The following is a 72,089-nucleotide window of genomic DNA, read 5'->3' on the forward strand; positions in this document are numbered from 1 at the left end:
GTCTGAAACTGCATCCTTACTTTTGCTCAATAGAGGTGAGCATTTAGTATTCCAAAGGTTAAGTTGGCCACTGTGGTCTGTGTGTGGAGAGGTTAAAAAGTCAAAACGTGCAAATTCTGTGTGCAAGATTCAAACCTTTTTATATATGCATCTATCACAAATGTAGTGTGTGTGTGTGTGTGTGTGTGTGTATGTGTAATATATGTGTATATCATGTGGTTGTATCTGCCATCTTGGCTTTTTGATCTTTTTACAGATGTTCCTGGTTCGTAATCTGTCACCATTCAATTGTTTTAGAGCTGTGATGGCGCAGTGGTTAGAGTGCAGTTCTGTAGGCTACTTCTGCTGCCTGCCAGCTGCCTGCAATTTGGCAGTTTGAATCTCACCAAGCTCAAGGTTGACTCAGCCTTTCATCCTTCTGATGTCGGTAAAATGAGGACCCATATTGTCGGGGGTAATATGCTGATTCTGCAAACCGCTTAGAGAGGGCTATAAAGCACTATGAAGCAGTAGAGAAGTCTAAATGCTATTGCGATTGGGCTACAACCCCTTCCCGTTAGCTATTATGAAAGTTGATATCTAAAATGATGAAAGGCTTACTTAGTCCTGTTTGAAAGGTATTGGAAAAAAAATTCAGGTCAGGTAATGTCCTAATAAGAAGTGTATGTACAATGCTGATCGAAAAATAATATTTCCCAGCTTACTTGCTTTGAACCCTTATTCCCAGCAGCTTGACCAATGATGGGTGGAGGAGGATTGTCCTGCTTTGCTTTCTAATTTATGGAATTTGTACAGAATCAGCAGAGGAAATATTATGAAACAGGAATATTATAAAGAATGTCATTCCATAGGTGTTAGTTGGGGAGATTTTTGTTCCATCCCTTTATTCCTTTCATTGTCATTTAACATGCTTCCATTTCATAAAGTTGTGATACCACTTTAATTAGTTTTGGAAAAGAGTATATGCAAGTGTGTAGGTGTGAGTTCTGCTAGAAAATCAGCTAATATCTGCAGGACATTACAGCATTGTCAATTGACTTCACAATCTAAAAGCTACTCTTTAACACTGATGCAAAATGGGATGCCTGATTGTGCCATGAAAGGGGCCCCTTTTTGCTGATCCCCAAAGGCACACAAACCTATACAAAAAATTTAGGCAATCTAGGTCAACACAACAGACTCCCTCTCATGAAGTTCCAGCCTGCTTTGCTTTGCATTTGTTTCAGCTTCTCATTTGAAAGGAAATCTGCCTATCCCACAGAGCACTTGCTGCTGTCATACAACAGATTGTTTTTTTTCCTCACACCAATAGACTCCTCAGTGGACATTTAGCAGAACATGGCAGCAGCTTCTACATGGTTTTTTTTTTTTCACTTTCGAGGACTTGTGGAATTTTAAGTACAGAGCAAACAGCAATAGTCATTGTGTGTTTGATGAACAAGCATGGTGAATATAAATTAGGTTGCTAATCAGCAAGTATGTTAGAACCATGACAGGTAGGACTCAACATGTCAATAGTTCAAGCTGTGCTTAGTATAGTTTATTTGGGTTCATTGATCACCCTGGGAGGCAAGCAATGTGAAATAAATGTTTCAAGCAACATATTCTTGAGTTACAGAATCTCTGAAAACTAAAGATCAAGCTCATTTAAATTGGTTCCTTGTTTCTTCAGGTTTTAGATTGCAACCCATGAGACAAGTATGTTGCCAAACTCCTGAAATGGACTTGAGAAGTTCAACATATGCTTCAGGTGCTATATGCGTTGTCAAAAAAGAAAAGGGGAAAAAAAGAATGGAACAGAACAGATAAAAAGTGCTTCAACCAGAAAATGAAAGAAATATGACAAAGTAAAAGAAAAATATATTATGCTAAGGTAGTCCTCGACTTACAATCACAAATGAGCTGAAAACATCTTAGCAAGATAGTTTTTAAATGAATTTTGTCACATTTTATGACTTTTCACCCCACATCGGCTAAGTGAATCACTGCAGTTGTTAAATTAGTACCCAGTAGAGAAAAGTAAAGTCCTACACTTAGGCAAGAAAAACCCAAAGTACACTTATAGGCCCGGTGAAACCAGGCTCAATAGCAGTAACTGTGAGAGGGATCTTGGAGTCTTAGTAGACAACCAGCTAAATATGAGCCAGCAGTGTGCAGCAGCAGCCAAAAAAGCTAATGCAATCCTAAGTTGTATTAACAGAGGGATACAATCAAGATCAAGGGAGATACTAATACCACTCTATAAAGCCTTAGTAAGACCTCACCTAGAGTACTGCATCCAGTTTTGTTCACCGCATTATAAAAAAGATGTTGAGATTCTAGAAAAAGTACAGAGAAGAGCAACCAGGATGATTAGGAGACTGGAGGCTAAAACATACGAAGAACAGTTACAGGAACTGGGCTTGGCTAGTCTAGTAAAGAGAAGGACCAGGGGAGACATGATAGCAGTCTTCCAATATTTGAGGGGCTGCTATAGAGAGGAAGGATTCAAGCTATTTTCTAAAGCACCCAAAGGCCAGACAAGGAACAATGGATGGAAACTGAACAAGGAGAGATTTAACCTGGAAATAAGGAGAAACTTTCTGACAGTGAGAACAATAAACTAATGAAACAGCCTGCCTTCGGAAGTTGTGGAAGCATCATCGCTTGAGACTTTCAAGAGGAGATTGGACTGCCATTTGTCAGAAATGGTGTAGGGTCTCCTGCTTGGGTGGGGGGTTGGACTAGATGACCTACAAGGTCCCTTCCAACTCTGATTATTTGTTATTCTTATCAGTAATTAAGTGAATCTAGTTTTCCTGTTGACATTGCTTATCAGAAGGTTGCAAAAGATCACATGACCCCAGGACACTGCAAGCATCATAAATGCATGCCAGTTGCCAAGCATCTGAATTTTGATCATGTGACCACAGGGATGCTGCCATGGTTGTTAGTGTGAAAAACAGTCATAAGTCACTTTTTTCAGTGCCATTGTAACTTTGAATGGTCACTAAATGAATAGTTGTAAGTCAAAGACTACCTATCTATTCTTCATATTTCTTTCACTTTTTTAGTTAAAGGACTTTTTTCTTTTCTTTTCTTTTCTTTTTGAATGATTGAATTCTTTTTTGGCCAAGTGTGATTAGACACACAAGGAATTTGTCTTGGTGTATGTGCTCTCAGTGTACATAAAAAGAAAAGATACATTTGTCAAGAATCATAAGGTACAACAATTAATGATAGTCATAAAGTACAAATAAGCAATCAAATCATACTAGGAAACAGTCAGTTTGTTCTCTCTGACAGTGTATATATCACAATCACTATTATTTTTGTGTTATGTTCTTTATTCACTTTGTTACTAATTAAAAAGGAAAGTAAATTAAAGTCATATGCTTTATGTGCTAGCTAAAGTTTTTTTTTCCTCATTGCCTTTCATTCTACACATAGACCAAGCAGATTCATAACAGTGCCTTTTATTTAATCCAGCAATGCAGTGAACTTTCTACATTTGCCTTTTGCAAATCTCCAGCGTGCCCTCTTGATGCTGGCATGTTGGCACCAGGGCTGTGGCCAGTACCTAATACTTGGTATATTTTGCTTGTTCACTAAAATAGATATATCAATCGTATAAATTTTCTCTGAAAAAAATAAAAGCCAATTTCTGCTCTCTTTCTGCTGTTCTGGTTTTGTTTACTAAGGTTATATTTTCTTGTGCTTGTAATATCACACTACCATCTTTACATTACTTTCAGCAAGATCTGAGTTTAGTTCAGTACCATTCTTTCTGCCTTTGACACTACATACTTTGTGGATTTTTATGCACATATTTCCCTAAGTAAGGGCAGGATGTTTATCATGTAATTCCCTCTAGTGTTGCACTAACAATGTTCCACAGTTAACTGGAACACTAGACACAATGTTCTGCACTTCATATTTGCTTCTGTCACAGTAACAATTAAACAAGATGGGACTTTGTGCCTGGGAAAAATAGGCAAAGATAACTGCCATCTTTCCTGTTTTTGTTTTTTTTTTTCAGTTCTGTCTTCATTCCAAATCAAGGGTCTTCAACTTGGCAAATTTGACTTATGGACTTTAACTCCCTGAATTCCTGAGCTAACATGACTGGAGGAGGAATTCTGGTAGTTGAAGTTCACAAGTCTTAAAGCTGTCAAGTTTGAAGACCCCTGTTCCAAATCATTAAATTCAAATTTAAGCCGGAACTTCACATTATGTAACAGGGACATCTCCATTTTCTCTGGCATTGTCCTTAAGGGACTAGGGAAGAAGGATGTCATTTGTCTTATATGCTTTCTCTTGCTAAGGAACCATTTCTGTATCTTTTAGGATGCTCGGTGAAAGTGTTTTCAGAAATGAGGCTTTAGTATGTTTGTTCTTAAATCAGATAGTCCTTAATAAAATTAAATGGTTGTCCAACATTCACTTTTCACCTCTTTCTACATATTGCCTCACAAAATTGATGCTGGATGAGAGTAGTACGAAGAAAAGTTCTAATATGCTGCTATAAGTCATTACAGAGTTACCCGTGGTAAGATGGGCAACCAATAAATTTTAGAAATAGATTAATATATTTGTATGAGTCTAGCCTAGTGTTTCTCAACCTGGCAACTTTAAGATGGTTGAATTTCTACTCCCAGAAAATAGGATGGGATGGGATGGGATAGAATAGGAATAGAATAGAATAAGGTGGAAGGGACCTTGGAGGTCTCCTAGTCCAGCTCCCTGTCCAAGCAGGAGAACCTATACTATTTCAGATTAGTCTGGACTCTTCTTAAAAACATCCAGTGATGCAATACCCACAATTTCTGGAGGCAAGCTGTTCCACTGGTTAATTGTCCTCACTGTTGGGAAATTTCTCCTTAATTCCAGGTTGCTTCTTTCTTTGATTAGTTTCCAATCATTGTTTCTGGTCCTGCCCTCTGCTGTTTTGGAGAAGAGTTTGACACACACCCCTTCTTTGTGGTAGCCCCTCAAATACTGGAATACTGCTATCATGTCACCCCAAATTTTTCTTTTATTTAGACTAGTCAAATCCAAATCCTGCAATATGTTTTAGTCTCCAGGCCTTTGTTCAACTTAGCTGCTCTTCTATGAACTTTTTCCACAGTCTCAAAATCTATTTTGTAATATGGTGACCAAAATTGGCCGCAGTACTCCTGGTGTGGTCTTACTAGGGTTTTGCAAAGTGGTTCTAGTTCTTCATGTGATATTGATTCTATGCCTCTGTTTATACAACCCAGGATTTTCTACCATAAGAATTAGCTGAAAAGAAGTTCTATATTTTTAGAACATGGGGACATGGAAGAGTGCAAGAATGAGGATCTAGTATTGCAAGTATTTTTACAGACTTGGTTCATATTTCAATAGTAAGCCATGGCTTGCCTAACCAATGATTATTGAATGAATCACACTTGGCAGTTTACACATTAACACTTAGCTGTAAATAATCATTTGTAAACCACAATAGCTGGTTCAAGCAACATGGTAAAATGAAATAAATCAGTTCATGTAAGAGCTTAGTTCAATGTAACAATCAGCCAAAGTATTTGGCATTTTAGGCAACAAAATGTTGGTTGGTCTTGCCTTGGTCCTTGAGCAGGAATGGGTAACTTTGTTGTGGCCAGGAAATTCGATTGATAATATCATAAAATTAAAAGGATATGTGCGGTCTTTGGGGGAATGTTTTTAGAAGTAAAATGGATGTTTTAAGTCTCACCAAATCTCCAGACATACCTACTCCACTTCCCACTTTGGGAAAAATTGGCCTAAACCCAAGATTATTATTATTCTTTCAACTTACCCATTTAGCATCTTGGCAATCTTCCATCCATTATGTCCCACATATGTGGTCTGATATTTTTGGTATCAACAAAGATCAGTTAGGGGCTACTGAACTGAACTCTATGCCCCATTCTCCTTAAACAACACAGCAATTGTTGTTAGAGTTAAGAACAATTGTGTGGCAATCCTTTACTATTAAATGTGAGAAGTTCATTTCTGGATTTGGGCTGCTTCCCCCTCTCCTTCTTGCACTTGGGGCATGGATATGTTTTATAGTGCATATTGGGTGTATTGATCTTTATATTTTAAAACCAACGCACTTTTAAGAAATAACTCCTTTATAGTGTTTAATTACGTGGAGAAGTAAATACAGGTAATAAATGAGCTCATTTCAAGGATCATTGTCCTGTTTCATTTACTAAAATATCCCGATTCAAACTAATGTTATAGAGATGGATATATTACTTTTCATTCCATCCTCATCCATTGGGGTGGCCCATGGCCATTTTTAAATGATTAAACACAGAGAGTGCACAGTTCACCATCCGCACAGTAGCAAGGATTAAATAAAAGAGGAATAGTTACTCTGCACTGCTACAAAAGGATTCTTGACTTTCAACCACTTATTTGATAATGTTCATTTGAACATTATATAAGTATAAAAGATCTTTATGAGCTGCAGTGAAGGAGCTCTCTAAAAGTATTCTTTGACTTCATTTTTGAATTTTAAAAAATTACAAGGAGGAATGTATCTCCAGTTACCATAACTCAGGTATCCCAGCTAATCTATTTCCATAATATTTATACATATATAAATATAAACAAATAGTTTGGGATTTTTTTAAAAAAAGCATGTGATGCCAACTTGATTTACCAAGGAATATAGAAGGAGTCCATTTGTAAGAATCTCATGAACCTCATTTCAGCTAGGATTACATTTCTTCAGCTTCCATCTTCAGGGTGAAACAGTTCTTGTGATCAAAAGGAATGGGCACTTCACTGAACACTTCAGCTGTATTCTTGCTCTTTCATTAGGTGACACCTGCTGTTTTTGCTATGGTGATTTTTATCTCTATCAGTTTCTCTTGAGTGATCTCCTTTGGGCAGATGTCATGTAATCGACATGACTTGACACAACTAAGATTGGGCTATTGGAAAACAAATCCCAAATTGCTATGTTTCATGTAGTAAAGCAATGTCATGGGGGAGAAGGTCTTGGAGACAGGCCTTTTATGTCTGTCCTATGTGAATAGCATCCCTCCTGAATCCTGTGCAGTCCCAACCCCATATGTTCTCATAAGGATTAAAAATCTGGCTTTTCCACAGACTGGAATATGGGCTGCTCCCCTGCAGTGGATCTTTGTCTTAGTTTTATAATAATTGCTTGTCCTTTTCCCAATTTGTTGTTGAGTATTATTATCTATATATATGGACTTAGATATTGTATTAAGTACTAGCTTGATACCCGTGCTTCGCTATGAAACTATGTGGTCGGGCTTAGTTTTGTGGGAGGGAAATAAGGGAAAAAATTCTGCCTCTGCCTACCAGCATCCATCTGTATTCATCTGGCTAGCGTCCTGTCAGTGTGTGAGAGTTGAGGGCTGTTGGGGAACTGAAACAGTATTTCTGCGTGAGCAAGGAGACAGCAAGGAGCCTGGGCGTGCCTTAGCTCAACTGTTCTGTACTAAAGCTGCTTGGTGCTAAGAAACCAAAACTGAAACTCCTCTCCTCTGCTTGTGTTTTGCATTTGGAATAGATTTCTTTTCAAGTGGGGAGTGGGAATCAAATTCCTTAGCATCAGAGCGTTTTAATAATAATACACAAAATACTAAAGCTCTGTTGGTCATTTTGAAAAATCCTTTCTTAGCGAGTACCTAGAAGCCAAGAGAAACATACATACCAAATTTCAAGTTTGTAGGCTGGAGATTTTGTGATAATGCATGAGTGGTATTTCGCTTTTATATAGATACATTCTGGCTTTATCAAGCCTAGAGTTTTAGCAATAACAATAGCACTTAGACTTATATACCATTTCAAATCACCTTATGGGCCTCTCTGGGTGGTTTTACAGAGTTGGCATCTTGCTTCCAACAATCTGGGTCCTCATTTCACTGACCACAGAAGGATGGAAGGCTGAGTCAACCTTGAGTCGGTCAGAATCAAATTGCTGAACTGCTGGCTGCCAGCAGTCAGCAGAAGTAGCCTACATTTCTACTACATTCTAACCACTGTGCCACCACAGCTCTTCCTTCCTTTTACTTTGATGGAAATAAATCTACACTCCTCGCATTAAAGGAATGGGCTCTTTCTCAATTTCTGAAAAGGTTTTACATTCTAAGAATGGAGAGACCAGGTTGCTTCTATATAATCTATAATTTTAATAAAAAGATTAAGATTGAATCAATGTTATATTAATTTTATTTCAATTTCCATTAGTGTCTTTCCTCCTTTCCCCTTACATTTACTTTATGGCTAGCTCATGGATGTGTATGTTTTCTGGAGTCGAATTACAATATACAGTATTTAGCATGAAACCATTCATGACAAGTATTTTATGCTATGCCAATGGATATTTGCACAGTAGTTTATAGAGGCCATGTGTCATGAAAGGTTTTCTGTGTCTGCTTCATGGTCTGATGGAAAATAGTACAAAGAGTATAAAGCAGGCAGTGCAGGGTTAGCGCAAAATGAATTCAGATGTGCTCTATGGCTGCGGCCGTCAACCAGTGGGCTGCGGCCCACTGGTGTGCCATGAGAAAATTTTGGTGGGCGGCCACACTGCCCACAGGAACCCTCCCTGCCCACTCATTCCTTACCTGGCAAACTTGCCTGCTAAATTTCTATTTTTCCTTTTTCCAACCATCATCTGTTTTGCTGTGCCAGGAGATTTAGATTATCTAGGAAGCAGAAAATGGTTGGATTTCTTGCTTTCTAGCTAGTCTTTAGATCTTTGGCTCTGCTTTTAAGTACAGCCGAACCTTCCTTAAGACTGAAGGTTTGCTTGCAAGCAAATTCAGTGCAGACTCAGGCCAAGCAAATTTGAGAGACTAAGCTAGCTGATGGAAGATAGATAGATAACTGAATGATTCTGTGATCAACTCAATCTGCCTGCTTTGCCTGATTTGGGGTAAAAGTTGCTCTTTTTTATAAAAAAATCAATATTTACATACATGATGTGTTATGAGTTAATTTTGTGAGTTTGCTTACTAGGAAATTTTATGAGTTTGCTTGCAAGCAAATTTTATGTGACAGACTGAGCTAGCCAATGGCAGATAGATAGATCTCTGAATGAATCTGTGATTCTGTGAGCAACTCAATCTGCCTGCCTGTTTTGCCTGATTTTGGGTAAAAGTTGCTCTTTTTTAGTAAAAAAAAATCAATATTTATATAAATATTTATATTTACATACAAGCCATGCCCAGCCAGTCACATGACCACCAAGCCACACCCACAAATTAGGCCATGCCCACAGACCCAGTTAGTGGTCCCTGGGATCTAAAATTATGAGTTTGGCAGCCCCTGAGGTCCAAAAGGTCCATAACCCCTTCTCTATGGAACATGAAGGGTTGGTTTTAGGGGATTTTTTGCAGGAAACCTCCTTCCTTTTTCATCTAGTCCTGTGTGGCTGCCAAGTAGATCTCTCTCTTGACAGCAAATATGATTTATAAGACTCCACTGGGTTGGGGTTTTTTTTTCCTCCAAGCTTGGAGGATAGGCCACCCAGCTCATTTTTTCTGCTGACCTTTTACAGCCATTCCCACTTAAAATGGGTTCCCATCTTCCAAGCTGAAGATATTCCTTGTGAAGCCTCTCCAACAGGAAGGCATGTGCGGCAGCAGTTCCTGCTTCTGCTCTTTCAAAGAAGAAAAATTAACAGAACAGTTAATTTAACATAGTCTGCCTTGTCCCCATTTGTTTTCCTATTAAGAGCTTGTGTACGTTTTTCAGCCTGAATATGCATTGCTCACAAACCTGGCAAGTATTGGATTTCTCCTTGAAGTTAATCAGAAACCAGAAGATTGTTCAGTCCATACCAATACACTCAGGCATTAGCTTCTGACTATCTCCAAAAATGTTTGTGAGAAGCAAAAAAAAAAAAGGAAAGGAAAGGAAAGAAAAGGAAACAAAGCATCGTAAATAATGTCAGAAATTTTTTGGCCTGAAACATTTTGCTGCTTATCCAAGTAGCTTCCCCAGTTTGAGCAAGCCAGACAGTTGCTCAGACTAAAGAAGCTATTTGGATAAGGAGTGAAACATTTCAAACCCAAACCCAGCTACCATGACTCAGCTTCCAGACAAGTCAACCTGGATAGCTGAGAAACTTCATGGACTTAATGTCAGAAATGTTTGTAAGTTTGGGCCTTTTCTCATGGCTCAGTTTAAGAACTATGCCTTCATTACTCAGACGGCTAAAAACCTATATTGCATAAATTGTGCTACCCTCACTATCCTTTGTTCTGGCTTGCTAAAGTATGGGAGCATCCATACTTGATGTTGGGCTATGCAGGGTACATAAAGCAAATCGATTGCTGTGGTAGATGGCAGGACCAAATGGTACAGGGTGGAGGGAGTGCAAGAAGTGATGGTAGGTGGAAATAACCCTGGCAGACAAGAAGACTATTGCCTACAGTCACATAAGTAGCAGCTGAGTACAGAAAGAACATGGGTGTGGTATATGCCTCAACAGGGATCTTCCCTAGTTTATTGGACTGTAAAGGTGAGAGGTGGGGAGAAATATACTTTCAGACTTGCAAGATTCTGTTAATGTAATCTTACAGTAAAGTTAGAGCTAGGGTGTGCTTTTTGTTAGGACTAACTTACAAAACTGGCGTATGTAAGGTGGAAGGGTTTCTTCCATTTTATCAAGTTGGTCTCCCTGACCCAACAATCACCTATTAGGCAGACTTGTTTTCAGGGAATTTTTAGCAATTTTCTCTTTCAGATCCCACCAAGACCATGTTCCATGGACTCCAGGAAGCAGCAGATACAGGCAAAAAGACCAATTTGAAAAAAGCCAGATTCTTCAGAATTCCAAAACAGAGGAGGAGAGCTAAATTTAGAGGGCAAGCGAATTCCCAGCAACCTGAAGCGACGAGGAGGTGCTGTGAGCTGATCTCACCCCCTTCATATGACTAACTACCAACAGCAAAAAATGAAGACGTTTGAGTGTAGCTCTACCATGAAAACACCAGAACAAGTAAGGACAATTGAAGGCTACTTCAAATAGAAGAGATGGAGGCAATGTCAAGAGACAAGGCCAAAAAAAAAAATCGGGGAAGGGGAGTATATTTGCCTTACATTTAGGTGGGGAAATGTGGGGAAACTTCACACTAGCACAAAGGACTATTTTCTTTTCTTTTCTTTTCCAACTTTCATATGAAGTTCAGTGTTTGAATAATCCTATTAGTAGACATCTCTTAATTTCTCATGTTTGTGTGACTGAACCATTGAGAATGTGACTACCAATTGTGAAGATTCAGAAGCCAACTTACCTCTGTGGAAAGGAATCCCACGATAGTCTGTCCTCGGTGAAATGGCAAAGGGGTCATTTAATTTATTGAATCATCACATTTATTTGCTGCCCATCTCATGGTCTAAGATGATTTTCAAAGTTCCCAGCCCACAAAGGAGGGTGGCAGGCTGTGATTGCCTTCTTCTACCTGTCCACTCCACTTCCAGGACAGGAAAACTGTTAAGAAATCCATAAGGCCTGACTGGGTTTAGTGCCTTCACAGGCAATGCAGAGGATCTTGTTCAGCTTATCTCCTCTTTCTCACTACAAGTAGTTCTTAACAGATTAACAGAGTTGGAAGGGACCTTGTAGGTCATCTACTCCAAACCCCCACCCAAACAGGAGACCCTACATCAGTGGTGGCTAACCTTTTGGGGCTCCTGTGCAAAAATTATGTGTACTTTCACACTCGCATGCCAGCACCCCAAAGGCAATGCGCCCCCCCCCCCATGCATGTGCGCGCAATCCCCACCCACCCACCCATGCCGCCCGATTACCCGGACTGTGCCTCACAGCTGATTTTCGGCCTGTTTGAGGCCTTTTCAAGACTCTCAGAGGCTTGAGGAAAGCTTCTGCAGTCTTTTCAGGCTGAAAACTAGGCCTGTTTCGTCACTTCTGGTATTTCCAAAAAAACAGGAAGTGATGAAACAGGCCTAGTTTTCAGCCTGCAGATGCCTTCCTCAAACCTCTGGGAGGCTGAAGAAGGCCTCAAACTGGCCAAAAATCAGCTGGCAGACACGCGCATGCACAGTGAGGTAAGTTTGCCTGCAGCTCACGTGCCAGCACAAATGGCTCTGCGTGCCACCTGTGGCATGCGTGCCATAGGCTCGCCATCATGGCCCTACACCATTTCTGACAAATGGCAGCCCAATCTTTTTTTTGAAAGCCTCCAATGATGAATCTCCTACAACTTCTGAAGGCAAGCTGTTCCATTGGTTGATTGTTCTCACTGTCAGAAAATTTCTCCTTGACTTACAACAATTATTTTAGTGACCATCTAAAGTTACAATGGCACTGGAAAGTGTCTTATGACTGCTTTTCACATTTACAACCATTGCAGCTTCCCCATGGTCACATGAACAAAATTCAGACTGAGTCGTGTTTATGATAATTGCAGTGGCTCATTTAACAGCTGTGGCAAGAAAGGTCATAAAATGGCACAAAACTCACTTAACAACCATCTCATTTAGCAACAGACATTTTGGGCTCAATTGTGGTCAGAGGTTGAGGACTACTTGTATCCCCTCCCCACATGGCCGCTGTCCATTATGAAGAAAATAAACCCAGAGATGTAGACTTCTATTCTTCCAAGGCTGCTCTGTAAATGTGGATAGCTATACAAATCTGATCATGTTTAGTTTGAGTGATAGAAAATCTGTCACTTGTCACAGAAGCACATGACCTGGCCAGTCCTATCTGGATTGCAATTCTAAGCTGGCTCATTCTTGGATAGAAAAATTGAGGTCTATCAGGACTAGGATAGTTCAGGAAAACTTGGAAAAAGCCAATGGCAAATGACTTCTAAATTGTTGCCAAGAAAACTGCATGCTTGTGTCCATGAAATCACCAGAAACTGAAGTTGATTTGAGATGCCATTAACATCTTTAATGTTATTTCATTTGAAACTGGCAAAAAAATAACTTCCATCCCAATTATCTTCAGAAACAATTTCTACATGAATTATGCATGAGTAAGACGATATCAATTCTTCTTAAAAAAAAAATTAATTTATCATTTTCAAACTGGCAGATGAGCAAATACCCACCAGTATATTTGAGAAAGAAATTACAAGTTGGGTAATTACTTAAATAATAATAATAAGCTCCTATGGAAATTCCAGGTCAACCATTTAAACCTGGGGTCAATTGCATCAGACAGCAGCTGAACTTTTAGAAGAAGGGTTTGTATGAGCCAATGCTTTATGTCTGCTTCTCACCTTCTTGTCTCTTTTTCTGCTATTGGAACAGAAAATGGCTTCAGGCAGGATTCCATTACTACAAAGGCAGTAGTAACAATTGGCATTTTTATATGCCAAGGCCTTTTAATAATAAAATTAGTTCTGTGATTTGAACAAAGAAATCATAGTTAATTATTTATATGAATTTTAATTGAATCAAATTTGTATGAACAAATCGTATTTGAATAAACATTCAGAAGAAAAGGCATTTTAGACGGTAGTCCTATATCTTGAAGCAAATTTCAGTGAATTCGGCGGGACAGTACTTCTGAGTAGGCAAGTATAGGACTGCACAAACATTAGATAATGCATGCATATTTCACAGAATTCTCAGAAGTTGCATTTTCTGTGTGATAAAATAGGTCTTATCTAAGGACGTACTGATCTCCCATGGATTGCTTATATAAAAACCCCAATATTTTAAAAGATGCAGCCCAACAAAATATTCAGTTTTTAATAGATCAAAAATTATTCAATGTTTTGATGAATATATTCCCTCCTGATTTTCTCCAGATGTATTGGACCACAACTACCATCATGACTTGTTGTCTGGTATGACAGATGTTGTTGCCAGATACACCTCTAAGGTGCTAAGCTGATCAACACTATCATGATTATTTCTGAACTGCCGATCGGGAAACAGCAATCTTGAATAATTTCCCATACCAAAAAATATGGTCACAACATTGGAAACACTGAAACGTATAAACATGCAGGTTTACTATCATTATCAGTGACAAACAGGCTCAGGATAGGAGTCTTCAGCATGAAGATCATAATGAAAGAATGAACTTGTTCTTCAATGTATATTTTAAAAAAACATTTATAGTGTAGTTCTTGCAAATTTTATGTGTGCATTTCCTTTGTTATACTTTTCCCAAGGACCAAACACCAAAATGAGCTGATAATAGCCAGGTGGGGAAAGGCACATATGCATACCATTCACAACTCACTCTCACACACATGCTCCTTTGCTCATATAGAAAGCCTCTCCTTGAGTAGGAATTAGATTCTGCCACCCCACTGCCACCATTCCCTGGAGGAAACCAGAAACTTTATGTAGACTCCAGTACAAGATTCCAGCAGGTCACAGAAGGCAGGAAAGGCATGGTTTACCCTTCCTAACTAATTCCCCCGTTTCAATCCTGCCATAATCAGGCTTGGGAAAAAGTACGCTAAATATTTTAGTTGGTTTAGCAGCTGTTCCTTTTCCATAGGGAGTGCTGACTGCATTTGGATCACTAACACAGAATCCTGAGGATTTGTTCAATGCTAACCATCCATCTTTGGAACAGATTCCTGCTTCTCTTTGATGCCTTCTGCATGTTTGTCAAATAAGGGCTGCATGGAGAAAAAGAGCCTGTCCAGAGGGATTTTTTTTTTTAAAAAAAATCAACATATTAATGACACAACCACCTGCATATAATCCTCTAGCAATGGTCCAGCTAAGTCCAGCTCTAGCCTTTCCTTTTTTGAGAACTAGGATCTGCTTTACATTTCTAGTATTAATTCTGACAACATTGAAACTAATCACTTAACTTGAAAACTTAGATTAGGAAAAAGAAGCTGAATAGTAAAGACTACCCATGTGTTCCCAAAAATAAGACTGGATCTTATTTTCTTTTGGGCCCCAAAATAAGCACTAGGGCTTATTTGGGGGGGTGTCTTAATTTTTGTTCATGTACAGGAGGCCCACTTCTGCTTTTTGCTTGTGGCAGCCACAGTGAGGTATGTGAGGTGGAGCTGTCCCATATGCCCTGCACTGGCTTACCTTAAGGTCCCTGCAACCAGGCCACTCACACCCCACCTGCCTCACCCACAGTCACGGCACCATCACAATGCTCGGCCTCTTGCTCTCTTGCGGCCACAAGAAAGCAAGAGAAGTAGTCCGGCAGCCATGTGGGCTCCTGCTGCACATGGCTGCTGATGCAAGGCAGGTGTTGAAGCATGGATGGTCTGGCTGCGGGGGCCCTGAGGTAAGTCAGTGAATGGCAGCTCCACCACCACCCACCTGGCCTTGTGATCATGGCACCACGAACAACCAGACAGAATAGGCAACCAGCTGACTGTGCAGGCTCTTAAGTAAGGCTTATTTTGGGGGGTAGGACTTATATTAGGCGTACATGTGGAAAATACACTAGGGCTTATTTTTGGGAGAGGTCTTGTTTTTGGGGAAACACATCAAGAATGGTTTAAACAGTAAGGTGCTGAAAATTAGGGAAGGGGCCTACTGCTAACTCCAATAGTTCTTTTTGATTTGGGGTTGCAGTCTTGGCCATTTCCATCTCCTTTAACTTTGCCATTTGAATCAGGAGTTCCAATATCCCATTAAGCTACCTTCCATGAACATATGGTGATTCTAGCAGGCAGACAGGCAATGTTTCTTTAGGTTGAAACTCCTGAGTTCTATTTTTGTTACACTGAATTAACCAGTCATAGGCATCTAGTACAAGCTAAGATGGTATCACATGTATCATGACATTGTCTTACAAAACGCAAATTATGTAATTGGCATCAAATAGGTGCACACTCCCTTCTACCTATGATTTCTCGGGCAACCTGCTGCAATTGACAACAAATGAAAAGAGCAAGTGTTTAAAAGCTATACAGATCATAGGATTGCCATCACTTCTGCACTCTGTCACTTAAAACAGATTGTCAACTTGTTTTATTATCATTCTTCTCACTGCCGAACCTTGACTCTAAAAATGCAGTTGCTACCTCCTTCTTCTTCTCCCTCACCATAACATTAAATAGTATCCACAGCTGTCCTGAACAGAGTTCAACAGTCTCAAGATTCACTGAGCCTGGCTTGGTGAATTTCACCCCCCAGGAACAATTGGTTTTATTGAATTCTTTATTTCAAGAAAACACAGAGATAAAGCATGTTGTCCCCATTTAGCAAATCTCAATTAATTTCTTTCTTTCTTTCTTCTTTTTTGGCACAAAGAAATGTCATAAGTGTTACTAAACAAACTGTGGATCAGCAACCAGCCTGATAACATGACTCAGATATATCAAAACAAGATTAAAAACAAAGAGACAATTCCACCATCAGCTAACAGTAAAACCTGCTCATAAAGTTGGGAGGGAGGTAACAACACTATTCATAAATTAGACATATATATATTTATATTTATAATTATATATATATATATATTTATAATGACCTCTTACATTGTAAAAGTAAAAAGTGCAAAAGTATAAGCCTTCAGATTCCCATCAATGTGGAAATTTGAGGGTCACTTTTTTTTCCCTTTTATATATTGTTAAGTGTGTGTGATTTGTAAACATTGCTACCTGTCCACAGTTCGTTTATTTTAGTTTTTGCTCTTAAGACCCAATAGTCATCCATCTATACAATGGTTTAAGAAGGGGGACTTTCCTTTTGAGAATCCCATTCGACAATTAGTGCAAATTTTTTAGAGAGTAGGCGGGAAGAGGGAAAGTAAGGCAACGGTTACAAATGGCTCATCTCAAACTTACAATAGGAGCCCTAACATCTGCATTACCAAAAGGGCAAGAAATCTCTTTCTTCCACCAGACTTATGGAGAGGTTTCTCAGTTCCTTCTCGGAGGATACCAGTTTGTAACCCAGTTGTATTAATACCTGCTGGCATGCATTCTGTGTGAATGCTACAATTTCATAAGAGAGGCGGAACCGCCACTTCTCTGCTGTTGCTGCTGAATTTCGGACAGTCCCATATTTGTGCTTGGATGCAGACCTGTCTCCTCTCGTATTATTCTGTATCCATCGTTCCACATTGCTATCCATTGGGATACCAAGGAATTCGTAGATTTCCTCAGTCTTTTTTAGAGGATTCCTAGCTAGGTCTTCATATCGCACCAACATGTATTTGCCTTTCAGCCATGAGGGTCTATTTAAGCCAGTGGATACAGAGTTCAAAAAGTCCTCACAAACAGTGGTGAGTTGTGTCACATCCAAGTTGTAGGGTTTCCTACCTGTGCCATCCCAGATTCGCCAAAGTCTGTAAGTGTCTCTAAATGTTTCACTCCTGGAAGCAAGGATGCCTCTGGGGTCCCTCACTAATTGTATAATTTTCAGGTTGAGCCTGGGATCATCCACCAAGGCCCGAAGGTCATTGACCTCTGGCACTCGCACTGTTTTGATAGCAACATGCCCATGATCTTTGCATGATTCGGTAGCTAGGGTCAAGTTCAAAGTGCCACATTTTTTTACACAGTCTCCTTCTTCCAGAGTCATATTAATTGGTGCCAGTGTCTCACAAACTGGTGCAGAGCATAGAGCTTTGCTGGCCCCTCTCCTGAACAGTCTGTCTGTGGTGTGGTTCACCGGCTGGGGTTTGATGTAATTTTCCAAAAAGTAAAGATCACAGTCATAAAGACTCCTCAGCAAATCTCTGCCAGCTCCCAACATGATCCGTCGGTCCATGGAGCCCTTCATCTGCGTTAACTTTGGAATCAAGGTAAACTGGACATGGTAAAGGGGCTCAAATAAATAGAAAACATCCAAGTGCTGATTAAAGAGTTGACCGACAAAAGAAGAACCACTTCTGGTGGTGGCCAAAATCAGGACATGAGTCTTCTTAGAAAGGTTGTAAGAAAAGGTTGGGCTTTCATCACACAGTCTGTCAGCAGATTCGGCCTCCTGATTCAGGCTACAATTCATGGGATTGGGTACAGGGCAACTTTGGAAGGACTTGGTTGTGAAAGTGCGGATGGCTGTGTACTGGATAGCAATGGAGGCCAAAGCAAGTAAGAGGACAGCCTTCCAAGAACATTGCATGGCTGGTCACCTTCATGGAGATTCGTCACAATTCAGTTTAGTATCTGCAACACAATAGAGTCAATCTGATTGAATATGAATATTTATACTCCCACAGAAATCACACATGCTCTGTACAATAGCCTCCTTTCAGGAATTTCAAGAAATCAATACAAAAGGTATGCGGGTCTGTATATGTGTAAACACCGTGTTCTGTAACCTCAAGACTTTATAAGTAGAATGGCTTATGTACACATCTACATTTTCAGCCCCTGCTGAGAAGAAAAAAGATGCCTAAGGGCTACCCTTTCTCTCCTAGTAAAAAAAGGTGAAAATTGTACATTTTCATTGCCAATGAAAGGCAGTCTCCTGCAGTCTGATCAGCTGTGGCAGCCTGTATTAATAGCTGAGGAGTGTAGGCAATGTACGACCCCAGGTTTGTTAATGCTGGGAATAATGTATATAATCCAGGCACAAATTGAAAATATGAACTTCAATTACAAAAGGTAAAATTCAAAAGAATCACATTTTCTCCTTTAAAAAAAAAAAAAGCAATACCTGGGATGGTTAATGGAAGGGGAAAATGGCTTTCACAAGCAATGTACAACCTGCCTTTTGCCAGAGGATGCAGAGGTTGGAGTGCAAAATTCAAATCTTTACCTATAAAGCATACCGAGAAGTGTAATTTACCATCCCACAGCCTAATTGCCTGCAGAAGAATGACAGTAAATTAGCATTTCCTTTCCCTTATACACAATCCTGATTTCATCTGTTTCATGGATTAACCACACACCCACACAAGGGAGAACGCAACCATGGGTATGCAAAGTGTGGTTACTGAACAATTAACTCTGTCATCTCATCTGCTTCCTGATCTTTTACAGATTCTGTTTCACCCAGTTCCTCACTGCACTCGGGTTATGTTCTCACTAGTATTCTGCTTTATTTACTTGCACAGAATACCCATTGCTTATTAAACAAACTGACTACATAATGCTATAGCCAATCAAATCGGGGCAGGGGGAATAGAGACTCTTCCACACACTTATTGATTAACCGATTGCCAAAGGCAACTGTTTTCTATATATGATTCAGAAAATTATTGAAGAGGAAAAGGTCATTGAGTAAAATCAATCCAATAGTGTATTTTTATTTTCTAAATTATCAACATAAAAATATCAAAAGATAAAATGTCAGCCTTGTGGTGACTAATTATTAAGACATCTCTTACAAAGTGTTCAAAAAAAATAAAAATAAAACGAATTCTTCCTGTGCAATGCAAATGGATAGGCAAACATTTTTATGAGTCAAATGCTGAATCTTCACAGTAACAATCTGTAAGATTAAGATGCTGCTATTGGGAAGAATCCAGCAGTGTTATTCAGAAAATTTAGATCTAGTGGATCCTTCTATTAATGGGAGGAGGAAATTGTATACTTTTCTCAATTCCCTTTTCCCCCCTCAAGAATATTCCTAAAAATAAATTTCAGAAGATTGGTTGACCATTTAAAACAGTTTGGAAGAAAATATATAGAAGGAATCAAAGAGTAACACCTGTTTTCTTCCTTCATTAGCTTAGAGACATTACCTGACTCTAAGAGTTATCTTATCCAGTGCTGTACCACTCCTTTATTCTCAATATTGAAAGTTTAATTCAAAGGATGAACCCTTGCTGTGATCCAACATCTTCAGAGGGAATAGATCTATATGTGGACTTATTTCTATTTCACAGGAAAGAACTTGAAACTGTTGTTTGTAGTTTAGGATTTGAAGCAAAGATGAACAGATCATAAACCTTTTTTGAGGTTCCACTAATGAAAGGCCAACAGCCTCTGGAAATATGCCTAACAGATTTCTTGAAATATTGCAGATTTCTTGCAATAAAAACCATTTTGGATAATGCAACTGCTATCTCTGGACATATTATTGTTTAAGATGCTTTTGTCGCTGCACTTCTGGCAATTTACATTTAATCCGATTTATGACAAATATGACCAGACTGAGGCATTTGGCAACAGTTACCAAAATATTTCATCTAGACTGAAGGCTTCAAAATCTGTTTTGGGGGTGTGGGAGGAGAGCTTCAAATTGCTTTCTTTCCTGTAGAAAAACCATAATGAAAATATATACTGATATGTATATGCTGTGTGTATGTGTGTGTGTTGGTTGTAAATGTATCTATATAGGCTAAAATTAAATATGTATATTCAAAGTAAAGATATCAAATGTATATTTGGATAGCAACGATTTTTAAAATTTAAAAAAAATCTTCTGAATTGTAGTCACTACAAGACCTTCCCTTTTTTTATCACTGCCCATATAGCTAAGCACTCTGTAGTGATTCAAAAACTAACAAAAGGCCATTGGACAACCACTTATAACCTGTACTTTGAAACTGCAGCCGGAAAATGCATGGGAGGGTTGAATTAACAATGGAAAGGAGACGATTACAGGATGAAATTATCTATTTCTATTGTCAAAAAAAAGTAGTCACTGTATCATTCTAATGATGAGTCAGCTAAGTAATGCAGATAAGCTCTCTGTCTATTGAACTAACCTTCAAGTATTGTACAAAAAAAAATAATCATTGAAATGCGTGATTTGCAAATGTAAAAAGAAAAAGTGGTGGGCTTGTGAAATGTGACTCAGAGAAAGGAGAAACATGTTATTTGATTCATGCAAGCACAGTCCTTGCATTCTAACAAATGGGAGACACAGCTAAGAAGGCAGTAAAGATCTAATGCAGGGGTGTCAAACTCAAGGTCCTGGAAAAAGCGAAGGACCAGCTCGCAGTGCCTGTTATCAAAAACGGAGTGCATGCAGCCCTCCCGAGCTCTGTTTTCACTGGCAAAGGGTTGCAGGAGGCCATCGCAGCTGAAAACAGAGCCTGGGAGACTGTTTTCTCTGATTAGAGTGCTCAGGCCATCCCAGGCAACCCTGACACGAGTGATGTTGAGCTGGCCATGCCCCCCCGCACACCAGTCAAACACAACCCCGATGCGGACTTCAATGAAATTGAGTTTGATCTAATGCTTCTCATGGTGGAAATACAGGAGGAGGCTATAAAATAGGGTGCAGAGTGCTAGAATCTGCTTTCAAAATGAAACTTGGTTATTGTTTGAAAACTTTTAATCAATGAAAGCATTCTTCCCACCAGTTGCCAAACCAAATACCTCCTGACTCAATCCCCATCTTGGCCCTTGTGGGAAGAGTCAGAGCTTCATGGCCTTTCAAAGGTAAAGAGGGTATCTCAGATGGCAACAGTTAAGGGAGGAGACCCTTATTATTTACTAGAATCTCAGATAAGCATAAGTCAGCCTTTCCATATTTTACTGTATCCTGACAACCTTACAAAGTGGATTGGGCTGAGAGATATTGGCCTGTTTCACATGACACTAAATAAAACTGTGAGTTATTATGTGACTATCTTTGAAAATTGCGCTCCAACTGTTCATTTAGCTCTTTAAAATGTGTAGCTTACCCAATCAAACTAGAAATCCTGGTTTCCAGAAACCCAGTGCAACTGTTTCCAATTTTGCTAATGCAACTCTACCCACAGGCATTTGCAGGCTCTGGTTACTTTTACCAGACTGATTGGTTTGACTGTCCCTGTCCCTATGAATGCCAATGCCTACAGGCCTGGAATTTCTGGATGGTTTCCCATATAAGTACAAACTCTGTCCAATCCTTCTTAGCTTTTCAAGAAAACCAAGGTTACCTAGGTGCTGCACCCAGCAGGGCAAGAAGTCATTCAAGTATACTATTGAATCAGAAGTTTTGTCCCAAATATTTAATTTTTCATCATCCTAACCAAAGAGAATTACAATCACCCTCACATCACACTTGTGGGGTAAATCAACAATTCAAGCAGCATGAGACCATCCAGAATTTGCTGCCTGGGCATGTAAGAACAAGGAGTTAATCATGCAATACTTAACTGTTTCAATGGGTAACATGTTGTGCAGCTGTTGCAGGATAATAGCATGTCCTGCTGTCCTCTGCATCACTATTGTGAACTTCCTGGCTACAGAGGAAGATTTCTATGGGAAACAGAAATATTACATTAACGTTCTCTGCAGCAAATACATGTTCTTTAAACAACACAGAATACTGAAAAAAAAAATTGAGCGGTCAAGATTTCTTGTCCTTATAAATGTGCAATGGATAATTCCAAAAATTTTGTCTCACGGCACAAATGAATAATATCAGTGTTTCCATGAATAGCTACTTGCAGCGGACCTCTGCATCCAAGAGTTCCCTATGGACTCTTCAATAGCAAAATCCTGCCAGCAGATGTATTTGGTGCTCAGTGTTTGAAGCAATGTACCAGGCCTCCCTGAGGTTATTGTTTGCAGTCAGTATATTCTGATCTTTACTCCCTTTAGCATACTTGAGATCATGTCAACTATATTTAACTAACTGATCACTTATCCACAGGGAGAGGAACTTATATGTTGTTGATATTCAATTGCAGTTTAGATGGCACGGTTAATGACTAAAGATGCTGGGATTTGTAATACAGGAACATTTAGATAATCACAGAATTCCATGGCTTTAAGAGCTCAATTTATTATTACTCCCTGATAAGCATAACTACATCTAACCACCTTAATTTTGATCTCTTTATGAAACTACATTGGCCTAATTTCCAGATGAACCTATTGCAAGTCAAATTAATGCAGCTTCCTCTGCAAACGTTTATATTTAGATATCTCTGTGAGTTGGACGTTATGTGTCCACAAGCCTAGCAGGTAAAGTATGAGAGGCTTCCTGTTCAATGATCATACGTTCTTGAAAATTAATATCCAGAGTATATCTTGGTTGTCTGGTAGCCAACTTTGATCCAGTATTCCTTTTCATCTTCTTTCAGTCAGTTGGAGATGGATGGCATCCACATTGAATAAAATAAATAAATAGACTGTTAATTTTCAAGTTTTTAATCCTACGTGGATCTTATGAAATCTATATCTTGGGCTATATTCCATCCAGCCAAAGATAATACTTTGCTTTCATTTAATATCTCTTGAATTATCTATGAAAGTTTTTATATCCACATTCACCTTTGTAATATACTTGTGCTTCAGTATTTCCTCTTTATTGCACAATATTATCAATTCCCTTAATGGAAAACAGAATTTTCAAGTATGCTCTCTTTTATTAATCAGAAAAATGAATCACTTTTCCCATGGTTTTAAGCCTAATCATCTCTATTATTATGCTTACATTTATGCCAAACACTGCCAAGCCCTGATCATCTGCAATAGAAAGCAAAGGGCTGAAACTCAACTATTCTCCTCTCAGTTCATGTTCTTTGGACAAAGGCTGTTGGAATAGACTGTTATTGAGTGTATAAACACAGTCAGGGTTTGTCTGTTTTAATCTGGTGGCCATGACTGTCTCCCCATTGTGCCTTATTGCTATGTTTTTTGGTTTTAACTGCTGTAAATGAGGGAGTGAAAAAATCATCCTGCATGCAGTATAAAATCTTTGCATATATTTTGCTAGGCTGTTAATCTGAATTTGCTTAATAAAGTGAACTTTATTGTTTATTTGTGTTGGTGTGGGTCTTTTTAAGTTAAGTACTTAAATAAGGAGTAATTCCTGACTCTGAGAGTCATGAAGCAATGGAACAGCCTGTCTCTTGGTGTTACGGATCACTGAGTTTTCAAGCAAAGATTGGACAGCTATTTGTTGGGAATGGCGTGAGGATTCTTGAACTTGGCAGAGGGTTGGACTAGATCATCTCCAAGGTATCTTCTTCATGATTCTATAAATCAACACAGCACTCATAAATATTTCCCACACTGCAGGTTATGGTCAAAAACATACTTGACAGAAGTAAGAAAATCTGTTTAAATTAATTCCTGCAACAAGTTACTTGTCTACCTTAGACCAAGGTGATATCAACAGGAGTACAGAGCATTTTGATAAAAGTCTCATTCAGTACCTTTGGATTGTGCATGCAAATGAAAGACAGAAGCCAAAAACAGATGTTGCTGCAGTTTGGCTATGGGATTTGGATGAACAGACTATGCTGGCACTTTTACTCTGTCCCAGAATGAGCCATCAAGCTGCACTCAGGGAGAAGTATCTTCTTGGCATAAGAAAAACACTGTATAAGCCCAAAATCTCTCCCAGCCGATATAAACACTTATAATATTTTAGACATGTCCTACAAAGTTCCAGAGTAGACTATATTTAAGAAATACATAATTGGTCATATTCTTACAACACATATGAGGCAACCTGCCATTCTTCGTCATCATAATTTTATCCTATTATTTTTCCAAAATTATTTGGGTAATCTTTCTTGGATATACCCTATATTTAGCAATATATGTAAGATAGGTAAAGCTAACAGTGAAATGACTGACTTCACAGTCAGTCTGATCAAGTCCTATATTCAGTTCATGACATCATATTGATGGATCTTTCCATCAGAAATGAAATCTGAAACAGTATGAAACAGTATCAGAAATTTCATCAGGATTCTCTGGCTTGTATTTCCTCAGGACCAAAATATAAATGAGTGAAAACAAACTCAGACTTGTTGCTTGCTATTTATTTACATTTGGGGAAGGAAAATAATAGAGTTAAAATCCAGAAAGGGATGTTTACTTTTTTCTTCTTGCATATAATGAATATGGGTTAACTTTGCTCTTTAGATTGGTAAAACAGCTTCCATATTTTCCACTTTACTCATAAACACAATCATACAATTTCTCTGCATCATAGGAATTTAAACTTCCTTCTTTCTCTTGACAAAATTCTTCCTTACACTGTAAACAAAGTAAGAAATTCCAGCAGCAGCTCACAATATGAAACTATATTTTCATTCATTGGTCTAACAACTCTCTTCCTTAGCACTGGAACTGCAAGATATATATTTTTAAAACATCTGAAAATAAAAGAACACAATAAAATACATGTTTGCAAACTCAGGTATCATACAAATATCCAGGTATTTGTACCCTGGTATTGTAACCCTAGTATTTGGGATTAGGTAGGAGTATTCCCACTCACTTAATGACTGATGGCCAGATTATCAATCACATAAACACATTAAATGGTCTGAATAGACAAATATTAATAAGTGGTGCGGAATGAGACTTTTAAAACAGAGGACATTTTGTTTTTACAGTTACAATGAGAAAAGGCTTTTTAAAAAGGCAGGTAAAGCTTAGAGAGATGGGATGTTCAGTTTTAGAGACTGAGCATAAAACACTGACAACAAATGCTGTATAAATCTCAAATTAATTTACCCAAATATTTTTTTAATCTGCCTCTGTTGCAAACAAGAATCTGAGGTTATTCTGCTTGACCAGTAGTTTGCTATTTTCTCTCCCATTTATTGTGAAGTTTTCCTCCACCCACCCTTAAAAGGCACATGCACAACCTTTCATCTTTAATAGTTGCTCTGAGCATTGCTTAAACACCCAAAACAGTTTGCTTCATTGGTGTATTGATGCACACACAAATCTCTTGTCTCCTTATTGCCCATTAAAGCTCAATGGGAGAACAAGAGCAGCAGCTGGCAGCCAACAACATGAAGAGGTTTCTGCAGCCAACAACATAACTACACATACAATGCAGTTTCAGGAATACAGTAGCTACAAATATGTTAGTATTCAACTATTCCATCTCAAAGCTTCTTGTGGCTTTAGCATATTAAAATGCCTAACTTAAGAAAGGCCAAAGTTCTTGGTGATTTCTCCCAAGAGGAGACTGTTGTAGACTGATTACTTGTCTAGAGAAGAATCAAGAAGGGTGGGGGGGAGGCTTACAACAGTAATTATGGGTTCAGTTATGGTTGTAAGTCAAGGACTATCTGTAGCATGGCAGATTTAACCCATCCTATCCCTATATGGTTGGCCAATATTTTGCAAACCTGGCTAATTTTAATAAGCCTTATTATGGAAGTATATCCCAAATTCAATCTGTAATCCCATGATTAAGAACAGAATCATTTATATGGTGTAATCAATGCTCACAGGTCACTTTTGCAAAAAGAGATAATCAAGAAATGCTTGCCTGAAGTCACTTACGTTCTAAACTTCTTTAGAGATGATATGGGAGATATGAAAAAAGGGATTTAGTCTCCCTGAGAGGTGAAATTCTATTTCAAAATTCTCTGTTTAAATTTTTTCAGATTCAGTTCTAAAAAAAAACAAGTTAATGAATGGAATCCCATACAGACATACACTAATCTTTTAAAACCAAGCCCATTACTCTCCAAAAAAAACAGTTCAAGATTGTAAAATGTGAACATGGAGGAGGGGAGAATGTTCTGAAACCAAATGTAAGGCAAAATGAATTTATTATTCTTCAATCAGTAGTTAGATCTTCAAACTGTAAAAATGCTTATGTATTTCTGTATGAAAAACCTAACTCTATCCAGCTATTAACAGCCCTACAGTTCTAAACTGTGTTGAGCACTTGCAAGCAAACAAATATTGTTGCTTAACATTCTTGCAGGAAGGGAGAAAAGGCCAAACAGAAATGTTTATTTTCATAATTGCTTCCCTAAGAGACATGGCCATAACAGGTATATAGTAATCTGTAATATATTGTAGTCTGTAATGTAGTCTGTAACAGGGGTGGGATTCAAATTTCTTAACAACCGGTTCTGTGGGCATGGCCTAATTTGTGGGTGTGGCTTGAAAGTCAAGTGACTGGCTGGGCAGGGCTTGTATGTAAATATTATAAATATTTACATAAATATTGAATTTTTTAATAAAAAAGTAACTTTACCCAAAATCAGGCAAAGCAGGCAGGCAGATTGAGTTGCTCACAGAATCACAGATTCACTTAGAGATCTACCATTCTGCAATCTGCTACCTGAGTCTGTCACATAAAATTTGCTTGCAAGCAAACTCATAAAATTTGCCAGCAAGCAAGCTCACAAAATTAACACACAACACACCACGTATGTAAATATTGATTTTTTTTATTTTAAAAAAAGAGCAACTTGTACCCCAAATTAGGCAAAGCAATTAGGCAAAGCAAGCTCACAGAATAAGAGATTCACTTAGAGATCTACCATTCTGCAATCTATTGCCTGAGTCTGCACTGAAAAAAAGAAAGTTCAGTCCTAAGGAAGTTCAGCTCTGCTTTTAGATTAGCTAGAAAGCAAGAAATCTAATGATTTCCTGCTCTCTAGCTAATCAAAATCTCCCAGCACAGCAGAACAGCTGATGGTCGGGGGAATAAGAAAAATAGCAACTTACCAAATGCAGGTAAGTTTCATGGCGTGCATGCCAGGTAAGGAGTGAGTGGGTGAGTGGAGGCAGGGCGGGGCCAGCCAGTGGCATGATTTGCCAATTCTCTGAACTGGGCAGAATCATAAAAGCCAGTTCTATAGAACTGATCCGACCAAGTAGAATCCCATCCCTGGTTTGTAATATATTAAGGTAGTCTGTAATATATAACAGAATAAGACCTTGGAGGTCTTAGTCACTTCATCAGTTTCTGAACAGTCTTCGTCAAACCAGTGGCCAAATTCCACCAGTTCTCCCTTCACAAAATTGGCATCCCTGAAAGAGCCGCTGTATCTATCTGGGAAGTTGCCACATACATCGTCACATTATCTATGTCATCTAGTCTTCTGCTCTTAGATGTCCTTTGGATCAGGCCTACCAAACTGGTGGCCCATAGACCAGATACGTCATGTGCAGGGCGCACCTACCCGAGCTCCACAAAGGCAAAAGATATCACGATATATCATGATCTGGCCCGTGACACAATGAGTTTGACACCAGATATCAATTCTAATAATCCCTATTCACTCTAAAGCATCTGAAAAGCACCAGACAGGTAGTGTATTTCCAGAATCATATGCAGAAAGGTCTTTTCATCATTATTGCTTAAGAGATGCCAAGGATTGAACCTAGAACCTTTTGCATGCAAACACATGGTCTCTCAGTGAGCCACAGGCCCTCCCCAATTCCTGCATTCATATCTATTTAAATTTATACTTAGCCTTTTGCTATTTGTTCATTGTGGTCCACTGCAACATGTTTAAATTCAGCAGTCCCACAACAATAAACAAATTGAACAGCAGGAACAGAATACGTAAACCCAGAAGTTTAAAATGTAGAAAGCTCTGTCATATTACTTCAAGCAACAGTAAAATCCAACCTATAAAATCCAAATGTCTTCTTAAGTAGGAAAGCCTTAATGTTGCAGCAGAACATCAAAGTGAATCTGCTTGGGGGGGAAATACGAAATCTAACAGCTGTCCCCTTCTGTCAACTAACATTGTCTTGGAACAGATCCGAAGGTCTCCACAGTTTGTGTCAATAAGAGAGACAAGAAGATAAATCAGATACCCGCACTTTGCAGATTTAAAGATAATTCTGCATCATTGCAAAGAACCTACAAATCAAGGCAACAAGTATCCCCTTCTAAAGAAGGATCACAATAACAGTTTTAAAAATCTCTCTGCATCACTGAAGCATGAGAGTGCAAGTTTTTGTTCAACTCTTAGTTTTTGACAGGATGTGGCACCTTGATGCTCTCAGGAGCAGGCTCTTGTAGGCATATTACAAAACACACATACAATCAGTTAGTTTCTAATTAGGAAATAAGTCATGCCCATTTTGGAGAATGAACACACAAAGTTCATTTGCAACAGGCAGCCACTGAATAAGAGTGCCATTTGCTAGGTCCACCATAAACTCTCATTAACTAGCTAAAATCTCTTTCAGTTTTACAAAACTAATAATATCAGATGCTAAACAGAAGAACAGCTAGGAAGTTCTAGCTATAATAGCCTTACTCTTGGCCATGTGGAAACTGAAGTAAGAATAAAGGCTCACCAAAAATGAATTATTTGTGGACAATCTAGTTTTTCATGCGCACTCCAGCTTTTCAACAGAGCACTCTCTTTTGCCCTCTTGTGGTACTCTTTTCCCATCTTCTAAAATATTTGGAATTTTCCTTTGGATTGATAGTGGCAAGAATGTAATGGCTATGAAAAATGAACCCCTGTCCTCTAAAAGTCGAGACAGATGTCAAATATGTTTTCTAAATCCTTCTTTTACCAACAAGCTTCACTGTCAGTTTACAACTGAGTTTTATTTCACACTTCTTCTTTCTGCTTCTCATCCCTGCACTTTCTGATGTCTGTGATGTCTACAATTCTTGAAATCGTCTATTTCAATACATAGAGTAAGACCATATTTCTACAAAATGATTAAGGAACTTTCATTTGAATAAAGTCAGAAACTTAAGTCAAAACAGATAAAAGATTTTATCTGATTCTATTTGTTAGATCTGGGAGGATGGTTCAAGAACAGAGGCAAGACTCAGATAACAACAACAGCTCTTTATTAGTGACTTCAGATCTGAGCGAAGCATCCCAGCCGCAGCAGCCCCTTGTATAGGGCTGGCTGTGGCTAGGCAGCCAATGAAGGCAATTTGAGTTTGCCGCTCTTGGCTGGGCCAATCGCGGCAGCCCGTTTACTAGCCAATCGGATCAGTCTGCGGTGACCAATCACGATCTGCTATTCGCGGGCCAATCAGAGTCGCAGGCTTTCGAGCCTGCTAGTCCGGAACACTATTGTTTAAGGACAACTGTGGAAGGCTCCTCTGTCTAATGCTTACTCTTTGCCCTTTCCGACTCCAAATGATTCCCATGAAAAATATAATAGCAAAGCTGATGCCTGCAGAAAATTCCTCTCCACTTTCAGTGAAAATAACACTGTATCCCCATTGGAAATTAGGGCATTCCCATGTTTCAAATTACAATTTTATAAAATTACTGTTGTATTCCTTTTCTTTTCAGCTCACTAGCATGGATGACCCGAATTCAACAGAAAATCAAGAAAAAAGTAAGCAATTTTCTAGAAAGTAATTTTCTGTCTCTTAATAGTTTAGTGATCAAGACTCATACTAATTATTCAAGTAGACAACATTTGCAACATTTCAGTCACAGCAAATCACAAGAGAAATAGAGAAAAGGATATGGCTAATTTGGTTGTTTTATTCCTTTTTTCTGGGGGAAGGGTGATAATATCTCACAAGGAGGAGTGGGATTATGATCAAACATTTTGAAAAAAAAACCTGAATCTATTGCCTCACTGAACTTCTCTAAAGTATCCTGCTTATAATGGTATCTAGAGGTTTTGGTGTGTGAAGCAAATAGCCTTAGGGCAGGCTGTTTTAATTAGGAGAAATAATATGAGGGGAATGAGTGGAGAAAAAATAAACCTCTCCCCACCTCCCTACTTCCAAGACTTGTTTTTATCTTAGTTATACAAAAGCATTCATGGCTAATATACACAATTATTTTTTAAAAAGCCTATACAAAGCATCTTAACATGCCAGTTTTCTTCTATCACAATCTTCTCCTACATGGTGCTTTGTGAAAGTGCTAGACTACAGCTTCCATCACTTCTATTTTTGTCATGACAAAGATGGGCTCTACTGTACAGTCCCCTGCACTTTGACAACATAAAAATAGGGAAGAGTTACACATCTCTTCTCCCCCATTTATTTATTCATATATTCACTTCAGTATCACTTTTGTTTGCTTCACCAACTGTGCTTCTCAGAGGAAAATGCAAGCACTTTTACTTCTGAAATTGTTCAGATAAACAGCAAAGGTCAAGGATAGCCATACTTTTGAAGACTGCTTGGCACAAGAAACTGTCTGGAAATGCCAAGGAAATTCAAGCTGGTCTTGCTTAGGCTAACTTGCTGCAGCCAAATGTTTTGCCCTTTTCCCATAACATTATGAAAATCAATATTTATGGGTCATGGCCTCCTAATAACACATTCTTCCAGACAACATAGCAAAGAAAACTACCACATTCCACTACTGTTTTTAAAGAGCTTAGCAGTGTACTCCTTTACCCTCATTCTCTGTGTTAAGCCTTCTTGTCTTTTCGTGCCAACATTTCTACAAGGCAGCTGCACTAACAATGTCCCTGGCATTAGCAATCAGAGCCCAACACTAAACTTCTACATGAAGAGCAAGAGAAGATTGCCAGGGTAGCCTAACCAAACATATTCTTCATCTTTATATATCTATATCAACTTTCCCAATCTAGCACTATCCCAAAGAGTTGGGAGTGCAGCTCCAAAATTTCTAACCAATATGTCCTCTGAAAATTGCAATTCCAGCTCATACAAAGGATACCAGAGTGAACCTAATATACCTGACACTTAGCCCAAATTAGTTCTTAAACATTTTTACCATCACAACTCCCTTCAGTGTAATCTTAAAACACATCTCCCCTAAATATCAGCACACCAAAATGAGCACCAATGAACAGTAAAAACAATACAATGAAACTATATTTTTAATAAAAGCATAAAATGTCGAAATAAAAGGTTCTTCATATCTCCCCTGGACTTTGTCTGCACCTTCTCAAGGGATCTATGTCTCACAGTTTGGGTAACTCTAGTGTAAATAATCGCCACAGACTTCCCAGATTCAAAATTGGTACATGAAAATAAAATTTCATATTGTAAGTAATCATGTGAACCAAACTGAAATTTCTAAGCCTATGGATAAAAAAAGAAAAGGTTTGTAGCAGAGGTGGTCTTTAGCAGGTTCTGACCAGTTCTGGAGAACCGGTAGTGGAAATTTTGAGTACTTCGGAAAACTGGCAAATCCTACCTCTGACTGGAGATTTTACAGTATCCTTCCCCTGCCACAACCACCAAGCCACGCCCACAGAACCGGTAGTAAAAAAAATTGAATCCCACCACAGGTTTGTAGTAATAGTTAAGACACTGAGCTAAAAATTGGGAAAGTGTGAATTCTAGTGCTGCCTTAGGCACAAAGCCAACTGGGTGATCTTGCACCAGTCAGTTTCTCCCCATCTGGCAAACCACTTATGGAAAACCTTGCCAAAAAATCCTACAGGGACTTGCCTATGCAGTCACCAGTAGTCAATAATGACTCAAAGGCACACAAAACAGGGGTTGTGGGAGAATAAAATTCTTCCTGGGACCTACAACATAATGCTATTATTTCTTTTATCTCTGTTCAGGGTTAATAGAAGGAAAATTATCAAAACTAGGGGAGGTTATTCCTAGAACTTCATATCAGCCACCCAATCCCTTGATAGTGAGATGGGCAGCATATAAATTTAATAAATAAATGAAATACACTTCTAGAATCTTTTGCTAGCTTGGATAAAAAAAAGTAAGCAGTAAAAAGTAAGTAAGCAGTTAAAAGCAATACCCATCTCTCCATTGTTTCCATTGTGCACTTTGCATACCACAGAGACCTTTTCAAGGTGTGGAAGAGCAGCAAAGTGAAAAACATGGGGAACACCAACAGCTTTTCACACAAAGGCCTGAGATTCAACCCACATGAAAGCAACATGCTTCCGACAGTTTTACCTACTTGTTTTAATCTGCAGGTTTCATCCACCCCTGTTTCAGATTAACTTCATAATTTTCCATCTTTATTTTTTGACTTAACCTTGCTTTCTGGATAGATCTGAATTGATTTCTTTCTTTTTTCCTGCCCATGCTGGCTGCATCCCTACTGGGAAAGATATTTCAAGTTTCTATGTATGGAACACAGTGGGAATGAGTTAGAAAATAGATGTGGACATAGTAATTAACACAAGGCTTTTCATTGGAAGTTTAATATTGATTTCCAATTTTATTTCTCGATGCCTGCAGAGGGTCCCTCATTTGGGATTACATCAGCAAGGACTTGACATCTGGTGACTCACAATCACACTCTTGTCTCAGTGAATAAGGGAAAACAGGAGGAGGAGACCTAAGAGCTGAGCAGCTATGCTAAGCCAGCAACAATATCCCCGCCATATTGTCTGTACCCAACAAAGTGCTCACTCCCCACCACCACCCAATCCTTGGAAATATTGTTACCTAAAGTCCTAGATCAGAGATGGAGAACTGAAGGATTGCTCAGCTATGTAAATATTGTTACACCAAGCAAGGCTATCGAGGAACAACTTGCTGAAGGAAACCAAACCTAAACTCAGTTAACTTTGCTCAGAGACTTCTGGTATTCTGCAACCAAAAAAATGGCAGAACTCCTATAACAATGTTGCCTCTGGTGCTTCTCATTGCTATCTAGATTCAGCTCTTTAAATTGGGCTGCTATCATAGCTATGAAGAAATCCATAGTTTGTCTCTCTCTCTCTCTCTCTCTCTTCTCTTCTCTTCAATTTTCCCTTATGTTTATTAATTTGAACAGTATTATTCGGTGACCTGAGTTTTGGTATTCAGAGTTTATATTTCATTTATGACCATGAGATTAGCTTGACGGATTTAATATAGTAATAATCAAGATAATAAGCTCACATTCACAATGCCAGGTCAGTAGCTTCACTGTTCTTCTTATCCATTACAGTCTTGCACATGCAATGATATATCTCAACATCTTATTTTGGTTTTCTGGTAACAATGCCGAAGAATAGAATGTTCAGCTATCACAGCAACAGGTAATAATGTTGTAAGAACAGGTTGTGTGGTTAGGAAATGTGCCTGTAAATTTCATGGCTTAGCTGTCATACAAACATGGGTATATTGCCCTTAAAACCAGCAGGCGTGATTTTACACAACACTGCTTTCTACAGTGGTAGAGAATGAGGCATGAGCCCCTCACCCAGCATTATGAAATCTTGCATCTCTCTTGCCAATATGATTCTGGCAAAAGTCCAATCCCTAGCAGCATCTGTACTATATTTTCACTATCCCTAAAATGCATTATAACGAACAAGTCTGTTTCCATGGAAACAATACTGTGCCTCAGGATTTGGGGGCTGGCTCTAAACATGATTGTCAACAGCAAATGCTCTGGGAGATTTAGGATACTCGAGCAATGAGACTGGGTCCCTCTCTCTCTCTCTCCTGACACGGATATCCCATATAATGTAATGCAAAGAGTAAGATAAAGGGCACATGGCTCAACTTTTTCCCCACAGTCCCAATTCAAATTCCTTTAGATGACATCAGAGCTATTGCAGTATTGGGGAATTACATGGTAGCATGCCAAATAATTCCCTACCAGGCTGAGAGATTAGTTTCATTCGGCCAACCTGCCAGTCATTTTTGATACACTCAACATATCTGAATGTAAGCATACTTAAAAGTTAACTTTATACTTCATGCAGATATAATGTAGCCATACCATTATCTCGCTGTATACTGCATTTTCAGTTATAAAATCGCTGGAGTATAGCATATGTTTTCAGACTTACGAAATAGTATATGTCACATCCTTTTAGTTGTGAATTTAAATCAGAGTATTTATGATGGAGGAAAAGATTTTTGCAGACTTCTACATTGTACAAAGTCTTATTCCAGTACCAACAGAGAACAATTTACTAAATCTCAGCAGTTTCTCAATAAGACCCATTATTCTTTCACAAGGGTATACTCTATTATTTTAAATTTACTAGCTAGCTAAGCCTGATAAGTAAGCATGTTTCTTTTATTATCTAATTCAGCTTTTCCTTATATTGGAGAAGCCAGTCAATACTATATTCTTTTCGCCAATGATTTCCAAAACAACCCCAATAATATTCATATATGAGGCTCTAGTTTTCAGAATTATCAACATCCAGCATTTTCCCTACTATTAATACCATTCCCTTTTGTTACTTACAATATTGCCTGTTTGCAACACTGGGTGACTAACAGGTCTTAACATGAAACAACAATCAGAATATTTAGACTATAATGCAATACCTGGTTTCAAACAATCCCCATTCATACACATCTATAAGATGTAAGATCTCATTCATTTTGCTCTAAAATTTATTCTGGTAGCAAAATCATATGAGCTAAATTTCAGCCATCTCCAAGAGATACTGGGATTGCACTTGCCACAATTCCCAGCCTCAATTTATCTAAAAGTCATGAAATTGGGGTGACCAATACAGATATTTTCCAATATTAGGACAGAACTTCCTCATGATACAAGAGAGAATATGTAGATAACAAGCCATCATACCTAAATACAGTAGATTTAAACATATCTAATTCTATTATTTCTGTTGGGTTGAGATTAAAATCAAATCATATAAAACTTTAAGAAAGATAACTTTAGGAGCATCTTTTTAAAGCAGTATAGATGCTGGAGGGGGGAGGATAGAGATTATTCTGCAAAGATACATGAATCTAAACAGGATAATTTTATTGTTTGAGAGCCCCTTGCTAAGCATATGTGAACTGGACACAGCCCAAGTTAAATCAGAGGAATCAACTTCAGTATTTCAGTAGAGGCTTTGTTTTGACAATTCTGAATCAATTCCATAAGCAGTTGTCTAGTGCTAGAATTTGAACTAAGAACCCAGTCATCTCTTACTGATGTTGCCCGCTTCCTGATCATATGTAACTAGAATGTATAATTCTTGCTCTACTGTGATCCGCTAAAAGATTGCATAGCCTTCGACGCCAAACTATTAAACAGAAAATATGTACTAGATGCTTGGTGCTGCCATAGATGAGATTATTACACCAACAGCCGAATCCCAAAAAGGTCCAGGATTAAATGTACCCAATTTTCTTTTCTCAGGATGGCAACAGAAACCAGTGGAAACCTAAGTCATATCTGTATAAACCGTTGATTGAAACTGGTCCTCTTTGCATTTGTGAAATACTGTTAACTGATGATAAATAAGGTTACCTCAAAATCATACTCAAAGAGTCTTTCTCTCATTGCTAAGAAGCTGTTGCCTTCAAGGCTAAGCTCCATGGTTTCCAGATAAGTTTAAACCTTACCCCAGAACTCATAAATAAGGACAAAAGGCACTGAAAAAAAAAGTTCTGTCTAACAAAAAAAAAAACAGTTTCTCTCTTTAATTTCCCTTACCTTTTCCCCCCCATGAAGCTTTCCTCTTCCTAATGGATGCTTTTATTACAACTACAAACATTGGTTGGCAAAACACAAATCCTGCTAGCAGTGAACAAACTGCTTTTGCTACTTGCCTGACTGAATAACTTTTTTTATATTAGAAATGCTGTCACTTTACAGGCATAGATATACATGACACCAAGACTTGGGCTCCAACATGGCTTTATTATTTGTATATCCATTCTCAGGATACTCCAAAAAAATTATGCAGATTTTTTATGCTTGTAAATATTAACATGCATGGTTAGAGTGGTCAACTAGTTTTAAGAAAGCTCTGTTTGATCTTATGTCATTCATCCTGCACTAAATTGATTTTCATATGAATTCATAACCTAACGGAGGCATGGTAATATTTTGTGCATATATATAAGTGGTCTTAAAATTGGGAGTGTTGAATGGTAAAGCTACTGGGTATAGCGAGACAAAAAGTTGTTTCTTTATGAATTACTTCATAGAAAAACATTTCCTTCTTAATAAGTGCTTCTTTTTACAGCCACAGACGTCAGACTGTTGGTTTGTAAAACACAAATTCAGCTGGAAGTGAAACTATAGCGTTGCTGGCCGCCTTAACTATTTGACTAAATAACTTTGTTTCTTGAAATGAAATGCTGCTGCCCTGCAGGCATGGAATACAGCAAGCCATAATAGCAAGAGTTAGGCTCTGGCATGGTTTTATTTTTCTCATATCCATAAGAGTGGGAGGGCAGAATAATACAGAATGGCTGGAAGCACTGTTGCCATACAAGAGGATAAAAACTGGAGGTTATTGAGAAATCCTTTGGTTAAACATAACTCAATCATCTCTGGGTTTACCAAATTGCATCCAACATGAAAGACATTGTACTGTTACATCAGTGATATCAAAATCACTTTTCTGAACAGCTGAACAGCATTTAAGAAACAAATCCAAGAATTAGCAACTTTTTTCAGCACAACAGAGTGTGTCCTAAAAAGAGAAAGAGTCTGTGACTAAATATTCAGAGTATACATATTTAAAGCTCAGATAAAACGTGTCATAAACATAGTAAAGCCAATTTCAATCCTCCTAATAATTTTTGATGTATCATACAGATTAATTAAATCGTCTTTAGTAAAATGTTCAACTCTCAGCAGAATCTCTTTAGCCCACACTCATAGAATAAGCAACATAAAGGCCAACCGCATTACATATTATTTTTCAAGTCAAAATCTATCTTATAAAAAGTCTATTTTAAGGTAATTCATTAACTTTATTATTCCCAACATGTCTCCTTAAAATAACATTTCTATCTGCCTCGTAGATGATGAAGATGACTTAAATTTTATAGCTACTCACACCGCATAAACTGAGATATGAGCATAGAGTGTCTGATTTCAGTTCAACACAAAACTTTGAAATATATGTGCATTGTTCCATGCTGAGAATATTCCCAACAGCTAAATATTTATACTTCGTACTTTCTTATAGGAAAGTATTATAAGTATGCTTGTATCCTTAGAATCTATTATGAAACCCTTCTTTTGATCTTTTATATTTTAAAAGTTGGTAGGATCAGAGAGGGTAATTTTTATGCAAATATCACAATATACTTCACATTAACATTCTGTCCAATCCACAACAGTTATCATTATTACTATTATTGGAATTGTTTCAAAATATTTCAGCTTATTAGCCAAGCTTTTTAGTTATGACTTAACCCTTGAATCATATGATTATAAGCAATTCCAGTCCTTTCTCAATCTGACCCTTGGTAGTCATAACCAAGGAACCATTGTGAATATTCTCAGTATGGAACAATGCACATATATTTCAAAGTTTTGTCTTAAACTTGAAATCAAACAATTTGTACTCATCCCTGATCTTAGGGGCAATATTTTAAGAGTTCCAATTGTCTATGATCAGATTCTTTTTCAAACTAGAAAGATATCATGTATGGATTCCAATTCTTTTGACATTGGCTGGAGGTAATTTAGTTCAGGATATATAGGATATGGGAAGAAGCCAGTTAGGTACAGTTTGAAGACTAAAAGCAATTGTGCATTTTTGTTTGTTGAACTCTTGAGGCATATAATTTTATTTTTGCTATATTCACAGGCTAGGATGAGTGGAACCTACTGCTAATGTTTGTTTCTTTGTTGGGCTTATTTCTGAGGTTGTGCAACAAATTAGGTTGCAAAGATCTGTTCAACTATTGCTTCAATTGCTTGTAATGGGAATTTTAAAAGTTTTAAGTTTTTGTTTATTTATATTTTATTTATTTACTAAATTTATTTGCCACCAATCTCACCACAAGGAGAGTTTTAAAAATGATCTTATTGGTCAAGGTTTGGTAGGATAGGATCAGGGGTGGGATTCTCCCTGGTTGGACCAGTTCTATAGAACTGGTTGTTATGATACTGTGCAGTTCAGAGAATTGGCAAATCATGCTGCTGGCTGGCCCCGCCCTGCCTCCACTCACGCACTCACTCCTTACCTGGCATGCATGCCATGAAACTTACCTGCATTTGGTAAGTTGCTATTTTTCCTTATTTCTCCCCCACTGACCATCAGCTGTTCTGCTGTGCTGGTAGATTTTGATTAGCTAGAAAGCAGAAAATCATTAGATTTCTTGCTTTCTAGCTAATCTAAAAGCAGAACTGAGACTTCCTTAGGACTGAAGCTTCTATTTTTTTTCAGTGCAGACTCAGGTAGTAGATTGCAGAAAGGTAGATCTCTGAATGAATCTGTGATTCTGCAAGCAGCTTAATCTGCCTGCCTGCTCTGCCTGATTTTGCGTAAAAGTTGCTCTTTTTTATAAAAAATTCAGTATTTACATAAATATTTATAATATTTACATACAAGCCATGCTCAGCCAGTCACAAGCCATGCCCAGCCAGCCAGCAAGCCATGCCCAGCCAGTCACATGATCACTAAGCCACACACATAAATTAGGCCACACTCACAGAACAGGTTGTTAAGAAATTTGAATCCCACCCCTGAATAGGATTTAGCAAAAATATTGCTTCAACCATTTTATGATCCCACTATGAAAAACAAAACACTTCATTCAAGTTTTCTCTATTCCCTACAGTAAAAGATTCAAAATATTTTAATTTAATTTCAATGGAACACTAGTTTCAAGTTTTATTACATCAAGATAGGAGACTTTAGCATTTCCCTATGAAATATTCTAAATGGTTGGTATTGTTCCAAGCTCAGAACAATTTATATATTTCATGGGCATTACTAGAAGGAGAAAGTTAGGGATGATGAATCAAAGAAAGGAACTTAGTCTGAAATCTGAAGCAAATGAGCTAGCTCAATTTAAAACACATGCATCTTAACTGTCTAAAATATGGATTCTAAAAACAAACATATAGAAATGTAAAGATAACCAAAGTGTACACCTTTGAAAAGTATCATTTCAATTTTCATCAGATGGCCATGCAAGTTTGCAGTCAGTGAATAGAAGAAATGTATTCTTCAATATTTTACCAAGTTAGATTTCCGTTTTGCATTTTATTATCTACTACAGATGATTCTCTTAATTTAGTTGCTGATTTTCTTCAAAAATGATGTCCCAAACTAAGATAATTTGCTTTAAAAAATCATTTTGGTAAGTGTACATCCTACATACCTTATGTAAATGTACAGAAATCATGGACAAATCTGCAAGGGCAGCAGCTTCTCCCCTTTTATTCACCCCAATCTTCCCTTGCCTGTGGCTTGGTTTTTTCTTCTTCTTCCTGAGCTGAGTTCTAGAGACAGAAGTCAGATTGGCCGTGAGGAAAAGTTATATAAACAGAAAATTACAGGTGAGGAACGTATTAACTCTCACTTTCCCAACTCTCTTCTGCAAGAATAACCCATTTTATTATGAGGGAGAACTTTTGTATGCTTTGTATCATCTAGTATGTCTGGTTAAACGAAAAGAAGAACTAGGGATGACATGGTAACAGTGTTCCAATATCTCAGGGGCTGCCACAAAGAAGAGGGGGTCAACTATTCTCCAAAGCACCTGAAGGCAGGACAAGAAGCAATGGAGGGAAACTAATCAAGGAGAGAACCAATCTAGAACTAAGGATAAATTTTCTGACAGTTTGAACAATTAATCAGTGGGATGGTTGCCTTCAGAAGTTGTGAGTGCTCCAACACTGGAGCAACACGAAGAAGAGATTGGATAAGCATTTGTCTGAAATGGTAAAGGGTTTCCTGCTTGAGCAAGGGTTGGTCTAAAAGAACTCCAAGGTCCTTCCAACTGTTATTCTGTTACTTTGTTAGAAGGATTAGTAGACCTCTAACATAGGAAATTTTGTTTACGATGTGCAACACTTGGAATGTACCCAATACCCAAATCTTGTGTAATAGGCAGACTGCCTTTAAAGCAAGTATTTATAGCCCCAAGCATCCGTCACTATTGGCCATGCTATTTGAGGCTGCTTGAAACTGCATTTCAGCAACATCCTAAGGGCCACAGTGATTTATAGTAATGAAATCACTACTGTACTAAAAGCTAGCAATGGCTCCATGGGATAGAATTTTACTCACAGTTCTACAGGCCTTAAGAATATAAATAATCTATTAACTATTAACTGTCTCTTTCTCATTCTTGGTCTGTCTTATACAGCTTCTGATTTTTCCTCAATTTACCCTTGACAACACAACAGAACAGAGCATTCAGTTCAGTGCTTATTCAAAAGGTCCCACAATTTTTTTTTCAATTGTTGTCAATAGACTGCTTTGAATTAAGGATCTTCTTTCTAGAATATTGAGAAAAAGATTGTTCCGCAGCCTGAGTATTAAAGATAAATATACTTTCTAACCTTTTTACCTGTCAGATGTAGTTTCCTACCTAACAAATATGCTTTCGTTTACACATAAACCATAGCAATGCGCTGAACGTTGGTCTTCTTATATAGGTGAAAACCAAAACAGGCAGAAATTTCAAAACATGGTGGCAGATTTGCCTACTGCACGGGGAGAAACGAACTTATCATATCGATACTTATCACTGGCTCCATCATATTTGGGGGCTCAATTCAAGGAGTTCTTTTAATTTGGTTGTAGTTTGGAAAGAGGAACAGGCTATGCCTTGTCATACCTTCCCACCTGGATTTTGAGATCTTCTGATGACTTTTTCTAAGTGTCCCTGCTGAATATGGCACAGCAATTCTCGAGAAGAAAAGCTCCTCTTCAGGTTGTGGAATGTTCTTCCCAGAAATATGTACTTGGCATCTATCTGGGTTAGTATGATTTCAAGTAAAAGCCTGTATTTTTCCAATGTTTCTGCTCTTTCACCTCTCTGCTACTTCTAAAGCAATATTTCTGTATTTTACTTTTCATTTCTTGCTTAAGAGATTTGTTAATCTAGCAACCTTTAAAATCCAAAATAAAATATCAATAAGAAGTCATATTTATTTCATCTCCTCCTCAAGACATCTTGGCATTTGCATTGATGGAACAAAATCTTGAAAAATAAACAGAACTGTGGAATTTGTTTTACTTCAACTGTGAATAAGATATATTTACTCTACTCCAAAGTTTATAAAAAAAAAATAGTCCATTATAAACCCTAGAGTTTTTCAAATTAATCTTTGCCCTATTTTTAGGAGCAATTGTAACAATCAACATACATCTATATTGCATTTTGGTCCTTACTTTATAGAATTACTTTACAAGACCATCATGAACAGCTGATCTGCACATAATAAATTAAAGTAGCTTTGCTACTACAACAGAACTGCTATTATGAATGGAGATAAATTAGAATGTGTACATTTCCAGGGAAATACCCCACCTGAAAAAGATATTTTTTTCTTTCTGAAAGCTAGAACTATCCAGCAAAGTCTGAAAACATGGTGTGTTAGAGGGGGAAGGAATGAATACGAACATTTTCAGTCACTTGAAACCTGCTCAGTTTCAGGTCTTCTCTAAATCCACTCTTTGCAAGACAAAACCCAGCTTTTAGATGGGGAGAGATTACAGATGGCACAATCTTAATCAGTGAAACGGCCTCACTCTTTGGGGAAGGGTTAGGCTCTCTTCTAAATAGCAGAATATTTTTAGGTTAATCCAATGCCATATAATATACACTGGTTCTTTTTAAAAAATTGTCCATTTCAACTGAAACAACAACTTTACTTGTTGCACCGTATAAATTAAATCATCTGGATTAAAAATACTATTCTCATTCCTTTGAGTGCCTCATATCATTTAGGAGCACAGAGATGCTACCTATTCCATGAAATCTTTAATGTTTTCCCAGCCCCCCAAAAAAAAAAAAATAAGGGTGTATCTCATCCATACAAAAGCTTCTTTCTACCAATGGATTGTTGAAAGGCATAGATTTTTCTTCCGTCTGATTCTTCCTAATTAACCTTGGAAACCGTTAGGACGATTTGGAAATTAACATAGGGAAATCCCAAGTCAGCAGAGAATAGAACTTTAAATAGAGAATAAGAAATTAAAGTTTGGAATTCTGGACTCCAGTTGTTGCTCTAATCACTGGGAATCAGAAGTAGAATTATAGAACCTCAGTGAAAGCAGAATCCTCAAGACCCTCTATTCTAGCCAACCCCATTTCTAGCTCCAAACAAAACCAGAACTTTTATCACTTCTGGCAGGCTGGAGAAGAAATCCATATATTTCAATACCACCCCCCTCCCATCAAACACCGTGCTACTCTGTTCTTCTATATCACCAAAAACTTCTACTGGGAATCAGAGCCAGTCCACAGCGCTGGGTTGAACAAAGGCAGAGTTCTAAGACAGACAATAATTCTTACGATTCCCCATGTGCAGTGATGAACTTAAAGCCACTTCTTACATCTCGGATACCTGTAAATGAATCCTTCCAGCACAACATACAGACCATCACGTTTCCCCCCGAGCCATAATTACAGTTACTTATAGCTCATTGTATGCCCCACCATCATGGTGAAAGCATGGTTCAAGGAAGGGTGGGAAGAGATTCTCTTTTTTAGCAGAGTGCCGGCGCGTTCTACTAAAGGACCAGTTTCAGATTTTCCAGGGACCAAACCGAACAATGCTCAGTTCCAAAAAAGGTCTTTTCATATAGTAAGCCCGTTAGATCGGACAGATCCCTTAAAGTTAACACGATACCTTAAATACCTTCGGCAATCGGGAGCCCGAGGGGGTGTTGGTGTTGGTACGAACTAGGAAAGCTGAAGCCACAAGAAAGGTCTGTTAAGACTCGGGCCCCTCTTTTGGGCTATCCCGAAACGGCGTTTCCACGGCGGAAAAGTGCATTCCCGCGGTGTTCCTTATTGTCCAGTCACCGACCCGGGGTGTGGGAATGCACGTGTGGAAATCCCATGGCTCCCTCCCCCTTCCTTCGCTTCTCTAGCAATTCAGTTTCAGAGCCGGCGAGAAAGAAAGAAAGAAAGAAAGAAACAAGCCACTCCAGGTAAGCCAAGAAGAGCGGATCCCGGCGCTTTCCTTCTCCAACCACTCACTCCCCCCCGCCTCCCACCCGTCCCGCCGCGTCCTAGGCAAGGGGGACTTTAGGCTGCGTCCCGTCACGCCTTGCTTTCCCGTTCACAGAAACTACCTTCAAAAACGCAGGGCTGCTTCAGACGCAGCGGCGGCGGCGGCGGCGGGCGCCCGCCTCATCTCCAGAGATTCCCAGCCGGAGACCGTGTCTGCATTTCCCTTCCGTTCGCCCCTCAAGCTCTTTCTGTCCCAGCTAGAGGCAGCGGCGAGCGAACCATCCTCTCCCGCTCGCTCTCCGCGCGGCTGAGCTCTCGCGTCCGCCAGCCTTCTCCCCCCGCTCTCTCTGTCTCTCTCTCTCTCTTTCTCTTTTTCTGTGGGCGCGCGCGCGCCCGCGCGCGGCCAGAGCGAGAAGGGCGAGCGGGGCTTCTCGCTCGACCTACCCCGGCCGCGCGCGTTTTCGGCTTCTCTCTGCAGCGCCGGTCCCGGCTGCACCCTCTTTCCCCTCCCCGCCCCACTTCAGATGGTGCTGCGGCGGGGGAGGGATGAGGGGCGGAAGAGAAGGAAGCGCGCTTCACAGTTGTCGCGTCGGTCCCGAAAGGCTGGGGAAGCGAGCGAGGAGGAAAGGGCTCACTTTCTCCTCTCTAGCGGAGCCCAGTCCGTCTGCGGAAGCGGCTACCTGGAGAAGCCCTTGGCGTTCTCTCACACACACACACCCTCGCCTCCTTCCCCCCACACCCTCCAGCGGTCTGATGTCCTGCTTTGAGCCCCTCTGTTTGCTCTGACCAGAGCACGAGTCTGGATTTTTTATTTTTATTGTTATTTTGGTTTCCCGGGTCGGGCTCTCCCCTCAAACGGCCGAGCAGCAAAGAAGCGATTAGAGGCGGCAAAAGCTGAAGGGAGCTCCCCTTAGGGGAGCCGGATCTGCAGCAGGAGCGGTTGCCGGCCCCTCCCGCGCCCCTTCTCCAGGGTCAGCGCTGCTTTCTGCTCTGCCTTTAATTGGATAAAACGGGATGCGGTGTTTTGTTTTGTTTTTGTTTTTTTAGGTTTCCCCGCTCGGGCTTCTCCTCTGCAGCTTTTTCTCTCTTGCACAAGGAATTTGGCACGAGAAAGGCGCGCGAGCGGCTCACTCCGACGCCAGGTAATTCGGTAGCAAAGGTCCTCGGGCTTGAGCCGATGCTGCGATCGCCTCGCGCTATCCAACCAGCGGATAACTTTGGTGTTTCCAGATGGCCAAACCGACGGGGCTCTCCCGCTTGAAAGGCGCCGAACGGGCTATAAACGACGCAGGAAGATTTGCCGTTCAGTCGCTTGTCACAAGCCCGCTCAGTTACTGGACTGTCCGCGAAGAGTTTTGCGATTGGCCGCCAGGGGTCGCTCTCCTAATCGTTGAACAATTTCCCATTTTTATTTATTTATTTATTTTAAAGAATGAGAGTCAGCATTGGAGCCCGGTTTTGTGCGCCGGCTCCTCTTCTCGCGGATGCTTCAAAAGTCTGTAATTTTCCAGTTCTGAAGTGGAAATTCCTGCATATACACTTCTACGGATCTCCAGGAGCAATGGAAAGAGTGCTGAGTCGCACTCAAAACACGTCCTCCTCCCCCCGCACTTGGATCAATATAATCACAAAAGCCATGTTAACATACTAGCTATGCCTCTTTCTGAATCCTAAGAAAAGGATATGAGATGATTATTATTATTTTAAAATTGATCCTTATTGAACAGATGGTTTCTCATCTCTGGGGCCATGTAGCTTTAGAATTTGCTTAGTTTGAAATTGGCGAACCCATTTCCTTCTTCCTACAATTTAACAAGTATGTGAAGATTCTTTTTTCTATAACCTTAACTGAACCCTTCCATGTTCTGCAGTCAACGTTGGAAACAGATTTATTTTTCTTTAACATCTTCATAAAACCTGCAGTACTGCTAGTCTTAGTACCGTCGCCACCACCCCATTTTATTCCATTTCAGGCAAAGAAAACTGCATTATAAGGTCTAGAGATGAAAACATCCTTCTGTATCCCACACTAAAAGAAAAGCAAAACTGATCAAACATTTTCATGGCTACCTCTTAACTAATGAATCATGGAATGGTAGGGACCTTGAAGATCAACTCCCTATCCAGTGTCAGAATCCCTGACCTTTTATTTATTCCCAAATAAAGGTATATATGGTAGGTGTTCAGCTGCATTTATATAGATACAGATTAAGTGAGTTGGAAGGGACCTTGTAGGTCAACTAGTCCCACCCCCCGACCAAGCGGGAGACCCTACACCATTTCTGACAAATAGCAGTCCAATCTCTTCTTGAAAGTCTCAAGTGATGATGTTCCCACAACTTCCGAGGGCAAGCTGTTCCATTGGTTGATTGTTCTCACTGTCAGAAAGTTTCTCTTTATTTCCAAATCTCTCCTTGATCAGTTTCCATCCATTATTCCTTGTCTGGCCTACAGGTGCCTTAGAAAATAGCTTGACCCCCTCCTCTCTGTGGCAGCCCGTCAAATATTGGAACACTGCTATCATGTCTTCCCTGGTCCTTCTCTTCACATAAAGGACAAGGTTATTTATGAAGACTAGATGATGCTATCATGTTTGGCAATATCATGTTCCTCTTCTATGCGGTCAGCTGAATTTCTAAGTTTATATATTCCGTCCTTCATTCCCTCTTGGTTTGTAATGCCAGACCATCAAGGTTTTCTTGACTATATTATTGACTGAAATTCAGAACTTTAGGAGAAAGGTTCAAATACATTTATGTACACTTCTGATACAGTTTCAGACAGTCAAAAGCACTTGTTCAAAAAAAAAAGTGTCTAGACCACTTAGTCATAAATATATTATGTTGCTTGAAGAGGGAGAAAGAGGCAGGTATGGGTGTGCACAACAACAAAGAAAGAGGAAGAAAGAGCTTGCTATTTATTTTTATTATATTTTTTAAAAAAAAATATTCGGTCTTTATTATTTTATAACTAACTCAAGATGGTGAATATAATATTCCTTCCTCTTCATGTCAAGTGAATCATATCCCTAAGAGATTTGGAGAATCAGTTATAACTGCAGGTTAGCATCTTTTCACCATCCTACTTCTAGCTGAGATATTTGGAAATTTCTAGCTCCAAATTTTCTAGAATGCAAATTGCTTTTCTAAGAAGGCATTTATTCCAACTGGGAAAAAAATGATATATTATGTAAACGTGGATTTCCTCACTCTTGCAATGATAATTTTATTCTCATTCCCCTGTTTTCTATCCCATCACTGTTTCTCTTGTTGAATTACTCAAGTGCCTGTATATCCCCACTTACTCTACTCTCATGAAATACACAATCATTATTTGCATGCCTCTTAATCGCAGCTGCTGCCCTGAGTGTAACTTAACAACTGCAATAATACACAGAGTCTAATTTGTATGTCCGTGCTCATTTTTGAAAAATATTTTATTTAATTATTTAATTTACATGCCACCCATCTCAGTATCCAAAGTGATACTGAGTGTTTTATAATCTGTACATACCTTATAGTTCTAACATATAGCTATATCTGCTTCGTGTCTACAGTATCCACCACCCTAGCCTTACCCTCAGATTTGCTTTTTGCAACAACTTGCCTAGTGGAGAGATCCAAACAACTTGACAACTTATGAAATTTGTGACCTTCTAATTGACCTAATAAAAATAGTCCTAATTGGAATTCTTTGGTTTTTCACTCGTATGATCCCTAAATTGGCTGCCTGATTTGCAATATGTTTGTGTGAGGTAGAATTTCCCTTTTGGGGGTGCACTGAAAATTTAAAGCAATTTGATAAGAAAAGAAAATATTATTCTAGGCCTCCCCCTCCATCACAAATGTAAACAATTTTAGTAACTTATCACCTCTAAAAATACTATACAACAAATGATCTCTTCTTCCATATCTCATGTCTTATCTATAAAACAGACTTTAAAGCCAAAGTCCTGATCAGTAAAAGTCCATTAAAAATTACAAGAGATAAAAATAAATCTATTTTAATCTTGATCAAATAAACATTATATTCCTCCCCTTCACTTTTAACAATCTTGTCTTTAATCTTTTCAAATAACTAGATTTCTCTTCTTTCCCTTCACAAAATTCTTCCAAACTTGAGCAAGGATATATTGTAAATCCAGTATAGGAATTTATCCAATTAATTATTCTGGTCTGTTACTTGTATGTCCCTTTTTATTACTAAGATATTAACTGGTTTCATCTGTAAATCCAGTACATCATCTTCCATATAAGTCATATAGTGAGGAAATTTTGGTGGTCCACAGATAAATGTCACCACCAAAGCACCCTCCAAAGCAATTAATCCAGTCTGCTTGGGAACATAAGGCTGTGCCACCCACATGGCCCATGGGAACACAAGGTTTGCATCACTTGCATTGCAAACAACACGAGTGAGGGGACGGGGGAAAAGGCAGAGGGGAGGAACTTGCCCCACGCACCTCGCCTGGCCACCGGGCTACTTTCCACTTCTGCTTTTGGCTGCACACAAGGAAAGCAGCAAAAGTCTTTCTTTCTCTCCCCCAAACTCCATCAGAAATGAGTCTTTGGGACCCTGCAAGGCATCCTGCTCCAAGAGCAAAAACTGAACCAGCAAAGACTCATTTCTGGAGGAGTTTGAGTGAGGGAAAGAAAGACTTATACTGCTTCTGCTGCTTTCCTTGCATGAAGCCAAAAGTCTCTCCCCCCGCCCCACCCAAGAATGGAGCTGCAGACGGTATCCTGCAATCCCAAATAAGGAATGATCAGTAGGAAAACAGGGTGTAGAATTTTCCTGTAGACTTTTGGGGGGATTTTCCCAGGGTCTCTGGTCCGTGGGATTTAAAATTATGAGTTTGGTGGTCCCTAAGGTCCATAAGGTTGGCGACCCCTGATATATCCTGTCATTTTTATATTCACATTTAATCAATTTCAGTCTTGTCTGATAGAATTTGTTTCTAGAACTTCATTTAGACACTATCTATAATGGCAAATATTCTTAAAAATCCATTGTTCACAAATATCTTTCAGTACATCCAATGTTAAAGTATTTTGTGCCCATTCTATGTTAGCAAGTTGAATTATGTGTTCTTATCTTTTAATTGTATTCTTTGGTTCCTTCTGGTAACCAACCTTCAAAGTTCCATCAATTTTTTTTTTAGAAATTAGAACAACAGCTGTTTCCTATAGGAAGAATTCTTGTAATTAATTTCAAAGTCTTACTTCAAATCTATCTGGACTCTTACCCTTTTATAACTTTTTTTGAAAATCAACACTAATTACTCTTTTGCTATATATTTCCCTCAACATATTTTTTTCTAAGTCCTTAAACCTTCTTTTGCTAAGGATTGAGGGAAACCTATCCAGTAAATGCCACAAAACTTGTTATTCTGAAGGTTCTTAATGTTTAAAAACAAGTAAACATAATTTGCAACTATGATTATAAAATGAGACTCAGCCAAACTCTTTGCATTACACCTGTGAGCTTAGATGGAATGTCTAGACACGCAGCCACTCAATCCTCAAGCTGACTTGAAAAACCCCTTGGTTCCTGTGGTCTACTCATGAGGGGCAGCTGTCCAAAGTACATTTGAGTGATCTCACAATCTCTCCTTTCTTTGGCCAGGATACTCCATCCAACGACTAATCTCCACTATCATGTCATCTGCTTCAGGGATGGCTATTTTGCCATGTCTTCCCTGGAAGTATCTTCTCGGTCCTTCCATGGGACATATTTAATCTGGATCATCTGAACCAAGTCTACTCTGTCCTTCTTAAAAGTAAATATGCAATATTTGAGATAAGATCTGTATCATGACTAATACAGAATAAAGTAAAATTATTTCCCATGATTTGAAAACATTACTGATCAACTGTTATTCCAATAATTCTTTTTCAAGCTACGTGTCCTTCCTGCTCCTTGTTTTTCAAGCTAGGTGGCCATCCTATTCTTGTGCATTTACATCCTCTATTTTAAATTTATTTTTATTTATTTATTTATAGGCTGCCCATCTTACCTCAAGTAACTCTAAATGCATAGCTTTCCTGATCTCTTTGATAAGTTTCATCCAAATATGTTGAGCCCAGTTTGGTGCTTATCAATATTGTTTTTAATTTTATTTTTGTCCTTTAGTGTAGTAATTATCCCACCAGTTTGATATAATTTACAAGTTCAATAAACTTTTCTCTCAATTCTTAATCCCAAGCATTAGTGAAATTACTATGGTTAGCTGCAGTCAGTCAGATCTTAGACTGGCACTTTTATCCATGTATCAAGTCCTTTGCAAGGATATGGGATGGGCAGAGGTTGTTTGTTGGTGTTAAAAGTATAATTGCAATTGGCTGATGGTGATCTAATGGTGCCTATTGCTATTGGTATTATCTTTGCTTTCTTTTGCCATAATCACTCTATTTCTATTTGCAGGGCTTTTGTGATTGTCTCCAGTTCTTTCTCTTCTCTTCTGCTGTCTCCAGAAATTGCAATGTCCACTATTCAGATTTTTTTCTGGTCTTTCTTATAAAAATTATTAAGTCTGGGTAGTTATGTGGTAGGTATTTGTTTGTCTGAATTTTGAAATCCCAGAGCATTTCATTGATTTACTGACACATATTTGGGGGTTTTTTTTCTTCACTGTATAAATACTACTTAATGTAAACTCTTCTCTTTTATATTTCACACTTTTAATAAATAATTTGTTTTTAAAATTAAAAATTAAATGCTTATATATTTGGGGGCAAATCTCAAATGACCCAAGCTATTTAAATATTGAAAATGCATGTTTCAATAACTTCAGATAAGGCAGGATTCAAATGTAGTTTTTCCCATCTTGGAATTTACCAGTTCTTTCAGATTACAACACCCATAATTTTTAATTAATCCTAGATTTAGAAAGGCTGCAATAGAGTTTAGGATGTCATTTTGCATCTTATTGTGGTTTAGTAACAGTAGCCCATTTGTATTTCTGCAAGCACATATGGCTACATTTTTATGGACCCCTTTTGTTAAATGGGTGTTTAAAGTGATATTCAAATAGTTCTAATATATTCTATAAATATACTTAAATTGCATTTAGAAAGTATGTAGTTCCTGGAGAATGTCCTAATATCACCCGGTAATTAAAAATCCTGTTTTCATATTATCTGGTTTAGCATTCCAGAATAATGTGTCCCAGTATGCAGAATTCCAGAATTCCTCCAATCCATGTTTAAGGATATTATCAAATTACCTTGCACCACCATCCTTCCACCACAGAAATGATGTTTGTTTTATGAAATGAAATTTGAAAACTGCTTCTGCTATAACTTTACACAAATGCTGAAACAAGTCCACTTTGGTTGATTTTGAGATAGGGACAGTTGGAAATCTCTTTTGAAACTGATTTGTTCCTTGTACAAGTAGGGGCAGTATAACATTGTTGTGCATTATTTAAAAGATCAGATTTGTGAGTGCAGCCTGGCTAATTTATTATTTATTTTAAACACTGTTTATTATATTTTCTTCAATAGACTTCAGGGTTCTATAGTGAAGAGACAGAGTATGCTCATCTCCATGTTCACTGCCTCCCACCAACTCAGACATATTCAAATACATGTCTCCTTCCTAAAAGGAAACACATGAGTTTTGGCAGGTATGCTACAAGCATATCCTCAAACTCCTTCCTTTCTTTTGGAGACAAAAACATTTGGTCTCTTTAAAAATCAAGATGAAATTAGTGGATGAAGACTGGGATAACTGTCCTCTTAATCCGAGATAAATCTTGGAATTGCCAGAAAAAACAAAACAGGTAAAACTTAATCAGAAGGAATTTCTGGTCCAAGGAATTGTTGCAGGAAAAAGTCTAATTAGCACTGAGCTAAGGAAATATTATATTTTCAATGTGTTAGGATTTTTTAATTTCAAATGTTTACTTTATAATATTTTTTTCAATGGGAATATTTTTTCAAATGCTATTTATGTATTTAAAAGATCATTTTTGCCATCTCCGTCAACTCAACTAATTTCACCATCCATTCTTCTACTATAGGAATGTGTGAGTTTTGCTGATGTTATCATGTATAAGAAGAAAATTCTTGGTTTTAAAAAATCTGTTTATCCATCAGACTAGACAAAAAATATCTGGTTTTGGTTATTCATTTAGTTTGAGAATTCTATGAATTAAAATCCACATTTGATCCCAAAATTTCTTAGTTTTCTTGTATGCCCACCAAAGATAATAAAAAGTACTCTTAGGCTGATCACATTTCCAATATATGTTTGACATATCTGTATAATTTATATCTTTGACAATTTATCAGATATTCAATATCAATGATACATCATCTTGTCAAGGTTCTTTTCAAGTTACGATTCAACTTCAATCCTTTTATTCCACTATTGGTCAAGCATTACATTGTATTCATTACTACATTGTAAGCTTCCCAGAGTCTCCTTGGACAGCAAGATAAACAGCATATAAATTTAATAAATAAGTTCAAAAGGTTTTGCCCATTCAATCAACCATTTAGCCTTTGTCATGTTCATTTTCCATGTTCATTTTCAATAATAGTTTATACATCTTAAGAATAACATGCTCATTATTAGTAGTACAGGTAGTCCTATGATTGAGTCTGCCCATTATGGTTGTAAGTCATGATGGTTGTAAGGCAGGTCATGTGACCGATCCAATTTTATATGGCAATCATTAAGCAAATCAACATGATTATTAAATGAATCTGTGGTCATTCAATGAATGCTGTGATTTTTAAGTGAACCCACTGTCCACTATGGGGCATTTTTGCCAAAACTCAGAAGTAAACATCATTTTTCAGCAAAAACAACATAAATCACTCTGCAGTGAGAGGGAAAGCACATTAATTTTAAATATATAAATAAGGTAAATTTTGGTCATGTGACCATAGGAACGGCAAAAGACCATAAATGCAAATCAGTTTCTGAGCGCCCAAAATACAGTTATGTGACCAGTAGGGGAAACCCATTGGAATTCTGGAACTGGGTTGTAAGTATGAGGGGTGCTGGAATTTTGAACAGTTTCTAAGCGACCAGTTATAAGCTGAAGACTACCTGTCAATTCACTTCAGGTTTTTTTAACTAATAAAAGCAAATTCTTTGCAATAGTAGTGAATATCTGTAGCACAGGTGTAGGATGAGGGGGAAGGTTTGTTCTCCAAGCTTTTGGGTTGGTTTCCGAACATGTTACTAGTCAGGTAACATCTTCAGTGGAGTTTAGGGAATGTTAGTGCCCCCTAAAGAATACTGATATTGACATCCCCTAAACTCCACTGAAGATTGGAGAAGGAGAGAGAGGAAGAGGAGGTGGAAGGGGAGGGGAAGGAAGAGGAGAAGGAGGAAGATTGGCTGCTTGGTGGTGGTAACGAAATGTTCAGAAACCAGCCCACAAGCTTGGAGAAAAAAACCTTCACCCTCAGAAATTTTTTTATCCAATTTAAATTACTCAGTCAAGTGAACATACACAAACAATTGTCGAATGTGAGTGTCCCTTTCCAGTAAGTTGTTTTTGATCCTGTAAAACAAAATCCTCTCAAGATATAATCTTCCAGAACAGCTAAACTGAAATTTTAGAATTGCCATATTACAAGGCAGTGGGAATTCTGGAAGTTGGCTTCAAATAGATTGAATTTTATTTTATTTTTTTAATAATCATAGCATGTAAAAACATGCTGTAATTTTCCAACCAATTTAATCCCAATGAAATAAATGCGTGTATATTTGGGGGGAAAGCAAAAGGGGGTATAAAGTTATACAAAGCTATTGCCAATTTGTAAGGATTGGGTCACTAATATTTTGAAAATAAGTAGCTTCAAGTTGGTAGCTTTATTGCTTGAAACATAATCAAGTATAATTTACAGGTGAATTAAATCATTCAAGGCCGATAACATAAACAAACATACAGGTACAAGGTTCTATGATGCAGAAACAGAATCATGGCAAGACAAATTCAACTCCTTTAAAGATGGATGAGGATGATGGTCCTGAACATATTTCAGCTGGCCCTTCTTCATATTCTGGTATTTTGAAGATTTGTTGCTTGACTATAGCTGTATCAAGTCAAGCTGGACAATTATTCTTCTGAGGAAGTAATTTTAAATTTCATCTTTAAAGATGTGGGAAGTCTTAAGGGCAAGGGAAACACGTTTCTTTTCTGACCTACCTAGTAATTAGTAAGCAAGTTAATGGATCTCAGTAGGACCCAAAAAATCTGCCTGACTCTCTCTCCAGGCTGCTTTTTTTCCTCAACTATGCAGACTTGTGATGATGGACATGAAGCTTCCATAATAATTTTCTCAAAGTAAAGGTGGCTGGGATGTTTAAGAATATAGAGTACCTGAAAACAAAAAGAGAAAGAAAAGTCAACAGAAGAAAAATGTTGCTCACAATTCTAACAAATACTACATAGAATTCAGATACTACAAACTGAGTGAAAACGTGTTGTTTGAACACTCTTCTCCAAACTTGAAAATTTAAATTGAACTAGGAACCCAATGTTCACTACTCCAGTTTTTAATAAATTAATCTTATCCTGACAGAGAAATCATTTTTCAAAAACCTGACCTCAAGAAATAAACAAAGGTTTGTTTTTTAATTCAAATTTTGTAGAAATTGATTTTTTTTTTAAAAAAAAGAAAGATTGCAGATGTACCAGTGTAGGAAATTGACATCTTAAGATACAAGGTTCATTGGGGGATTTTCCTGATTTTTTTTATCCCATCCCAAGTTGACATACATGATAAAATCCTACAGCAAGTAATAACTGTCCTTGAATTTTATCCATTTCTTGTAGTATATTAAATAAAAACAAAAGTGCTGTTGGTTATACAACTTCTGACTAAGGAAGCAGACAAGCAGCTATATCTCTCTTTCTAACATAGAAGATAAACATTGATAGCAGCAATGATGTTTGTTATTCTGTAATATTTAGGCCTAGATTAATCTCCAAGTCAAGCACAACTCCTGATGACTTCATTGACATGACAGAAGTTTTTAGGCAATATTATGGATATTGTATACAATTTCCTTCTTCTGTGTTTTTTTTAATCTTCCTAATCTAATTTGTACACTGTGTGCACAATTATTATGCAAGATGTATTTTGGGGATTAATTTTATTTTTGAACAACTGCAATGCCCTCAGTCAATCCAAAACATTAATAAACCTCAAACCTGAATATTTAAAAAAGTCAAACTGAAGTTATGGCTTTCTTAGGAGAACATATGTGCACAATTATTGGGCAACTATTAGTGCGCAGCCGTGGTGGGATTCAAAAAAAATTACTACCAGCTCTATGGGCATGGCTTGGTGGTCATGGCAGGAGAAGGATACTGCAAAATCCCCATCCTCTCCTACTCCTGGGAGAAGGTTACTACAAAATCCCCATTCCCTCCCCACCTCACTAACCTGCTTTCCAGCTCCGTTCTCCTGTTCAGGGCAACAAAAGAAGACCCAGCCAATCAGCTGGGACTTGGGAGGCAGAGAATAGATGGGGTGGGGCCAGTCAGAGGTGGTTCTCTGCCAGTTCTCTGAACTACTCTTTATTTTGTTTGCTTTATTGAAACTTCAAGAAAAAATAAATCTAGTGAATCAACAAGAATTACAAAATAAACCCAAGGTAATCAAACAATAATATTAGATCACAGGCATGCTTAAGCTTAACCTAGGCTAACAAAAACCCAGTATGCCCTATTTCTTGGGTGTGAGGAAGGCTGGATAGAAAACAGAACATCTACTGGTACTGTATATCTAATTGATTTGTAATTAATATTCAAGACATTTTGACTCCCAGTAATTCAAACATTGCAGCTAAAACTACACAGTTAAGAAAATATATTTCCCAGAACTGAATTGCTAAATTTGCTTTCAGCGATTATTATCATAAAATATGAGTATCAGTTTGTTGCCTTTGATCATATCTGTTTACAGTGTTAGTTCCAGTTTGATAGCAATATTCTTGATCAGTATCCAAATATATCTCTAATATTTAGAATTAGAGTTTCACATGCAATTTATTAAAAGGAAAGGGCATGCTTGGTTCTGCCTCTAAATCCCTATTTTCTATCAAGTTCCATTTCTTCAACTATTAACTTAAATTTTGCATTAAAGTATAACTGATATTTGCATATTCCTGAACTAAAGAATTGACTAGATAAATTATTCACCCAAACGACAGAGTCCAAATATTATAAATATATGTGTAATTATGAGCATAATAGGAAAAGTCTTTCTGACCATTGGATTACAAAACTACACTCTGTTTGGGTGATCCCAAATTTGCACAAATTTGCATTGGTGGAATCATCATTGAAAGTTTTCTTTTGCAGAGGAAATACTTCTATGACAACATACTACAGCATGTTTTTCAGTTTTCCTCGTCATTTAATTTCTACCTTCCATGGATTTCATTCAATCCAATCACTACTCCCAGTCCATTTGAGATTAACCATGTATTTATTTGTTTGTTTGTTTGTTTGTTTATTTATTTAGCATATGGCACATGTTAGCCAGAGGTCACCAAAGTGGCTGGCTACCTCTGTGAAAGGAATTTTTTGGGGCCATGTTATCTTTACCCGTGGAATGCCCAGGGGGAGGCTCTTTTCTTGTCCCTCCACAGTTTATTCGCTCATGGGAATTGAGCTGCCAAGCTACTAACCTCAGCAGTGTACAGGCCCAGCGTCTTACCACTTGAGCCACTGCAGCCCCTATTAGCCATGCAAACTCTGTGGGTTTCAAAAGACTCATTGAATTTCAGGGCCTGTAACATGTCACCATGTAACCTCAGTGTGTTTGATCCCTTCCTTGTCATTCCTCTACTTTCTCAAGAGTGCCGATTTCAGTTGCTTCATGCTGAGATGGAAAGACTCTCCTACAACTTCCCCAGCCAGGTTTATGGCATGGTTACGTGCTGAAAGACGGATGTATTGGCCTCCCACCCTCTTGATTCGGTTGTGCTGATTAAGAGATGGATGGCGGAAGATTGTGGAGAAGAGGAACTGCTGAGAACTTGATTGGCTGGCAAGGAAGGAAACTAATGGAAGGAAGGTGAAATCCCTTGAGGTCAATCTTTCAAGTGACAAAAGGTGCTAGTACTAAGAAAGGAAATTCATAGAGATAAGGATGAGCCTAGGTCTAAGACATGATCAACTAATGAAAAAAAAAAAAAGATTTTGTTCTGCATTTAAAACTGGAGACAAAATAATACCCTCCAGGCAGATCTGGGGCGGGGGGGGGTGGGGGTGGGAATAAAGTCAGTAAAAGAAAGAGTTGTCTGATTTTTAGCAACTATTTCAGGCTGATGGGTAAATCCTACCAATCCTAATCAGGAAAGTTAACAGCAGAAGAATATAAGGATGTTAAATCTGACCACTCTTGGAATGTCATGGATTACTAGTACTGCAAGAGGTTCTCTTTTCTTTTACAAGAATTGTTGGCTTTCTAGCTGCTGTTTCCCATCCATCTGCTTAGACTTATAAACAGTATAAAAGCCAATAAAAGTTTTTGTGGGAATCTGGGGTGGGGCTGGGCAATCATACTGAGCAAACGAGAAATCTACCAGACCAAAGAAAGAAGATATGGAACATTCCCCCCTATCCACAAATTCCCCAGTGTGGTTCTGTTTGTACAACAAGTTTAATTAGATCAGTTACAAAACTAATATTTATACAGTGTGATGGTAGTAGGGTCCTCTCTTAGGTTGAATCTAGTGCACTTGGATTCACATGGAGCCCCAAACCAAGAAAATTAGGTCCATCCAATAACTAAATTAAATCTGTTGTGCAAACATAGTCATTATATGGTTTCCTCTAAGACTGTTTTCCCATTTTCTCCAAGGCACCTCTGAAGATTTACAAATAAATCTCGTTGAGATGGGGAAGAAATATCAGCTGGATACATTAAATTCCCCATTCATCACTGTCCTCTGTAGGAGGGTCCCATACAAACCATATTATTAAGCTAGCTAAAATGGAGAGTAGATCTGCCCTTGTCAAATATTAATCCAGCTCTTGTTGAGCCTTCTTGCAAACCCGCAATTTTTCCTTCCAAAGTAGTCTTTCTTGAGCTGCCTGTTCCTTTTATTTCAACGCCCTCTTAGGAGACACTAAACAAAAACAGTTCAAGTTTATGGTACTGAAAGGAGAGAGTTATGCTGAATGCCACATAATCCTGCCAAAAAAAAATCTGGGGATTCCTAAAGCTAACCAACAAAGCAGAACAGCTGGCAGTTGTTGGGAAAAATCAGAGAATAGGTAGCATGGCACTGTTAAAAAATAAAGCCATTGAAGGCAACTGGATTATATGCCAAGGAAGTGACTATTGGTTTTGACACAAGCAACTACTAGAGGAAACAAACAGGAAGGTTAAAGCAAATTAGAAGCAGCAGCCTCTGTTCACTATCGATGTTAACATTTTATTTCTTTTTCTCTTTCATGATCCCAAGAAAGAAACATAGTTTTACAAACAAATCACAACCCACTTTGATTAACATTTCCTTTTCTGCCCAAATCACTCTGGATTGCTTTCCTGTAGCCTGGTCCCTTGAGTCCAATTTCTTCTCACTTGTTCTTCTCTGAATCTTAGATATTAAAAAAAAAAAAAGTCAAATCTTATCAAAATGTGAATCTAGAAAGAGATTGCAGGTTTTAGGAAAATGGGGGAGGCACTGAGAGCAAGAATACATATTTGTACCCAGTAGATATAAAATTCAGATTGTTATTTATTATTTATGGGTATTTATATTTTAAAGATGACAAAATATGATGAAATTATCAGAGAAGCTTTCATAGTTCACATGAAAAGCCAAGATATCCTTGTCTATTGGGCCTGCTGTTTCTAGTTATTAGTTGGTTAATATCATATCACAGAAATATTCAGGTTCCAAACCTTGTTCTATGTTTCTTCTGGCAACACTGTTACAAACGATCAATAAGGTGAGTCACAAGGACAATGAAACATAATATAATCACAGTGACAATAAAGCATAAACGTCTTCCAATGTTGTACGTGCCATTATTTGTAGCAATTTTTGCTATATTTTATATTGGACAATTTCACTGATCTCTAGGCAAATAAATAAATAAATAAATGGGGATGAATAAAAATGGAAATATTCAAAACCCCAGATACACTATCATTGACTTCAAAGTGGCTGGCCTTCACAAAAAGAAATTGCAGAAACTGACTGTGTCATAGAGTAACTGAGGTAGTTCATTTGAACTCTTAAACACCATTTCTTATAGACTAAAAATGATCAGAATTTCCTATTACACTATAGGGTGGTGTAATGGCGAAGGACTATCACAATGGTCATGGTTTATTTTTAAATTTCCATTAACTTTGGTTTGTGGGCACTTGGGTTCAAATTAAATATACTCTCCTGCAACACTAATATGCCTGATCCTACAGGATCAGTTCAAACACTGAAAAATAAGTTGGGTAGACTGCTTATTATCAGCAACAAGCTCATATGATGGGACCAAAGAATTTTTAAAAAGAGGTTTCTCTTTCATAAACTGAAAATCACTATTTGAGATCTTGTGTGAATTATTTATAATATTCATATGGAAGCAACATTAGTTCATATTGCTGGAAGTGATTCTCTATCAGTCTAATTTAAGAACTACATGCTTTATTATAAAAGAGAAGAAAAAACTGTGTATGATTTATGGAGACAATGATAATAAATAAAGCTGTTAGAGCTGATCTTTCATTTTCTATATGTGAAAGTTGTTATGATCATTAATACTATTATCTCTTCTGGTAGGAAACTCAGTTCTTTGGCTTCACTAAAAATATTTTCTTAGAGTATATTCTAGAGTTTCAAATGGGAAAGAAAAGATTAGTTAAAGTATACTGTATACTCTACAATAATCTGAAATATTAGAAAATATTTGTGAGGACTACACTGATGAAGTGTGTTGGATAGTTAAACAAAACTGTTTTTTGTATCTATAACCAAATCTTTACTGATTGAAAAATATACAACTTTCACTTACATTTCCATTTTATAAACAGAAAACAGAAAAGATACAGAAAAGATACTCCCAGTAATGTGGAGAAATTGTTATGCAAGCCAAAAGAGATTTATTATGGATTTAACACTACTTTTAACTAATATTACCAAAATTCCATCTTTTTTTAATGTTGTGTTACATATACTCACTCACTTGTATTATTAAATGTTATTTTTTTTGAAACTATTTTTCTTCAATATTGTATTGCATTTTTAAAATTTATTTTAGAAGGAGGAAAACACTGGGGAAATGTGGCAAAGTAATCCAAGACTCAAAGTACATGTTAATCAAAATAAATTTCAACTTAATATATTTATTTCAGCATTACAATTAAATAGAAAAATATGAATCCAAATTTTCATATTTTAAGCAGGACTACTCTCTGCTAACTCACCTTCTGAAAGGCAGTTAAAAGGAATTCAAAATGTAAATAAAAATAATAATTCAAAGCATAAAAACTTGACTGAATAATGTTAATGAATCTGCTTCTGGGAACTCTGAATGGTTTATATTGATAAGAATAGAAAAGCATCAATTTGGGATAGATTTAAAAATGATGAAAAAAATCAGTTATTTCAATTGTTCAATTGTATTTGTTCTAACAAATAGCATATTCTAATACATTCAGAAAGTATTATTTTTTCATGCATGTATGCATCGTTGGTGGTATTCAGCCAGTTTGCACCAGATCGGGCAAACCAGTAGCAAGAATTTGGCGTGGGTCGCTGAACCAGTAATAAGTTCTGCCTGGTCACACCCCTGACCCGGTCACCCTCCCGCCCAATGCTCACTCAACCCGCCCACCTGACATTTACCTAAGGTATTTTTTTTTTCCTTCCCGACAATCAGCTGTACATAGATCAGCTGTGCCGGCATTTCCTTGCTGAGGCCCAGGAAGGCAAAAAATGGCTCACCTTCCCCTCCATTTTTTGCCTTCCTGAGCTTCAGAGGAGCCTTAGGGGAGCAAAAATGCCCCCCAGAGGCTCTTCTGAGGCCAGGAAACTCCCAAAACAGAGCATGGACGGGTGCTGCGAGCCCCTCCCATGCTCTGTTTCTTTTCTTCCTGAGCCTCAAATGAGCCTTAGGGGAACAAAAACGACCCCCCAGAGGCTCCTCTGAAGCTCAGAAGCCCCCAAAATGGGTGGGGGCTGCCAAAAAAAGCCACACCCACCAAGCTATGCCCACAGAACCGATAGTAAAAAAAATTGAATCCCAGCACTAGTATGCATACATGTATATGAATAAAGTGGCTGGATAGCATAGTGGTTAGTGTGCCACCTTTGATGTGGGAAACCAGCATTTAAATCCTTAATTTAATGTTTTCTTAATGTTTCACCACCTTTCTTCTGAAGAAGCTTTTTGCATGAGAAGCGAAATGACTTCAAAGAAAAACCCAGAAAGTCATTTCAAACTGCCCCTTTATTGCTCCAAATTTCTCCAAACACTCCTACGTTTCTGGCAAGTCCCAGAGCAAAGTGATCACACACACACACTCACTCACACACACACCTCTATCAGCCTCTGGTTGCAAATAGTCCAGCCCACTCCACAAATTCAGTATTTGTTCCCAACAAATGCCCCTCCCCACAATATCTCCTTAAATCTCAGTCCCCAGGTGTGCCTTGCGAAGAGTCGTTCTCCTTCCGAGTAGTTGGGTAAGTCTACACTGTTCTCACCTTCTCTCCACTCTCTGTGCTTGAGGATCAGGAGAGGTATTCCTTGATCATCACCTGTGTGTTGTCTCTCATGTTCACTGCTTATCCTCTCTTGGTCATCCTGCCCCACTTCCTCCCTGCCTACAAGCCATCCCAATCCTGAAAGATCCTGGCCTGACTGGGCCGACTCCTCTCCATTTTCCAATGAAACCGCCCCCTTGAACTCTGCTGGCTCCAATTCCAGCTCATCTTCCTCCGCAGATTCAGGCTCTGACAGGGGCATGACAGACATTTAGGGTATCATGCCAGCTCAGACCTCACTCAGTCTAACAAAGTTCATGTCAGATGTTGGGGAGCCAGAGCAATCTAACAATAAGTAGGCTACTGGAACAAACCATGCATGGAGAAGATAAGAAAATTTGGAACTGAGTGTTACTACAACAGCAGAAGTGATAATAGGGGATATAAGAAACATAAGAGGTAACTATGGGTGGATAGAAGACCTGCATACATCACTAACTGAAAAACAGCTATTTATTCAACACTTCAACATAGTGAAAGGGAAACTGCTCTCACAACTTGAAATAGATCAACTATATATTACTTCCTAGACTCAATAAGTTAGGGAACAACAACAGGATGTGCAGCCAATATCTAAGTTGCAGCATTGCTGCCACATTACAGGGCACAAAACCAATAAGAGTCATAAGATAATAGATAAAATAGCTACAGTCAACCATCAAGATTGGTTACCAAAGCTCAGTGGGATATGCCAAAAGATTCCAGTAGAGCCCTTAAAACAATATCTTCTAATACCATAACTCAAACCAGTGAACTGGTATACACTACAGCCAGTGTAATTGTGCTGATGGGGGGATACAAAACAAACACAGTCACAGAAAACAGGTGAAGCCCCTTTTATTCCTTCACTTTGCTTCCAAGCTCGGAATATTCTTGACAGAAGACAAAAAACTCCCACACAAACAGTTACAAGAAGAAGGAAAAAAGCAACACAAACCAGGCAAGATAAGGGCTGGAGGACGTCCACAGATAACACACACTGGGAAGGATGCCAAACTCAGAGAGGAACCATAAATGAGAGATATTTCCACGCTTCATTTCCAGCATTCGCCCGTATGCTGGTCCGTACTCTTATTCAGTTGTCACAGCTACAGCCCATGAAGAGGATCAAGGCCCTCTCCTCCTGAGTAGACCACATCTCTCCCTTATCCTCTCCTCCCTGCGTGCCCTAGGATGGTTAGGGGATGGGCCTGAGTCCTCCTCTGACTGTTTAGCCGGCCTCTGCCCTTCCCCAGCCTCCTCCACAACCTCCAGAGCTACACCTCCACTCCCTGTCAGCTGTTCCTCCTCTCCTTCAGAGTCAGTCTCCACCAAGGTCATGACAGTAATCCTGGAGATCCTTGACTACACAATAAAAAAAAATAGCAGTGTAGAAGCCAAAGAGCAGCGGTCCAAGGAATAAGACCCTGCAGCCAGAATACAACTGATAATTGGTGGGAATTGGTTGCCTGAAATTAACTTATTGATCAGTGAGTTGCATGGCATCAAATTCCCAATCCTTTCCCAGATTTTCATAGAATTACCATACATTAATTATGTCAGTTAGAATTAACCCATTAATTATAACATGTTAATTATGAATTTATGATAACAATTAACTTTATAATTAACTATTACATTATGTTGTAATTTGTTTGACAATCATTTAGGTTAATTCATTTAAGTGCAAACCTGCAGGTGTGTCACTATTAAATTATACAGGAAGAGAATGTTTAGAACAGTACAAAAGACTTAGTGAGAAATGGTCACGAGAGGCAGTCACATATTCGGTTCTGCTGAAATAACAAAATTATAGGCAGGCAGTAGCAATTATTTTTTAATATGAATGCATATTCTCAATGGTGTTGATGGGGAAGAGGGGCAAATGACAAAAGCAGCATTATAATGTGATTAAGCCCCACCCTCCTTATACAAAGGGGCAATGCAAGCAGCACAATGGAGCAACACTGCTCTTGTCATTTCTTCCTACACCCAGGTACTTTCTGATAGCAAGCTGTCCTAAATTAAATCTTTCAAGTGACAGATATGAATATGAGAGCTGACTTAGGTATTGTGAAACGGTTCCTGAATGTGCTGATTTATGCATTTTAAGAATTGGTCTGAGTTCTTCCCTGCATGGAATAGACATTGAAGGTAAAACAGAAATTACCCAAATCCTGTTTCCACAATCATTGAGTTCGTATTCCTGTCGATGTTTAAAGCAGTCCTTCCAACCTGATGCCCTCCAGATGATTGAGATTATATCTCATTGAGTTCCTTCAGAGGCCTGCTTGACTTGAAACGCTGCATCAAATATTGTTGGCTGTGGTTTCTGGGAATTATAGTCCCCACTTAATTGGAGAAAGATTGGGAACTTTAGAGCTAGGACTGGAGGTTTACAGAGCCACTAGCAACCTTTCAGATGAACAAATCCAGGTTAAATTGTAACTGCATGCAGACATTCAGTGGCCACATTTTTGTCCTGCCTGTGCTATTTTAAAAGCATATAGTAAAAACAAATAGAGAGATAGAGTTACTGCTAACTTTCCTAACTCCCCCAAAGTTTTCCCTTAGGAAAGATGGGCTGCTATATAAATTTGATTAATAAATAAATAAAAACTTGGACACAACATGCATCATTACTGCTTTCAGCTCAGCAAAAAAAAAATGGCTCAGTCATTCATTCTTCTTGTCAAGATGCCAAGTGACAGCGAGAGCTTTCCTTTTGCTGCATCACATCAACACAACTGTAAAAACTCATGTCAATACATCCTCTGTCAAAGTCAAGTTCAAGAATAATAAGGCCATTCAGGTTACCCTAGATGGCACATTTTAGACTGGCTTACGTACCAATCATTATGTACACAAACCAGGCAGCAAAAATTAAACAGTTTGTGGGGAGGAGAAACAAAACAAAAAATTAAACATGATCCATTTATATGTCCTAGAAGCAGAAACTCTGTAAAGTAGATGCAGACCATTCTACATCTTTTATTATCCTTTTACTGCTTTAAACTATCTATAGTTTTAGCATGCAGAGGTTTCAATCACAGGAGACCCCCACTATGTTGCTCAGCCTAATGATTTGCCCAGAACTGTATAGACAGAAGCAAAAAGAAAAAGAAAATTAATTTGGTAAGGATGCTTAACATTAACAGGAATAATCAAATAAGACAATCAGAAATGCTACCATTAATAATAAAAAAGGGGGATGACTAGGCTAACCCTAACCCTATCAGGCTTTATCAGAAATGCATTTGCAGCTTCACAAGAATTATAGCAGAAAAAGTTAATCAAATTACTGTACATGCTCGGTTGCAGCAACCAAACATTCAGGTGGGCCGAAAAGCAAATCACAACTCATGTGCTGTCTGTAGACCCAAATCTGCCTATATGTGAAACAAAATGTCAGGCTCTCACATGACAAGTTCCATTCTGTGCCTGCCTACAGTAGAAGGGCATCAGTCTGCTTTCTTTTCCTGTGTCTCTTTCCATTTTGCTTACATCTCTCAGGCTGTTTTATTAGGAATGAATTTCCCTATCCCCATCAACCTTTTGAGATAGCCATCCCCAATCTGATGCTCTTCAAATTTGCTGAGACTACAATTGCCATCATGGCCAATTACTGGAATTTGGGACTTGTAGTCCTGGTATATACAGAAGCCCCCCACCAAACTGCCATGGGTGATCTTCAGGTACAATGAAGACAATTATCAAGTCAAAGTTGAAACTTGTAACTGGTATTCCAATGTGTGCAGGAAGAAGTATAGCAGCAGGACTAGTCTGCAAGTTAAAAGAATAAAAACAAGACAGGCCAGCAACCTGAATCCAATCTGCCTTTTGCCATGGGAACGAGAGCAATCTTTTTACTGGGTCAAGGGAAAATATGATCCTCTTTAACAAAGATTCTGTGTAACATCATCTTAACCATTGCAAGAGGGAAATTAAAGGACATTTAGGCATTCCTTCTTCACTATAAAGTTTTCAGTTTTCTCCCTTATCATTATAAGAAAAGAAGATGAATCTTTCTGGATCAGGCCATTGATCCATCTGGTTTGCAATTGATGTCATGCAATGGCCAGCTAGATACACCTGGAAAACTCTCACATTTGGAGGGAAAGTGATGGCTCTCTTCCACTGATTAACTAGTCCAGCCATATTGGCTGGGGAATTCTGGGAGTCCACACATGAAGTTGCTGACATTGAGAAACACTGAATTAGTCTATAAAATATGCTGCCTACAGTTGAAGGGGTAGCAAACTGCTATCGATATTAGTTTTCACTGATAGCCTGATCTTCCATGAACCTGTCCAGTCTTTTTAAAACTATCCAAACTGGCTGCCATTTCCACAATTGTTGGGAGGATATGTGACTGTAAACTGAGTTATTGTCATCAGCAGAAAGATTAATCTTGTGGCTGGCTTGTGTTTGAAGATATTTTCCACTGATATGAATTTACTGCTATTTAGAATTTATAGACTGCCTTGCAATCAAGTCTTTGTGGTGTCAGTACAAAAGAGGGAACTGATTTTAATGGAGGTAAGTTGCAACTTGAATATCCAAAGGACATTTGATGGGACAGATGCCATTACAATCAGACTGGGAGATCTGAAGGCTTATCAAACAATCTGCAATCCTGTAAAATGTATCCCAGCTGCAATTTCTTTCATTGTCTGATCCATGTAATATTTTTGGCTTGTCTGCTTTCTTCAAATAAGGAATTGTGGCAAACTGATGTTGGGGGGAGGTTATAGATGTGTAGATAAAAGTCCTAATAAAAATTCTGCAAAGATGCCTATATGCTAATTTAATTATTGGTAGGACCCAAATACCAGAAATTATTATGCTTCTGTTTTACCAATCTCTGAATAGTTTACAATTAGCAGTCAAAATACAAAGTGCAAACAGTATATCAAAACATAGAGAACTGGAATACCCAGTTAAAAACTTAAGCAAAAAGAGGAAAATAAAAATGAAACCCTTTTAGAATTAGAATTAGAATTCTTTTATTGGCCAAGTGTGATTGCACACACAAGGAATTTGTCTTCATGGAAATGCTCTCAGTATACATAAAAGAAAAAATACATTTGTCAAGAGTCAAGAATCATCAGGTACAACACTTAATAATAGTCATAGGGAAAAAAACTGTCCTTGTGTCTAGTTGTTCTGGTGTGTAGTGCCCTATAGCGTCGTTTTGAGGAAAGACAGGGGTGAAGAGATTGCTTTTTCAAAAAGCCCCAAACTAATTAATTGTAGGTATCTCATGCATTTCGGAATGAAGATCTAGACTAGAAAGTAACCTCAATGTTCTGTAGTTTTCAGCATAGGAGGCTCTTCCCTAATGATCTTAGCAATCAGCTAAAACCATAACCTCTAATGCCATCAGGTATCTGATCCCAAGATGATTAATGCCTGATTTATCACAAGGAAAAAGTTGTGGCTGACTTGGTAGCAAAAGAGCAATCACTTGACTACTTTAACAAAAGTTCAGCATGTGTACACACCAGTATCCCACTTGGCAGCTTGGTCACTGCCTTCTGCACTAGTATAAAAAAATAAAGGTTTCCCTTGCCAGTCGTGTCTGACTCTAAATTGGTGCTCATCTCCAATTTATAGTTAAAGAGCCAGCATTATCCAAAGATGCTTTCATGGTCATGTGGCTGTCATCGCTGTACACTGAAGATGTTTGGAACTCTTTTACACCACCACTGAGGTAGTACCTATTTATCTACTTGCATTTGCATGATTTCAGAACTGCTAGGTTGGCAGGAACTTGGACAAGTAACAGGAGCTTACTCTGTCATGTTACAGAAGCTTACTCCATTACTTCAAGAATAACCACAAAGTTAGCCAGACTGAGACTAGTACAGCAATCTAAATATTGAATACCATTGCATGCTGTTCCTCTTTGGGAAAGGATAATATTGGTCTACCAGTTAAAGATGACAGTTAGACCACATGGATGAGCAAAGTCTACAGGCAGACTTGGAATACAAGAAAGCCATCCATGTAAAAGGAGTCTTTGTTCCCTTATTCTTCATAGATTAGAACACACACTACACTTTAGGCATGATATTGACAAAATAGTGTCCTTGGAGAAGGGAGCAATCAAGATAATAAAGGGTCTGAAAGTGGGGGGGTGGAATAGAGAAAACGGTTGAAGGCATCAGATAGGTTTAGCCTGGAGATGAGTCTATGAGGAGAAATGATAGTAATTTTCAAGTATCTGAAGGTTTGTCATATAAAAATGAGTATTGTTCAGAATTGTTCCACAAGGCAAAACAAGAAACTTGTGGTAAATCTTGGCTGAACACCAGGGATAATTTTCTCATGGTAAGAGTTATTTCACAATGAATAACTGGCTGACTGTGGAATTCTGGAAGTTGAAGCCCACACATCTTCGTGGTATCAAGGTTGAGAAACATTTATCTGACATTATTGTCTTCACCAGCACTAAATCTCAGTTTAATACACCTCACCTACATGAGTGAATATAAGGGGTGGATGACAGAAAGAGAAACAGGGAAGGCAAATGGGTGACTAGAGAAGTTATCTGTTCTAAGGGACCACATGCTCAGCTATGAGGGTGAACACAGCATTTCCTGAATAGCTGCTAATTATAAGTATCTGTTTTGAAAATTGCTGATTACCCAGGCACTGCCCAAATAAGTAATGCTTCAGTCCTTAATTTTTGAATCTGGCTTGTGGCACAACCCAAACAAGTAATGCTTCAGTCCTTAATTTTTTTAAGAAATGGGGGGAAAACTAAATTCGAGTATTGTCAAATAAATAACTTAGACTTTTTTAAGGGTGATTTTAATAAAGGTCTGGGAAAAAAGAGGCCAAATTGGAAGGGAGTTCTTAGGAAGTAAGGAAACAGTGAAAGAACAGTCAGAAAGAATTTCAATGAAGGGGGAAAGGAAGCTAAGAGAAGGATTCAATATAACTACACCAAAATGTATTTTAAGTGAAGATGTAAAAAATTAAGGGGACACCAGTATGAAGTGGGGAAAGGGACAGGTAAGGAAGAGTACAAGCTGATAGTCCAGAAATGTAGAGAGAAGTAGAAGTCAAAATTAATTCTGCAAAGGTCTTTACCATGCTGGGATTACACTGTACCTTTACAGATGGGACTTTTACAACAGACAAGACTGAAGCCTTTCAACTCTATATTATTGTCAATAATACATTTTTATTCTCCTATCGTAAAATTAGGGCTGAACTTCCCCTCTCTATCTTAATGGATGACACCACTGGAAGTAATAGAGCAGAAAGTAATAGAATAAATACTATTGAGGTAGTGATGGTTTCTGTATAAGTGAGTTAAACTATATTAAAAAAGAGGAATGACAGCTAGAAGGAAAAAATTTCCAGAAGAAATTAAACACTGGGGAGTTCTATAAAGTAAGAGAGATTCCTAAAGTCGATAAAATCTTGGGTGAGAAAAAAAAGAAACCAGAAAAGTTAGAATTAAATAATCTATATATAAAGATCTACAGCATGCAATTCAAAGATATTATGAATGTAACAAAAAGCCTCTAAATATTGGTTATTAATACAAAATTAAAAATTAAAGGCAAATGAAGAAGGAAAATTTTAACTTAGAACTCCAAAATCAGGCACCAATTTGAGTCACTCTTTCAAGTGATAAAGTTCTTGATTTGAGTATTGGCCATATCCAACAAGATGCAGTTCAGTGCTGAGAAAAGTAAGGTCCTGCATTTAGACAGGAGAAATCAAATGCAAAGGTATAGAACAGGAAATACCTTATGAATGAAGGTGATTAAACATGTCCCAAGATAATGTTGCATGATCCAATATGGGTCGGTCACCGGGACCAAAGGTTTTGTCTTCCAAGCTTTTGGACTCGTGCTAGAACCCATCTTCAGAGAACTTTTCTCTAGCCCTCTCTAGGTCCTAGGAAGTACCCTGTTTAACAGTAGCAACTATGAGAGGGATTTGGGTGTCCTAGTGTCCTAATGGACCACCACTGAAGTATGATGGTGCCAAACAGCCAACACAGTCTTAGGATGCATCAACAGAGGGATAGTATCAACACAAGAAGTGATAGTACTGCTCTACACCATGATGGCAAGACCACGTTTGGAATATTGCATCCAGTTTGGTCACCATGATACAAAAAAGATCTTGAGAGTTGAGACCGTGGAAAGTGTGCAAGAGCAAGAAAGATGATAAAGAGTCTGGAGGCTAAATTGTATGACAAATGGCTGACTCATCTAAGTATGTCTAGCGTATCAAAAAGAAGGATTAAGGGAGAACATAATAACTGCCTTCCAGTATTTGAAAGGCTGTGACAAAGAAGAGAGGATTGACTCATTCTCTAAAGCACCAGAGGACAGGACAAGAAATAATGGCCAGGAGCTTGTTAAAGAGAGATCCAATCTAGAAGGAGAAACTTTCTGACAGTAAGAGCAATTAATCAATGAAATAGTTTGCTTCCTGGGATTGTGGGTGCTCCATCACTGGAGGTTTCCAAAAATTTGCCTGGGAAAATATAAGGCTCCTACAATGAGTTATAAATGGTAATAAATGGTGCTGGCTACATAGCACATGTAACAAATTGTTGTCACCTTTAAAGCAGTGGTGGGATTCCAAAAATTTTACTACCGGTTCTGTGGGTATGGCTTGGTGGGTGTGGCAGGGGAACGATATTGTAAAATCTCTATTCCTACCCCACTCCAGGGGAAGGATACTGCAAAATCCCCATTCCTTCCCCACCCCACTAACCTGCTTTCCAGCTCCGTTCTCCTGTGCAGGGCAACAAAAGAAGGCCCAGCCGATCAGCTGGGACTCAGGAGGCAGAGAATAGATGGGGGCAGGGCCAGTCAGAGGCGGTATTTACCGGTTCTCCAAACTACTCAAAATTTCTGCTAGCAGTTCTCCAGAGCTGGTCAGAACCTGCTGAATATCACCTCTGCTTTAAAGCCCTACATGGCTTGGAACTCAGTTAGTTGAGGAACTTTTTTCAAAAGTTTACCCATCCAATTCAATCCTTGATTGGGCATGCCACAGCCAAGGAGTATCAACTGATGGAAACTAGAGAGTGGGCTTTTTCTGCTGTTGCCCCTGCTATGGGGAATATTCTCCCCTTAGATATTAGAATGGCTCCCAACCCTGCTAGCTTTTGACAAAATTTTAAAAACTTGGCTATGTACCTGGATCTGGGTCTCAAAATGTATTGAGGGTGCTGTTATTTGGCTTTACTATTAGTTGCTTATCGTGGCTGTTCTTTATACTATTTATTTTGGGGGTGTTTTTATTGTTTCAGTCATTTTATATCTTTAGAATTGTAAGCCACCCAGAGTCACTTGGTTGAGTTGGGCAGCTATAAAAAAATGAATGAATCAATGAATGAATGAATGAATGAATGAATGAATGAATGAATGAATCTCTAGTAAAGCAGTAGCACTAGAACTCAGAACTAATGTGGAGAGAATCCAAAGCAATACAATAGATGGAAGTATGCCTTTCAGTTTTGCACTACACATAGTTTAAAACAATATTTGCTGTGGTGATGGCTATTGTTTTTAAAGAACTAGATTAAATTATAGTATTGGAGGGAGTTAAAAATGGCTACTGTTCATTGATTACTTTCAGCTAATTCCATTCCAAAGCAGCATATTTTAAACATCAGTTGTGGACAGCAACACTTATTCACTTGTCTGACTTGTTATCCACTATGGCATCATCATAGCTAGACTCCATAGCTTGGGATCTCATTCAGAAGGGATGGTCTTCAGTCTTATCTTCCTGAATGTGTAGCTTGCTAATGAAAATCTGCAACACTTGCACACTTATTCAATCAGAATCATCCCTATGAATAGTCTATAAAGAACCCTTGTCAACTCTTGCAATAGGTTTCTGTTCCCCACCAGACTGGGTGCTGATGTTTATTATTTCTCCTATAAAACTTTTTAGCATAAATATTTCCCCCCAGTAACTTTCATCTTGTCCTCTGTGTAGTGTCAGCAGCCTGCTTTCTTATCTTTCATTGGGAAAAGAGCTAGAGCTTCTTTTAAAACAAAAAATGGGTTTGCTCATGTATTACACTTTTTTAGAGCTCTATTGATTTTCTACCTTATATGACCTTTACAAATGATGAGGCTTCCTCTAAAAAATTGGCAGGCAGGGTTTGTTTTTAAGATACCCATCATGCTAATAAGGTAAACCAGCTCTGAGGAAGTAAGTCTATGCTGCAGTCTGAACAGATTATACTCTCTAATGGGAAGAGCATTCTGGGTGAACCAATAGCAAAAATTCACAGGATATCTGAAACGCTTCCACAAACTCTCACTTTCCTCAAGAGCCAGGCCAGGCCAATTCACACATTATGCAAAAGGAAGCCTGCCTTTATTACCAGGTATATCTACTCCATTTGGGAGTTATGAGCAATTTCACTTTTGTGCATTTAAGAGGATAATATACTCATTTGCAAATACATTTTAATTAGCATCAGTGTTCTAACATCCTTTTTAAAAAGCTACAATTGTGCCAATTTCATCCTCCCTACAACTCTGAGTTGAGATACAAACTTATGAACAACTCAGCAGGGTCAGAGACTGAAACCAAAGCCTTCCTGATTCAAGCATAGCACACAAGCCATTTGACTGTTGTCACCCTATTGGATATCCATGTTGGTTGTAGTGTATTGAATAGTGGTGGTGGTTAGATTAAGCATACTTGTGATCTAATATTATTGATGATTACCCTTGTATGCCTGTATATAATCCAGTTCTTAATGACTCACTGGAGTTAATGCTTCTAGAACTTTCAGTAAAACAAGTACAGTGGTACCTTGGTATTCAATTCCTTTGAAACTCATTGAATTTGGGACTCAACACATTTTGACATGAAACTTTTGTCTTGACACTCATTGTTTGTGTGGTAGTCAACACACGGCCTTGTGACTCACTACCTTATTCCTTATAGGAAAAATTTGTTTAGCATTCATCGTTTTGGGTACTCATTGCATCTCCCAGAACCAATTAACGATGAGTGCAGAGGTACCATTGTAGCAGGAAAACTTCTTGATCAAAATATCTTTTCCTTAAAAATAAAAAACACCAGCTCCGACTGTGTATTTG

The 72,089-nt window shown here is 38.3% G+C and overlaps 1 protein-coding gene across 3 annotated transcripts; it reads right to left on the minus strand.

Moving 5' to 3' along the window:
- Positions 1-13,378: 13,378 nt before the first annotated feature.
- CHST1 (carbohydrate sulfotransferase 1) lies at positions 13,379-43,633 on the minus strand. Of its 3 annotated transcripts, none has more exons than XM_087921410.1 (4): positions 43,374-43,633; positions 39,442-39,562; positions 21,936-22,037; positions 13,379-18,062 (listed from the first exon to the last, which is right to left on the minus strand). In XM_087921410.1, the coding sequence occupies exon 4, from the start codon at positions 18,016-18,018 to the stop codon at positions 16,759-16,761; it is 1,260 nt and encodes a 419-aa protein (XP_087777536.1). In that variant the 5' UTR covers positions 18,019-18,062; positions 21,936-22,037; positions 39,442-39,562; positions 43,374-43,633; the 3' UTR covers positions 13,379-16,758. The 3 variants fall into 3 exon arrangements, with proteins under 3 accessions (XP_087777536.1, XP_087777537.1, XP_026560481.1); XM_087921411.1 differs by lacking the exon at positions 43,374-43,633 and adding an exon at positions 40,906-41,363; XM_026704696.2 differs by lacking the exon at positions 39,442-39,562.
- Positions 43,634-72,089: the final 28,456 nt, after the last annotated feature.

The sequence above is a fragment of the Pseudonaja textilis genome, chromosome 1, assembly GCF_049901715.1.
Source record: "Pseudonaja textilis isolate UNSWEBS1 chromosome 1, rPseTex1.2, whole genome shotgun sequence".
Lineage (NCBI taxonomy): Eukaryota > Metazoa > Chordata > Lepidosauria > Squamata > Elapidae > Pseudonaja > Pseudonaja textilis.

Bases quoted from the DNA above. Each gene is read 5' to 3' on its own strand.
- CHST1 (XM_026704696.2), bottom strand. From the start codon at position 18,018: ATGCAATGTTCTTGGAAGGCTGTCCTCTTACTTGCTTTGGCCTCCATT.